This window comes from Podarcis liolepis (assembly GCF_965112155.1).
Source record: "Podarcis liolepis genome assembly, chromosome: 7".
In the NCBI taxonomy this organism is placed as follows: Eukaryota; Metazoa; Chordata; class Lepidosauria; order Squamata; family Lacertidae; genus Podarcis; species Podarcis liolepis.
Window position 1 is genome coordinate 37357774 of NC_139561.1, and position 72089 is coordinate 37429862.

General features: G+C 42.9%; 1 long non-coding RNA gene across 2 annotated transcripts; it reads left to right on the forward strand.

Annotated features, from left to right (window-relative positions):
* Nucleotides 1-37896: 37896 nt before the first annotated feature.
* On the forward strand, nt 37897-54711 carry LOC310711691. Of its 2 annotated transcripts, XR_014528591.1 has the most exons (4): nt 37897-38186; nt 45251-45352; nt 46442-46538; nt 54496-54711. It is a non-coding gene; the product is annotated as an uncharacterized lncRNA (long non-coding RNA). The 2 variants fall into 2 exon arrangements; XR_014528592.1 differs by lacking the exon at nt 54496-54711 and having other exon boundaries at nt 46442-46959.
* Nucleotides 54712-72089: the final 17378 nt, after the last annotated feature.

A 72089-nucleotide genomic window follows, 5' to 3' on the forward strand; every position in this document is an offset into this window, starting at 1 on the left:
AACAGCTAAGAAGGGATGGTAATTAGCCAAGGAAAACTAGGCAAGAGTATTTAATTTCCCCCAAAATAATATTTTTCCACTGCCTTCTAACATTTTGCATATATCAGCTTCAAAGATCTCCCCCTCTCTTTTCTCCATTTCTGTTCCATAATACAGTGCTAGAAGCCAGCCAGAAGGGGATAACCTATCAGGGTTGAAACATGATACGTTGGGATTCCATTTCAAGGTAGCCACAAGGGGCAGTGGTTACCAATTATTCGTAGTGACCTTTGGAAGACTTGTGCCATGTTTTCATGTGGTTTAGTTGGGTGGAAGAATAGTTGAAGGACTCTACAGAAAAGTGATGGAAACATCCTATATTGGTGGGGGATAAATGAAAATATTCACATTGGACAGACACTTATTAACACTCCACTCTCCATGTTGCTCTTTAGACATCTTGGTTTGGCTAGGTTTCAAAGCAATCACATAGTATCGAATCTCTTGCTTTTATGATGTCATTCTCCACCTGCACTGCACTAATGGTAGGAATTTAGGCAACATGGTGAGGGAACGAAGTCTGCATTTGCATGTTCATAAGTATGCACAGAGACATCTCTGCATTCCAACTCCCCCCCCCCCGCAAAGTTTTAGCTCTTGAATCTATTTGTCCCTTCAATCATTAGTGGATCTTCACGCTTGTTATATCTCAGCCAGCCTGGCCCTAACATTGTCTTTACTATATATCTGGATGAAAATCCTACCTTGGAGATGAAATAGTCACCCCATATTCTGCTCTGCAGTTTTGCTTTTCTTCGAAACCTGTTTGGTCCCTTTTCAAGAAGTAAAAATACCTCTTGTTTGGTTTTAATCTATGAACCAGGGCAGGCTGCAGTTTCTGACTCAGGAATTGGGCTCAGAAACAACAATGCAGAGAAAGCCCTTTATGCTTCTCTTTTAGCTTGTTCCTTTATAGTGCTGTGTTTGGAGGTGGCCTTTCTGCTTTCCTCCAGAGTTATTTCCCAACCATCTCCCTTCACTTTATATTTTCCCTGGGACCTCTTGAAGAGACTTCAAACTGGGCTAGGAAGAGGGTCTCATTTCTATTAAAAAAGACTATTTTGGTTCTGACCAAGCTGTATGATGGAAAATTTCTGGCTTAATGTGCCCCACTTGCCTCTAACATTATGATCTAAACATATCTGTGATGTATTTTATTACCTTTACCAAGGATAGTTCTCTGTTTCAAGGCATCTTCTACTTTTGAAGGGCTATCTGATCCAAATCTGGATAAAAGATAAAGAACCTGAAGAAGGGACATCTGTGAGGGCCTTGAAGTTGGCCATCCATAGTTAGAATTAGGATAGCAGCCTGAGCAAGCAAACAGGACATCTGGAGCTCAGCTACATTAGTAAAGAAACAATGATTCGAATGTGCTATAAACATGCAACACCAGATGGTGCAAGAGAGCAGAAAAAATTTATATGCGATTTTCCATAGGGTTTCCCCCCCTTTAGTTATAAAGACATAATTTATGACTTATTTATAGTGTTCTTCCCCCCTGTGTGTAGATCCACCCCTGGTTACAGTCTTCCCCACTAAGATAAGATGTATTGCATTTCTGTTTAACTATATCCTAGCTTTACATTCATGCAGATAAATGAGCATATGCAAATCTGTGCTCCTTTTTTTGGCAACTTATTCATCAATAGCAGCTCCCTGGGAAGAAGAACTGATTGTTAAACCACTCCAGAATGGTAGCTCAAAGGGGAATAGGGGCCCTCAACAACTCTCAGCTCCCAGAATCCTTTGCAGGACACCAGGGCTGTTTAAACTGGCATTCTGTTGCTTCAAATGTATGGTGTGAGTGTGTGGCACAGCAGGTGCATCACTATTGGGGGAGGGGTGTCCAGTGACCAAATTCTGCTCTCTCCTCATGCACTCACTGACACCACAGGAGGGATTGAGACAGTTCTATTCTGTTCCTTACGTCCCTGATACCAGGCCCTTGCTTTCCTGATCTCCACATCCACGAAAAGAATTATGGGCAAAAGCTGTGTAAACACTTTATCATTTATATATATAGATATCCTTCCAAATGCCGCGGATGAGGCAGAGATACCAGGGAGCTGTGAGGCATCATCACAAGAGTATGCAAACGCCTCCATCGTGACTAAAAATGTTGGATGTTGTAGGAGGTGTACAAATTTGCTTCTGACCTTTGATGAGAGATAGAAATGCTGACTCATTCCCTTCAGTGCCTCGGAGACACACATTCCTGCTGACTCATTTTTTTTGCTTGAAACCCTGTTCTTCTCTCATCTACTCACTAATGACATTCTCCTAGATTTGTGTCAACTTAAACTTTTCTTTCCTTTTCTTTAGAAGCTCGCCGTATGAGGAGAAAGTGGGTTACTTAAGGGACACGAATGGGATCAGCCTAGTGTTTGATAATTCAGTCAATAGGGGCATAAGAAGAGCCCTGATGGATCAGATCGCAGGCATATCTAGTCAAGCATGCTTCAGATGCCTATGGGAAGTCTAGAAGCAGGACACATACACCGCTGTCCTCTTCCACTGCTGTCCCCCAGTGACTGCTATTCAGAGGCTATGCTACTTCTGATCCTGGATGCAATTTGTAGCTTTTGCACTATTTCAGTTCAGTTTATTCAGATGTCTATCATCCAGTGCTAGCTTCCATGGATTTGTCTAATTCCCTTTTAAAACCAGCTAAGCTGGTACCCATCGACACACACTCTTCTAATCACCCTACGCTGGAGATGAGACAATAGGAATAATGTTGCAAATGCCTTAACTAGTTCATTTAGCTTTTCTCCGATAGGTCAATTGCTTTGGTTGTTAAATTTGCATACCCTGGTTCTTGGCAGTTTTTCAGCTTCTGAAAATGTTTAGAGCAAGCAATCCCCATATTCTCCCCCCCCCAAGAAACATTCCAGGCATACGCAATGGCAATGATACAGCCAAACATTAAGCAGGTTCACAGAATAGTTTAGAGGTGATTATATCAGCTAAGCAGATTATAGCTGTTTCTGTCCAGCCACAGTAGGGTTGGCCCATCCCATTTTGCCACCTGAGGCAAAACGGGAAGGTGCAGCCACTACCCCCTGCCCTGTAGCCTTGCTTATTGGGGTTGCTCGATGGAGGCAGCTTCCGGTGATATCTCATGAGACTTCCATGAGATCTTGCTGGAAGCAGTCGCTGCAGGCACACAACTCCACGGGATTCTGCCACCCAAGGTGGCTGCTTTACCCCAGCTCATGGGAAGGCTGGCACTGATCCATAGAAACAGCTTTTCCATTGATCTGCAGAGTCTTTTGACTCCTGACACTGTGTTCTGCAGCAGCCCATGTTACAGTCTCTCTTACATTAAGGAGAGCGTGTTATCCAGAGCATACTGCTGCATTGGCATAGATGGGACCACTGAAATGAATAGTACCCAAAGACTCCAGTGTATTGAGGCATAAATGGCCAACCAGTGGCCTGAAGCCACTTTATCTTGCTCCCAGAAGCCCCAGCAAACTCCAATAGAGATGTAAAAATGATGTCATTTGCAAGGCTAAGAAGCAACAAATGCTCTCTGTGTGTATTTCACTGTATATGATTACTGGATCGCTGTAAGTGTGTGTGTGTGTGTGTGTGTGTGTGTGTGTGTATGTGTGTGTTCATCCACAACCTCTTCATGTGTTGAAAGGTGTTGTCTATTCAGGAAATAATTTCTTCCATCTCCTTTCTTTGTCATATAAGCAAAAGGCAACAGGCTTTCTTCAGACTCAGGAGAATGTGTAGATTACTTGCCTGGCAGAGAGACAGAGTGCCACAGCAGGAGAGAAAAAGCCGCAGAATAAAGAAGGCTCCATCTCATTCCATTCTTTATCCAGCCCAGGTGTGGTTGTGTTAATGAAACTGGAGGGCTGTGATGGTGGTGGTTGGGGTAGTATAGTCAAAAATTATATCTGTGGTTTTTTTTTATACTGAAGAGTTTGGCAGTTCACAGGAAGCAGGAGAGATCTCATTTTGCAGGTGTTTAGAATAAAATATTCAAGGGGAGATGGGGGGAAATTAAGGCAATTGGCACACTCTGTTGATCATGAAAGTGGTGCATGCAGGCAGAAAGGGATGTTTGGATCAATGAGAGAACTGATCGTTGGATCAATATATCTTGCAATGTATTCCCAATATATCGGGCAAGGAATGACTATAAACTGTATCTCAGTGACTTGGTTGTTCCTCTGGCAAGACTGCAACTGAGATTTGGGAGTGGGGAGGGAGTACATGTGAACATATAGGGGTCCAGAGTGGCAGTCCTGCAACTGGGGACCATCGTCATCCATCTCCACGCACCTACAAACACAGAGGAAATCTAGATGCTAATAGCACACTGAACCCAAGAGATCCTGGCATCAGAGTCTTTACTTTTGGGACAGAAAAGAGGGGAGGATGCTAATAGATCTTTCAGTCCATTACAGAAATGGCATTGTGATGATCTAAAGCAGGAGTGGATAACTTCTTTTCCAGTTCAAGGGCCACATTTCTTCTAGGAGAACCTTCAAGGGAGTGGATAACAGTGGTGGGCATGCCCAAAGGCAAAGGGGGCAGAATGATGGACATGACCCTGACAATAGGCTCCAATCCAGCCCCACAGCCCACAAAACGTTCTTCACACACACCACATACATATTTGCCTTCTCTATCTAAGCACATGAGGGACATTATCACAGTTCAAGGACACCTTCCAGCAGCAGAAAGCACTCAAGGAGGGTGAAGAGCAGAGCCAGTAGCCTGAAGAGAAGGTATGGACAGGGAGAATCCTGAGAACAAGATAGAGAGGCCATTGGGGGCCACATTTGGCTCCTGGGCCTGATTTAAAGGTAACACAAGGTTTTGGGGTTGTTGAGCTGTGAGACAAAAAAGAGCTGAAAAGTGAAGAGCTTTAGCAAACAGTTGAGGCTCTGCTTCCACAGCAAATAGGAAATAATTCTATTATGGTGTTTTTATTGCCTCGTTACAATGGGGTAAACTTCAGTGCTGCCTTTTTATTGGTGCCATCTGCTTCCTTCCTGGCAACCATCAGCAATGGTTATCACCTGGTGCAATTAAAATAAAAGAGTTGCTTCTACGTTAGGTATACAGTATTCAAAACTTGGATTCTTGGAAGGAAAACTTTTCACTCTGAAGGTCACAGGTAGCCAAAGAAAGCAGTGCATTCAGGTCATTTGATTTTTCTGGTTTGGGTCCCTGGTAAACTGCTCCTCTGCAGTCATTCCTATGTGGAGGAAAATGGGAAATGCCTCTTGACAATTCTGCATGACAATTCTGCAACCTTTTCAGAGTTCTGCTCCACTACCATAGCCCATAGATGCAGCACTGAAGTTCACTGGTAGAACATACAAATTTCAGGCAGAAGGACCTGTGTTCCACCTCCAGTAGCAGGTGATGTTAAAGACCTGTGCCTGAGAGTTCTGGAAAACTGCTGTCCATCAGAGTAGATGACAGTGGATTTGATAGAAACTACCTTGTATAAGTATTTGATATCTTCCTTGTATAAGGCAACTACCAATGTTTCCATAGGCCTCAAAATGAACACATCTGCCCCTTGGGATCAAAAGGAGAGCCTCTGCTTTGGGTGATAGATGTTCTTGGAAGCATCATGGGAAGCTACCACATACCAGGTGAGACTACTGGTCCATGTAGCCTAGTTCTATCTGTAACAGGGGAGCCAATGTGGGGGTTATCCAAATGTGGTTAGACTTGCATTATACTTGGCCATTGGGGCTGGGGCTGATGGGAGTTGGAATCCAAGAACATCTAGAGGCCCATGGGTACCCTACTACTGCCTTACAGAAGGCAAGGCACCTACCCAGATATTTCCACTGATATATCCTACCCACTGAAGCTTTTCCTGAGGGTTAGGGGGCCATCTGGAGCAATATGTGATACAGTGCAGAAGGAAGACTAGAGAAATCTGTCTTACACTGAGTTGGGTGCTGGTCCATCAAACCCAGTTTTGTCTATGCTGACCTGCAGCTGCCCACCAGGATTTCAGAGAGGGGTCTCTCCCAGCCCTACCTGGAGATGCTGGGGACTGAAACATTGACCTTCAGCATGCAAAGCAGACACTCCATCCCTGAGCTACAACCCTCTCCCCCAGCTTAAAGGGAATCAGCAAAAACCAGGCTGAGTGGACTGCTCTTCCAACGGTGGAAACCAACCCATAATTTTATTTGTTTAATCCAAGAGGGATACTCACAAATGAGCTTCTCTGAATCAGAGATGGATTATTAGCATCTGCAACCATGTGCAAATATATATATATATTTTTAAAACACTAATCTTATTTTTGTGAAAGCTTTCAAAATCGTTTGTGTGTAAGAGTGAGAAGGCTTGCTTCTGTGTGTGTGTGTGTGTGTGTGTGAGAGAGAGAGAGAGAGAGAGAGAGAGAGAGAGAGCTTTGTTTTTTAATTTCACTAGCACTGCTGGAGCAATATAAATGGTTGGCTTTCTTTGTTGCACATTGACAAGGCTTTTTCCAGCTTTAAAAAATCTGACACAGTTCCAACTTCACCTCTCCTCTCCCTCCCCCTCCCTCTCTGCCAGGGCTTCATGTTACTTGAATGAGAAGGATATATGATGGCCGAGTGTTCTGTATTCAGCTGTTAATCTGACAGCTTTTTCTTCTGCCATGAGAAAAGCTTTCAGCAATTTGGATGTGGTGCTGCGCTTGCCCCCACCCCCCTTCCCTGTCACTGCCAAGAACAATGCTTCTGTTCAAAGGTATAGAATTGCTCTGTGTTTGACCTCTGCCTCTGCATAATGGATAGTGTGCATCGCAAACAGTCTATTTGGGTGCGTGCAGCTCAAGTCAAAGCAGTCGTGTAAATTACAAGAGTGTGCTAGTCAAGTGGGATGCAATTTGAGGCCAAGACGAGTCACGGCTGGGCCGGGCTGGATTGGTGGGTTCTTTGATTTTTTTTAACCTAATAATAGCTCTTCCTTGTGAAGGGAGAGCTCATGTAGTATGGGTGCTATATAGGAGCTAGTGTGGTGTAGTGGTTAGAGTGTCGGACTAGGGCCTGGAAGACCGGCGTTCGAATCTGCACTTGGCATTAAAGCTCACTGGGTGACCTCGGGCCAGTCACTGCCTCTCAGCCTAACCCACCTCACAGGGTTATTGTTTTTTGGGGGGGCGGAAACCATGGCTCCTTGAGCTCCTTGGAAGAAAAAGTGGAATTCAAATGCAATAAAATAAGTAAGTGTAAACTGGGAAGTCACTCGCTCCAATCTTACCTCTGACACAAGCCCACTTAGGAGACCTTAGTCAAGCCAACTTTCTTCTGGCATCTGTATTTCATATGGAAACAGCCCAGAAAATAGGCTGATAAGTGGAAGCTGGTCCATTAGGGCAAAAGGGAAAGTGCCCCACCAAACTCAGCCAGGCCCACCTTCTTACAACCAGTCCAGGGTCTGGTGCTGGCTGTCAACTTCCTCCTTGTTAATCTCAGTGTTGCCCTTGCAAAACTCAGCAGGACAATACTTGAATTCATTGGCTCAACCTTTCATTGACTTTAATACCACCTATTGTCCCTCTCTGCCTTCTGCCCTATCAGTCCCATTGTGCACCAGCCACCACTGAATGTATAGGTAACCAAAAGCATGGTTTTACCACATTTCCACTGTCAACTGAAGGATAATTTCCAACTGTCCCCATTTACTGCAGACAACACCTTTTTGCTTGTGCCAGTGCACAATAAAATAAAGACCGTGGTTGAGATTTCTGGCCAACTTCTGGGTAGGTTGCTGGTTGTTGAAATTATTTCTGAAGAATCCTAGGCTAGGTGGACCTCCATCTGATTCAGAAGGGCATTCCTTGTGCCCTAAAGTAGTCTTCCCCAACCTGGTGCATTTTATACATTTTGAATTGCAATTTCCATCATCCCTTAGCATTGGCCATGTTGGTATGATGGGAGTTGAGTCCCCAAACTTATGGAAGGTCTGGAGAACCTTTAGCCCTCCCAATGTTGCTGAACTAAAGCTCCCATCACCCAGGCCATTGGCCATGCTTATCCCCATGGTAGTGAATGTGAGACAGCTGTAAAGCAGGACAGGGAGGAACCTGTGGCCCTTCAGATGCTTTTTGGGATGTGAGGGCGATCTGGCTGCAACATCTGTCACCCCATTGATCACCAGGGTTGATTTGGCTGATCTGGCTGGCTAGGCGGGTGTCTCCTTCCTCCCTCACCGCTCCATGTGTGTCCCTCCTGAAGCTGCGTGCTCGGTGGAAGAGGACGATCATCCCAGATAGAAGGAGTGTACCATTCCTCGATCAAGGGTATACGATAGCTGCGCTCCCCTGCTAGAACCTCCAAACAAGTTCAAGGTCCAGATGCTTTTTGGACTCCATCTCCCATCAGCCCCAGCAATTGGGGCCCATGATCAGAGATGGTGGTAGTTGCAGTCCAGCAGCATCTGTAGGGCTTCCCCACTCCTCTTCTAGACCATCTTAATTGGATGTGGGTTGTTGGAAATGGAGAAGCAAAGGAATCACACTCCCTTTACATCCATGAAACTTACTGGATGAACCAGGTATTTGGTCAAGCTTAAGTGTGGTTTGCAAACACTATTCTGCAAATAAGGGAAAAGAATTTGTGCCTTGCAAAACAATCAGTGAAAAAGTATTTACGGCTGCTTGCTTCAAACAAATAAAGTAACAATAATAGCAGACTTTATGCTATCACCAGAGGCAAGGACGTTTTGTCCTCATGCTGGTAAATATCCATATCTGTTTTTGGTAGACTGTCTTAAATGCTTTGTTTATTTTCAGGCAACAGTCTTCCCCCGCACTCCTTCCGCCAATTGATGAACTTTGTTAGTGTGATAACAGTAAAATCAGAATGTTTCTCTCCCCCACCCTAATAAAGATACAATACCCCACAAAACCTCAGCCCTCAGCTTTAAATTTACTTCAAAAACAAAGCACTTTATAGTCTTTATCCATCTGATGATCTGCTGGGGTTTGTGTGGATGATGTGTGCTGACATCCCAGTAATCTGTAGGGTTGCTGATGGCTATTTCCAGAGGTTTGCGCCCTGCCTAGCTTATTTCCCTTCCCTGAAAAATAGAAAAGAAAACTTAAGCAGAATAGTAAAAGAAAACCTGTGGAATTAAATGTGCAAAATTGGAGCAGTGGCACAGAATGAATTCAGGTTGCAGACCTGGGTGTGGTGCCTTTATTTTTGTAGTGCACTGTATACACAACCTTGCCCATGTCTTTAAAATGTTCCTCAGTCTTTCTGGGTCAAATAAATGACATGTCTGCTTTTCCAGCACCCATTTGTCAGCTATAGGGCTGTTTTCTGGAGCTGGACAAACTCTACCCACCAGGACTGACCACTGGATCCTTCTGGACAGGAGAGAGTAAAAAAACCTTCCTGTTCCAGCTAGGTGGCTTCATTTGAGCAACAAGGCCTTTCTGAGCTATGGTGTCCCAAAATCTTTGGTTCTGACTTGTGGCTTATCATATGACTTCTGGTTCACCAATTGGGTATTTGACCTAGCTAATCTACATCTGCCTTCTTACTTACATCCAGCCCAGAGGGTGGCACTAGTCGGTGGTTTTCTTCTCCTTAATCTCTATGTTACTCTTGCATAACTCTGCAGGAAAAAGGATGGAGACAAAACTAGACTTGGCTCCACCTGCCATTGGCTCTGGCACCACCTACTGTTGGGCTCCCTGCCTTCTGCCCTACCAGTCTCACTGGGCACCAACCACCACTGGATTGAATATGGAACATTTTACATACAAATTTTGGGCTCTTACCATTCTGCTCGGCCACTGCTGAGGTCCGTCTTCTAAAAGGATGGGAGACTGCACAGAGTCCTCTATCTAATAATTTTTGAAGGCTGCAGTGCTTCGTTGCTTATACAACACAGGCCTTTTACAGAACTCAGCATGATGAGAGATGAGATGCAATATTTGATTCCTGAGTCTCTGGTGAAGGATGCGAAACCCCAGCAGCCTCTGAGACCAACTCAACCCCTCACTGCTTTCATCATAATCCTGGGGAAAAAAGAAATCAGGAATCCTGAGATAGGGATTTTTAGATTTAAAAGAAGCCCTGCCTAGATGCATCTACTTTCTCCCAAAGATATCTAATCCCTTACTGAGAAAGCAATAGACTTAGGAGCTTAAAGTCACGTACCTGAGGGCTGGCAGTTCCTTTCAATATCTTAGACTAAATGAAGTGTGCAATATTTGTTTTATTAGGGAGCAGAGGGGGGCTTTAGCTTACTTGAGGAGTTTTCTATATCAGAGCTGTGTAGGCTCGCTTTGTTCAGGGGGGAGTTTGCCAAAACAACATGGTGGTTGGAGGAAAACAAGCATCCCACTCTTTGTTCCCTTTATGCATCAGACTTGGGAGCAAGCAAATGGGTTCTCGAGGCTTCTCAGTCTGTCCCTTGGGACGCTTCCCAGACCACCTGCCTCAATGGCCCTTGCCTTACACCTTGAATGTTTCTGCCTGGTTCGAAAGTGCCCTTGAACTCTGATAATGCCACTTGCTTGCCTGGATGGAGGGCAGAGAGGGGCAGACAAGTGCATAGAAACTAGCCTCTTGTACAAAGGTAAAACATACACTTCTTGCTCCACCCAGTTTTGCCTCTGGTCCTGCTCACCATAGTCATGTGACCCTCAAAAGGTTGTCCAGAAGGGAATATGGCCATCATCTGAAAAGTGGCTCTCAGAGGGGTTTAGCAATTGAATTGTCTGCCTAGGGAACTATGAGAACGGTAAAAGTAAAGTAAAACATATATATCCCCTGAACAGTTAAGTCCAGTTGAATTTGACTATGGGGTCCCCTCATGGGAGGGGAATAGGGGTCTCCTGTTGTCAGCACCCTTAACAAACCACAGTTCCCAGGATTCTTTGGGATGAAGCCATGACTATTTAAAGAGGTATACAGTGGTACCTCAGGTTACATACATACGCTTCAGGTTACAGACTCCGCTAACCCAGAAATAGTACCTCGGGTTAAGAACTTTGCTTCAGGATGAGAACAGAAATCGTGCAGCGGCAGCAGGAGGCCCCATTAGCTAAAGTGGTGCTTCAGGTTAAGAACAGTTTCAGGTTAAGAACAGACCTCCAGAACGAATTAAATACTTAACCCAAGGTACCGCTGTAATACTGTTTTGAATATATAGTGCAGACGGGATCTTACAATTCACTCATGCTGATGCCACTGATCCAAACTTCAGGTTTCCCTTCCTCCAGTCTGAATATTCACTGATTCTATGAATACCAATTCGATGAAGTTGTGGTCCCTCCCCGCCTTCTCCTTGTTTAAAATCTCCCACAACAGCTGCAAAGGAAACTTCCTATTCATCTTTTAAAATTTATCTTGACCCTAGCTCCCCATATCAGCTAGTTTGTAGCTGCTTGTAGACTATTATCTCATGTGCTTTCCTGCACAAGATACTCAGGGAGTAATTAAAATAACATCACTTTCTACTTTTGATGCCTACCACCTGTACTCTTTTACTTCTGGGATTTCTCTCAGAGGAAGAAGAGAGAAAAAGATTCACCTTTTGTAAAATAAAAAATAAAAAAATGCACTGGAAAAGAAAATGTCTATAGTTTTGGACAGAATAAATATATCATTTCATTTCTTGACCATAGACCTCCCCACATCTAATATGCAAACACTCGTATTTAGGGGGATCTTTGCTGATACTTTGGCTGATGGGCATTGGAGTCCAACAACATCTGGGGGGGGGGCACAGGATCCTTCAGCGCTGGTCTAAAGCAGGGCTGGAGAATGTCCAGCAGACCTCCTTCCTGCAAGCAGAAATAAGAACATTTGGGAGGGGTTTCCTGGGTGTAGTTGCTTTAATTATTGTTGTTACTGTAGTTGGCAGGGTTGCTTTTGTTGTTTTGCTTTCTTGGGGGTGGGCATTTGAAAAACTCATACCTACCTGCGCTTTGCCACCATCATGCCTGCATCTTTTTACTCTTAAGAACAGAAGGATGTCTGGGTTGTTTCCCATTCTGGCATCCAAGGAAATGTGGACATGTTTAAGGGGGCGTGTTCAGTGTAAGAAAGACGGAGCCGATGTAAACAGGAACTGAGCAGGAACAGCAAACAATCCCTTGTGCAAAGCAGATGATGATGATGATGATTACATTTATATCCAGTGCTGGTACTCACCATGAAGTTATTACAGTAATTGCCACACCTTTAACCAGTGCTTTCCTTCTTGGGGGGGGGGGGGAGAAGGTGCTGGTACTGCATACCCTTGAGTGTCCTCAGTAAAATAGCACGGTTTATATGCTACCTTTCTTCCAAGGAACTTAAGGCGGTTGCACAATTCTCCTTCTCCTTGTTATATTTTCACAACAACCCCGTGAGGTAGGTTAATGTGAGAGGTAGTGACTGGTCTAAGATGAGCTTCATGCCAAGTGGGGATTTGAATCTGGTTCAGAGCTCTAACCATCTTTTTTTGAGGGGATGTTTCCTGCGGCCTTTTGTAGGCCCTCTTTTTTCCAATGGGCACAAAACATTCCAGGCTACATAGCGCACAGTTTTCACTGGGCTTTTTAAAAGCTTGCTTAAATTTCCAATTTTAATATTTTTGGGTTCCCCTGAGCACGCTGATCCTGTTTCTCAGTGGCCCAGTTTGGGCTACAATCCTGTCTGCACTCTGCACCTGGGATTGCTATTAAACGGAGTCATGATAGAAAAGGGGAAAATAAAAGGCCTTTTAAGCAAAATGTTTCCCATATATTTTCATGAAAATGCCAATACGGTTTTTAAAAAACACAACAAAGCAGAAGGTACATTTAGTTCTCTCAGTATTTATCCCCTTTCCTTTTTTGCGATATCTCAACTGTGCTTTTCTGCTTGTGTTGTTTACATAGCAGTTTCTTCTGAGAAATGTATAATTTAGATAATGACAAATACAGTCTTCTCTAGCCACAGGTCCTAGAAGAGAGAAAACATACATTTTAATGCATTCAGTGCTAGTGCATTATCTTTCGTAAATAAGGCCGTCTGCTTGCGGGAATTGTAATTATTTGCTCGTTCAGAATGTTGATATGGAAAATAATGTCTTTTACTCCTGGGTCATATGCCAAAAACTGTAATTCTCTCTCTCTCCCCCCCCTTTCCTGTTCTATTCATTTTTGGCTGGTGGGGGTGGCGGAAGGTATAAAAACCATTGAATCTTAAATAACAGCCTCTCTCATCTAATTGTGTTGGGAGAGTATCAAGAGCTGCCTGTATTTCTTTTGGCAGTTGCAAACTTGTAAACAAGGTGGACAGGTGCCTATTATCAAGAACAAGAAAGCACAAAGCAAACTTTATGAAACATTTAGTTGTGCAACAAAGTTGCGGTGCTCAGGGGTCTGACCTTGGTGCTTTAGAAAGGGGAATTGATTCACTGGAACAAGTACAAAGCTAGTTTTTGGTGCTAAATGTAAAATGTGTGTGTGTGTTTGTGTTTAAGGAGGAAAAGAAAGAAAGAAAGAAAGAAAGAAAGAAAGAAAGAAAGAAAGAAAGAAAGGGGAAAGAGAGAGAGAAGAAGCCAGCACTGAATAACATCTGCCTTGTAGTATGCCTTAATCAGCAAAGTGAAAAATGAAAGTTTAACGATCGACTACAGTGGCTTCTAAGTGAAGGATAAACAAAGGATGAAAGAATTTCCTTGCATGGTTTGTAACTGATGGCAGGAAAAATGTCAAGAACCATCTGCCTCAGACTTATCCAAACTGTCATCAAGTATTCTAATCCAGTCAAACAAGATACAACTAGGACGAACCTATGTAACTTGCTGAAGGCTTATCAAAAGAGTTGTAAATAAAGAAGGAAGAAGAGGGAGCAGGGAGGGAAAGACACACACACAGAGGCCCTATCAACTGAATAACCACAGATTGCCGCCAGATTGCCGACGGCTTTGAAATTTACTCCCATTTCTCAAGTCTGACAAACTGTACTAAATGGTAAAATGGATTTTTATTGCTTTTAGCCATTTTCATCCCAGCTGCTACCGGTGGGTGGGGACCCTTCCCCCCCACCTCGTCCAATGCGTGAGAAGATTCCTTGACTTGCCCCTTCTCCTCAACCCCCTCCGCCTATTTGTCAATTTCAATAACGCACAATCACAAATTATAGACACTGTAATGAGGCTTAAAAAGGGGATTTCCATCCTGATGGGGTGGAGAGAAGGAGGGAGCAATGGGGTTTCTCTCCTCCCTTTCCATCAGGTTCCCAAAACAGCTGCTAAATTTACCCATGACTAGATACAACTTTATAATGGGAATGGATTATAGCAAGATTTCAGATGCATCTCTCAAGGAAAAACAAATAGATATTCTCCATTTTGTTTTCTTGAATCTGTACAAAGTAATCATTGGTTACGTATTTGGCTGGATGTGGCCTTCTAAACATCTCTGCTTGGCCCCCAAGACACTTCTTTGATTGTGCTTTGCACTTTCCTTGAGTGTCGGTGCAACTGTTTGCATGCAAATAATCAACCAATGGTGTGTTCAGCTAAGAGGGTTGTGTCGAATAGGAAATAGAAGGACCTCTATCTGTAGCCTTGGAGAGCTGATTCAGATAAGCAATGAAAAAGGAATAATGCTAATATAGTTGAGTGTTGACGGCAAAGCTGCTACATGGGGCCAAGCTATTAAAGAAGCAATACCCTTAGGACTTAATTCTCAGAGTGACTTAGCAATTAATCCTTCCTCCCAGAGTACTCTGGGAATTGTAGCTCTGGGAGTGGAATAGATGTCTCCTAAGAACTCTCGGGACCCTCAGGGACCAGATAACACCGGTCCTAAAAGATCTACATTGGCTTCCAGTACATTTCCGAGCACAATTCAAAGTGTTGGTGCTGACCTTTAAAGCCATAAACAGCCTCGGTCCTGTTTACCTGAGGTAGTGTCTCCACCCCCATTGTCCAGCCTGGACACTGAGGTCCAGTGCCAAGGGCCTTCTGACGGTTCCCTTACTGTGAAAAATAAAGTTACAGGAAACAGGCAGAGGGCCTTAGTGGTGCCTGCCCTGTGGAATGTCCTCCCATCAGATGTCAAAGACATAAACAACTACCTGACTTTTAGAAGACATCTGAAGGGAAGTTTTTAATGTTTGATGTTTTATTGTGCTTTTAAATCTGTTGGGAGCTGCTGGCTGGGGATTATTATTATTATTACCAGACAAATCTTGAAAGAAATCCTGCCTTTAACCACTGTGAGAACAGGGTTAGATGGGCCATTGGCTGCATCCATCAGGTTCCTCTTATGTTCGAAACCCTAGTGCTTCATATCTGAAGCGTATGAATCTGGAACCTTCCAAAGCCCTGTATAAGGGAATTTTTAATGTTTGATGTTTCATTATGTTTTTTATATTCTGTTGGAAGCCACCCAGAATGACTGGGGCAGCCTGGGTGCAGGGTATTATTTATTTATTTATTTATTATTGCAAACTACAGTTCCCAGGATCCTTTGGGAGAAGCCGTGACAGTTTAAAGTGGTGTCATATCCCTTTAGATGTGTAGCACTGCTATGCAACAGGTCAAAAGCAGAACACCACACAGCAACATGGCTTCCCTGGCTTATCAACAGATAACTCACATTTCATTACTCTGGCAGAAGAAAGGGAAATAACAGGCTCTTAAACTGGCCAAAACCATCTCCCTCCCACGCAAAAATATTTCCAAGATTGATGGATAATAGAAAGCCAGACTTGCAGTACAGATCCCTCCACTGAGATATATGTGTATTTTAATAAAACACGACACACCAATTGAGATTTGCAAACACCCTGATAAAGTTATGCACAGAAGGTCAGGTGGAACTCAGATGGAACAATTGGTTATTTCTGCCCCACTTTGTGCTGCTTAGCAAAGTTTGGGGAAATGTGTAGATGTGCTGCTGACGGGCAAAAGAATCCTAACAACAGATTTCTGTTGGGATTTGTGTCCATACAGTCCTGCTTTGAACAACTATGGTTAAAAAGGCATAGGAATAAATCAAACTGGTGTGGTTTGTTCATTTGTTTTATTTATTTATTGCATTTATATCCCACCTTTCCCCTCCAAGAATTTCAAGCTGGTGTACACAGTTCTCCCCTTCCTTATTTAATCCCCACAACACCCCCGAAAGCTAGGTTTGGCTGGGAGGCAATGGCTGGCCCAAAGTCACTCAGTAAGCTTCATGGCTGAGTGGGGATTTGAACCCTGGTCTCCTAGGTCTGAATCCAGCACTCTAACCATTACACCACACTGGCTCTCTTGGGGGTTTAGTAGTTATAGGGTGGTTTGTATCTTCCTTTTATGCTTTACAGAGCTGATGTGCCTGTGTTTCGCAGAGTAGATTAACTATTGATCCCTCTTCCCAGGGAACTCTGGGAATGCAGTTCTGGGAGGGAACTGGGGGCCTCCTAGCAACTCTCAGGTTCCTTAACAAGCCAGAGCTCCCAGAATTCTTTGGGTGAAGCCATGGCTGTTCAAAATGGTGACACGATGCTTGAAATGTGTGGTGTTTATGTGGCTTTAGTTTGATACAACTCCTTACGAGGGAGAACTGATTTCTGCAGTGAGACAGACATTCCCAGGGTTTGCTGAGATCAAGTGCCACCGTTTCAGATTTGCTAATGAATTCCATTTCAGTGGTTCCTGCTCTTGGACTTCTTCCACCTTGCCACAAATTATATAAAGGAAGATGTCCTTTAAACAATTGAGGAAGAAATGAACATTATCAGTGTGGAGGTAGCTAATACCGTTTTATCATCCAGTTCAGCTTTGCTTTATATCCTTAAAATGTTCTTGGCGGTCATCTCATGAAAGAACTCAGAAAGCCGCTAAAATCCCTTTTCCTCGTTAATTTTAATTGGCTTGAAAAATAGTCATCTGAAGCCTGCCCCAAAGAAACGGGTGTGCCTGGTTATGCCAGTTCTAGATAAAATGTTAACTAATGTTTGCACAACATTAAAAACTGAATTGTGGAAACTGCCTTTTTGTTCTTCTGGCCTCTGGAATGCAGCAGATGTTGCTAGCCAATGAAATGGTAGATGGAGAAGGGCGAGTACAGTGGTACCTCGGGTTACAAACACCTCAGATTACAAACACTTCGGGTTAAAGACTCCGCTAACCCAGAAGTAGTACCTCGGGTTAAGAACTTTACCTCAGGATGAGAACAGAAATCGCATGTTAGTGGTGCAGCGGCAGCGCGAGGCTCCGTTAGCTAAAGTGGTACCTCAGGTTAAGAATGGTTTCAGGTTAAGAATGGACCTCCGGAACGAATTAAGTTCATAACCAGAGGTACCACTGTATATACATTATCAAGTGGTTAAACTTTTTCTGGCCTGGAACATTTATGGTTGCTGGTGGGGGTGGCACTTTAAAGATAGAGGATGCAACTAGGGCCCCTATATAATATGTACAACCAAACATAAGATCCACAAATGTTTGGATATACTTGCAATTAGGTCTGGGGGAGAAATTCAATTCAGTTCACATTTATAGGCAAACCTACCCAATCCCCATTTTCCAGCACAATGTGCAAAATGAAAAATGGCCATCCTTTGAAATCTGCACTTCTCTGAATTTTGCAATGCAGTTTTCCAGCCAAGCAAAATGACATGCAGAAATGCATTATATAAGGGGGAAATGCTTTGCAAAAAGTGTATATATCGGGCCAAAAAAATGTTTGCGTTAGGAGAAATTTTCACCAAAATAGTGATGAGTTTTCATATTTTTTTCTTTTTTCCCTTTTCTTTTTTAAAATTGCAATCATGTGGAGAATGGAATTTAAGAATGAGAATTTGAGAAGCTGAGAAAAATCAAAACTGACAGATTCACCCATTTATACTTATAATAAAAAATAAACACACACAAAAAATATTACATTTCTGGTAACATTTTAGTTCTTATTTCCGTTATCAACATTGAGCAATTTGCTATGAAAAGCCTATACAGTGGTACCTCGGGTTAAGTACTTAATTCGTTCTGGAGGTCCGTTCCTAACCTGAAACTGTTCTTAACCTGAAGCACCACTTTAGCTAATGGGGCCTCCTGCTGCTGCCATGCCGCATGAGCACAATTTCTGTTCTCATCTTGAAGCAAAGTTCTTAACCTGGGGTACTATTTCTGGGTTAGTGCAGTCTGTAACCTGAAGCGTATGTAGCCTGAAGCGTATGTAACCCGAGGTACCACTGTAATAAAAAAGAAACTGGACCAGCTAAAGAAGTTCTACAATTCTATGATTCTTTGATTTCCTGAAGAGAATGCATGACCTCAAAATGCAACCCACCCCTCCACAATGCACAGCAGGAATAGCCCTTGAATTTCCACGTGTACCAATATTCAGAACCATTTTGCATTTGTTACAAATAAAAAGCCTCCTGACATGTAAACATTAAGATTTTTAATAATTTTGGTTTTTCTTTAGCCTCCTATATCCAATATTTAGAGAAATAACAGTTAATATAAAATGCATAACTTAACAATTTTTTTATTGCTCCTTGTATATGACTATGCCTCATAAGTTCATAGTATGTGCATTAAAATGCATTAATGTGTATAACTTTTTTTTGGTCTAGTATTACCTTTATGAGGTGAAATAACTTATTTCATATGTACAGTTCAGGATGATAAAACAGTTTAGCTAACACTTAATTTGGAAATAAAGCAAGCTTTATTTAATATGTTTTTTATGTTCTGAAGATTCAGACGTTTGCAATATTCTGGATGGCAATCATGATAACATAGAGCTTAGTACAATTTGAAATACAAACAATGAAGTTTTGGAAAATTTAAGAGTTTCCACTGAACTTGGAAAAGATCCCCCCCCCCCTCATTCCAAAACTCTGGGGTATTTTTGCTTATTTTGTGCAGCCTCTGGAACATTCATCATTTTAGCTTATCAGTTAGTGTGTCTCCCCCCCCCCCCCCGCCCGCCTCTCTCTGCTGAAATGGAAAAGTCTGAATGATATGCCCTTGGCAGAGAACTATAAACTACCTTACAGAATATCTATTGGCAAAGGTGAGGTGTGTGCATTTGGGGTTTTTTTATGAAGTCGGTTTTTGACTCAGAGCTTCTGAAGTTCCTATCAACTGGAGAGCAACTCCTATCTTGAGATCTCACTATCCATTTAGATAAGTGTTATGTCAATCTTCCTAAGACTTCCTAAGACTTGTATTAACTACTCTGCATTACATATATATCTCCAAAATTCTCTCCTTACAACAAGGAAGGCAAAAGGAACGTTGGAGCGGGTGGTACCTTACTCGTTGCCAAGAGAGAGAGAGAGAGAGAGAGAGAGAGAGACGGAGGGAGAGAGGCAGTGTGTGTGTGTAAACACATTTTTTTAATAAAGAAATGTACAAAAGAAGGCGGTATTTGAATAGATATGATTATTTGTATGGATGCAGATGTAGAAATAACTACTACGATTTAAATAGAAATACAGAACAGCTTATCCTCCTGGGGAAGACTGTGAGCAGGTGAGCTGTGGGCCTGTTCAATTTGCTGCTCTGGTGCCAATTGCTGATGGACAACATCAGTGCCCCTGCAGGGCTCCTTTCATAGTGTTCTTTATTTTTAAACTGGTCTTAGTCTGGGCAGGCCTCACAATACTGGATGCCTTCAGAGAGAGAATGGTTCTCTGTAAAGTATGATACGTGGCAACGCTGATTTTTGCTGGATTGTCAAAACCCACTTTTTTAGGCTCATCATTGCTTAGGTCAATGAGCACATTCTGGTCGGTCTCATCTTGCCCATGATGTTTGGGACTCCCTATTGTGATTGCCCACATCAGTTTCCCAGAAGGTGAACAGGGTCTCGGGTCTCCTACCAATCCTGTTTCCTTGCCTTACACATCTGCTTCTTTCTGCTGCTTCTTTGTCCCCTCATTCCTTCCAGCTCTGGTAGGCCACAATCACACCATATATTTAGCATACCACATACTGCTTTAAACAGTCATGGCTTTCCCCAAAGTGCTGGCATAGTGTGACCGGGGCTGTGGGGGTGGCAGCCCCGGGTGCATGATTCTGAGGGTGCGAGAGGGCAGAACCAGACACCCTCATGACACACACCCTGCAGGGAGGCAAGCTGCACTGGGGCCAGGCCTTGGGGATTGGGACTGCACCTCGTTCTCCCAGAGAGAGAGGAGGGTGCGGCTCTGTATTAGGTGTCCGGGCTCCCTCCCATCAGAGCCTAGTGGTAGTGCATTGTGCTGCCTGCCCAACTGACACCCACATAGGGGGAACTTTGGGTAGAGGCCTGTTCATTTTGCAGATCCTAAATATCTTCGGGGGAAGCAACCCCTGTCAAAGTTCAATTCCAGCAATTCCAAAGGATACAGGCTGGACTCCTGCAGAAACGCCAAGCCCTATTTGTCTACTGGACCATGTTTGCCTCCTGAATAAGGAGGACACCTTGTAGGTTTAGCCTGATGAATTTTAACTTGCCCTGGGAGAAGAAAATGTACTCCTCTATGTCTTTGCTAGGAACTGCATTTTTCCTTCACAGATGATTGCCTATAATGCCGGGGAAAATAATCTATTTCAAACCAAGGAGTTAAGGAGCATTACTTCCCTTCCTCGTTCCCTCCTCCACCCACCATCTGCCACCTTTGTTATTGTTTTTCTGTTGTTGAAGATAAAGGTGACATGCAAATGGTTTGAAAGCACAATGGTAAAGCAGTGTTGACTTACTCTTGGATGCTCGAATGCACATTTACTGCCAGACCCAAGGATGAGAAATCACACCGGGCAGCTCTGATCTAATAAGCTTAGAAGCCTATGCTGGCATCACCACCGCCATCATTTATGAATGATGTATTTACTTATATGCCACTTAACTGTAAAAGTGGCTCACAAGTATGAAGCCAATTACAATGTATATAAATCCACAGAAATTAACATGCAAATAATAAAGCAATTCCATCAAAATACTAAAGAAAGATCCACAGTTACAGTAGGCAGCAGAACAAGCCTGTGAAAACAGTGGAGTGATTAAAACAGGCATCTCTTTGAGAGCCAGTGGAATGCTAATTGGGATCTCTTGGATTTCAGCAGGGAGAGGTACTGTATGTTAAGCAGCATATAAGTAAATACGTATCTAGCATAGGTTTGGAGACTATGTGGAGAAGCCCTCCTCAAAGTATTGCTCTCAGCAGCATTTTGAACTGAGCTCCTGATGATCTGACCATCTAAATCACAAGACAGATGTCTTGCCCTTCCTGTAGCCTGCAACCTGACTTTTTCTCTGAAGATGTCTTCAAGTGAGCCTGGGACCTTCTTTGTGCGGCAAACAAACTCCACCACTGAGCTATGGTGAGAACACCATAGGAACAACAAAGGAAGTTGCCTTTTACCTTGAGATCACGTAGCTCAGGAACGTATACACTGCTGGGCAGTGACTCCCCATGGTGTCCAACTGAAGTCTTTCCCCAGCCTGACCTGGAGATATCAGGGGGTTGAACCTGAGGTCTTCTACATGTAAAACATGTAGTTGCAGTTACAGTTCCATCTTTAATTCTGCAGATCAGTTCCCTGGAAGGGCTGCTATCCAGAAGATGCATCTAGCAGCCCTTCTAGGGAACTGATCTGCAGAATTAAAGATGGAACTGTAACTGCAGCTACATGTTTTGCATGTAGAAGACCTCAGAGGGCACAGAGGAAGATGGTTTGTGGAGAAAGGTTGGGATCAGCCCACCTGGCCTCTTCCTACAGCTCCAGGCAGTACTTCCTTCACTGTCAGCTACTAGCTGATTTGCTCGCTAATGGCACATGCACAGAGGTAACCCTCTGTGCCCTCTGCATGTGTGCAGGGTTGGATCGTGGCCATGAGGATTTTGCAAACACAATGACAATGAATGTGCATCCTTTAAGTTTAATTTCAAGATAAATTATTTTTCCTTCTGAAGCATCCCCATCTGGAGAAAGGCTGTGATCGAAAGCCTCCACATCAAAGCCTTTGGAAAGTATTTAAATCTGCAACATTTCAAGCGTTGAAAATAGCTGATGGTACGGAAACGGGAGCGTTAAGTGACGTTCCACTGTGTGCATGTGTTTAATCTGCGCCTCTCAATGAAGCTTTAGAGTTGGTTGACCTTCATTATTAATTCATTTGGTATATGTTTTAATTGAGATAAATGAGCAGGAGGGTCAGAGTAGTAGATATTTCCCTGCACCTCGCTTGGATCCTTCCTGGGTACGATGCTCTGTTGTTTGAGCAGTGCCCCAAAGACGGCGCTTTTATTTTTAAACAATTTCTATCCAACCTAAACCTCATCTATCTTGTGGTTTTGATTTGTTCCTGCATCTTTTCTCTGTAAATAGTTGAAGAGTAAGCACTTTTTTATTTTATTTTGGAGAGCTGTAGGGAGCGTAAGATGCCGGTTGCATTTTAACGATATGGTGTATTATCCTTCCCACTGTAGCCAATTCTCTTTTAAATCATGGCAGTTCTCTACTTTAGCCTCCAGCTATAGAATTCTTTTCAAGCCAAGAGAGAATCTGGCCTCTTGCCAGGCCTGTGCGGGCAGGGCAGGGCAGGGTGGAGGAAAAATAAAGGTGTTTTGGTCCACCAAAGCATTTGGAGTGGTTCTTAGTGATACAGTTTTAGTAAGGACATCTGCAAAACATTTTCCCCTCCCCTCTTCTCCTCCCCCCTCCCCTCCCCTGCCTTAGTGAATCTTCATGTGAAAAGCCGTCTTAATCATCGCCGGTATTGTTTGGATCAATGCAGTTATTTAACTGCACCCCTGGGCGCTTACAGAATCAACAAGAGAGTCTCCTATAGATGGTTTTTTCTTTTCTTTTTTCAAGTGGCAGGTGCTAAGTCTGTGTTCTATTCACTTCTTGGTTGGCAGTGACATTTTTTTTTACTCTGCTAATCTAGAGATAAACAAGAGACAGGTGATGCTCTGCTCCACAATGTGCTTTAGCATCGACATTTGATTTCCCTGAAAAGGGAGGAAAGAAAAAGGCATCAACTTTGTTTTCCTTTGGATGGTTGCAATGCTGTCGCAACATGGTTCTACACTGTTTACTTGGGGCTCGCATATGGCTTTGAGGAAGTCCTGGATAGGCTAGATGCAAACTTTTGTGCCATTTCACAAAAGGGGACCGGTGGGGGGGGTCATAGCTTGGTGAGGAAGCACATGCTTTGCATGCAGATGGTTCCAAGTTCGATCCCCGGCTTTTCCAGTAGCGAGATTGGGAGAAACCCCTGCTTGAGTCCTAGGAGAGCCTTTGCCTTTATTTTAGAAAAAGCTGGGCTAGGTGGAGCAATAGGCCACCAATGTAAGAGAGCTTAGATGTCTGTCCTGAACATGTCATTTTTGGCTTTGGAACATGACTGCCTTTTGATCTGATCAGCTCCCTACAACAGAACTGCCTGGGTCTAGTCACAAAAAAACACTATGTGGTGAAGGCATTCTCTATCTGAAGGACAGAGACCTGACGAGTCCAGTTCCAGTTTGAAGGTAAAGAACTATGGGCAAGCATGGGCTTTGAGGAGGCCACCAGTACTTAGTGCTTGGATAAGCCAACTGAGGAAGCAAACAGACTCAGACCTGGTTGTGGTCTGCCCTGCTATGGCGGGATGTACTCTGTTTCTATTGAAATCATTTCTAAACGTGTACCTAATACATATTAATTAGCCTGTGCAAATTGGTGTCCCCTTTCCAGGCATTGCACAAGTAGCCAGCCTGAGCAGAACACAGGCTCGGATGAGGCACCTCCAACTTTAAAAGGGTCTCAGGTAGTTGGGGTTTGAAAGATCTCTCTCTGAAGCCCTGGAGAGCATCTCCAGTCAGGGAAGGCTGGGACAGGAGGCATAATCTCAGGCCTGTATTCCTCTAGGCCAGGGTTTCCCAAACTTGGGTCCCCAACAGTTGTTGGACTACAACAACCATCATCCCTAGCTAGCAGGAACAGTGGTCAGGGGTGATGGGAATTGTAGTCCAACAGCAGCTGGAGACCCAACTTTGGGAAACTCTGCTCTAGACCATGTACCCTCACCAGCCAAGCTTTTGCTACCTTCTGGAGTGGTTTTGCCTATCTCAAATATGTCTTTGAACTGAGATCATGCCTCTTGGTTGTTTGAATGGACGGTGATGGAGAAGGGTGGTGTGTGTGTGTGTGTGTGTGTGTGTGTGTGTGTGTGTGTGTGTTGGCACCCCAAAGCAGCTTACAAATCAGCAATTGAAAACATTATAATACACAATTAAAAATCAGTCAAATTGCCATTTGATAGAAATGTTCTTGCTTCTATTGATGTCACCAAATGATCAAAATTACAAAGCAGAGGAGAGGAGCATCCAAACAGCAGAATGCAATCAAATGCCACTAAAATAATTTGAGCAAGCAAAATACTCTTCACTCAATGCCTGAATCAGCAACAACCCAGGCACCCACTGAACTACATTAGAACACAGGAACATAGGAAGTTTCAACAGACCAAGCCACACCTATCTAGCCCAGTATTGCCTACACTGACTGAGGACATCTCTGGCCCTACCTGGAGATGCCAGGGAACAATCCTGAGTCCTTTTCTAGGTAAAATATGTGCTATAATGCTGAGCCACACCTCACCCCCAAATGTGGGGAGGGAGTTCCACAGTTCACCATAGAAGGGTCCCTGACCTCACCTCCAAAGGTGGGAGCACCTGGAACATGGCCTCAGATGAAGATTTTAACCACTAAGCACCAGTTTTAGCACTGATGTATTCACTTGGTTGAGACTGGGAAATTCCAAGGCATATCCATATTACAAACTTATACCAGCTGAGAACTGGTGTTTATTGAGTGGGATAAGAATGTGCAGTTAGAACAGTGGGTGCTGGTCCATTAGGGTGAAAGCTGCCCTCAGCCAGCCTCCACTTACCTGCCTTCTTTCTTACAAACCATTCCAGAGGCACTGGCTGCCAGCTCCCTGCTCCTTAGTTTCTGCGTTGCCTTTGCAGAACTCTGCAAACTACAACTGAACTACACCTCCCAGTATCCATGACCTACTGCCCTTGCTAGTTGGGTCTGAAGGGCAGAGTCCAACAACACATGAAGGACCACAGTTTTCCCCTATAAAGGGATCATTCTCCCTTTTTCTCCAGGGGTGGATTTTGGGTTCTCAAATTTCGTCGGCGTCCTGTGTGACACAAAAATTCAGCGCCCCCTGCCTCTTGCACTCTGTTCTATAACATTGCTGTGGTGCCCCCTGCAGCGCTGCTCCCAGTGTGGCTGTATTGGTCGCACTAAAAACTACCTCTGCTCTCTCTCTGGAGAAATCTGCTCCACACATTTAATGCACGACTAAAGCTTTGCAGGAGTTTGCATTGATGACTTTTTGGGCCGCTACCAACTCTGTATTCCATGATTCTATAAGCACATGCCTTCCCCCAAAGAATCCTGGGAACTGTATGTCGTTTAAGGATGCTGGGAACAGTAGCTCTGTGAGGGGGGAACTACAGCTCCCAGGGTTCTTAGTGGGAAGCCATGACTGTTAGAGTGGTATAAATGTGCTTTAAATATATATTGTGGCTGTAACCTCTCTCTGTTTCTCATATTTATCTGTCTGTCTTTAAATTACACTTTTGCAATTGGATAGTCAACCTTTCATTCCCCCCTCTCTTTTTTAATGGTGTCTCACCATTACTGGGCTCCCCCGCCCCTTTTCGTCTTCTTCCACCAAAGTAATTAACATGATTTCTCTCTTTCCTTCTGGCCCCCCTGATCTGCTTTGTTCCATTTCCACCCCTCCCCTATCTATTTTGATGTCATCTGCAACCCTGTCCGTCCTGCTGAGCATCCCATAATGAAAGTAGTTTGTATAAATAATTAAAAGCTGGGGTTCACACTGCGATGTCTGCAACAATGGTCTTGTTTTCACCAACTTGATGGAAAAGATTTGATTTACATCTGCTCTGGGTATTTTATTCCCTATCTTATTACAGCTTACAACAGCACTGGTTGTGTGTGTGTGTGTTCATGTGTGTGTGTGTTTTCTTCTTTAAATGGGGGAACACTGCCAAACATATTTTTTCAGATGACGAGAAATTATCTCCAATTAAGAGATAGTATCAGTGGAATAGAACATTGTCACAGAGTAATGGTCTCCTGCTGTTTTCTTAAATACCAAGGTAAACCTGTGGCATTTATCAGAAATTAATGTCAAAGCAAAGTCGAAAGGTTTATCATGAAAGCTGGAGATGTTAAAACTGTGAAATGATGCTGCTACAAAGAAAGATCATCTTCCTTCTCTCTGCCCAGCTACACTTGGCACCAAGTTGAGCTTTCATGCAGATTACAGGGAACATCCACCTTGAAGAATCGGATGCCAGTTTCGGTCTCAGTTTAGCAAGGCTCATAAGCACAGAATGTGAAGCTCCTACTATTTAGAGGCCTTGTAATATTCCTAGAGGTGGCTTTAAACAAGTATTAGGCATGTTGATTGAGGGTTGTTCTATCCATAGGGGTGGGGGAGAAATTTGATCCAGTTCACATTTAAAGTCAAACCAACCGAATTCACACAAGCACCATAAACTGAAACACAGCCACATCCTTTGAAATTTGCATTTCTCCAATTTTTGCAAGGCAGTAGCATGCAACAAAGTGCATCTACTAGGGTAAAGTATGTATAGGAGAAGTTGCTTTGCAAAAAAATTGATTCAAAATTGCACACAAAACGAGTATATCAGGAGAAATTTGCATGAGAGTGCTGATGAATTTTCACTTTTTCGTCTAAAAATATTGCAAACTGATGTGGAAATGTAGAGAAAAATGACAAACTGGGAGAAACTGTAATTGACAGATTTGCCTATTTCTATCCATGGATATTGCTAGGAGCTCTGAATATGAAATGTGGTTATAAAGAATGCAAAAGGACAGCTTGTACCCAAATCAACCTGCCAACATGCTATGATAAACAATGGAGAACCTCATTTGCCCACAAGTGAAGTTGCAGGTAGGAGGGAGGCAGCTTTCTCTGAGTTGGCCACACAACTCTGAAATACATTGTCAGCTGACCTCTGAGAAGCTGCCAAACATCAAACCCCTAGAAAAGCTCTAAAGACCTATTTATTTTGGGTAGCTTATGCATGAGTGACATATTCTCAGTCATAGTAGGGATGGGTGAATCTGTTAATTCCTTTTACACTTATGTTTTGCAATGTCAAGATCCATTTCCCACATTTTTGAATTAGGTTAGAATTCTTTCCCAGACCTACCTGGAGATCCCAAGGATTGAACCTGGGACTTTCTGCATGCAAAGCATGTGCTCTACCAATGAGCCTAGGCTCTGACCTGTTATGTGGCTTTGCTGCTAGGGATGGCAAAATACCTTGAGCTTCTGGTGCTGGTGAAGCTGTGAACATAAGAACAGCCTGATAGAGCCTATCTTACCATTATCCTGTTGTCACAGTGGCCAACAAGATGCTTAGGAGAAGGATCTGAGTGCAACAGCTTTCTCCCCTTCAGTTCCCAGCCACCAATATTCAGAGGCATATTGCTTCTGACAGTGGAGATAGAAAATAACCACCATTGATTATTAGCTGTTGAGAGGTTCCTCCTCCATGAATTTACCTAATCCGCTTTCAAAGCCCTCCAAGTTGGTAATCGTCACTGCACCTCCATGATCACCCTGTAAAAGAGATTGCCAAAAGTCTCCGTTTAGGGCAAGCTTGTTTTTCTGCTAGACCCAACAGGAAAGTTCTGTTAGGAAACTTGGTTTCTTAAACACCTTTTCCTCTCGAATCTAGAAGCACTTCTCCCAAGTGTGACAAGGTGTCCTCTGCCTTTTAAGCCCCAAATTAAGTCTATAAAGAACCATAATAACTGCTTAGCCATGTGTCTAATTGCCGTAGAAACAGGCACACCGATTTAAAATTGCTCTCGTGTTGCCTTTTTCAATAATGTTGCAAATTGCATATATTACTTGTCTTGCCGCTTTCCTGGTGGGTAAAACTACCTCTGCTTAGCGAGCTGCTTTGATGGGAACTTGTTTACACGGCTTTAAAACCTCATCACTGATTTATAGTCTGGTTCAGGCACACATATTCATTACTTGATGGCTGAAATGACTGCATTTGAAAGGCAGCCTTCACAGGTGGGACCTGCGGTTCAGGGTGCCAGCCAGCCAGTGGTGCCCCTTTCCAGGAGGCTCCATTCCATTTTAGGATTTTCCATTCTGTCCACCCTCCACTCAGTTTCCCACCTCTTGCCCTACATTTAATTGTTAACTGAGTATGCCGAGTCTTTAATGAACTGTTTTGAATGCCCCCTGCAAATATTTTTGTATTTCTTCAAATCTTGGGGTTCCCTTGAAGCTGTTGTGTATGTGTGTATTTTGGCTTCAAGAATAATCAAAGGAACATTTAAACATTTCAGTGTAGTGTAGTGTAGTGTAGTGTAGTGTAGTGTAGTGTAGTGTAGTATATTAAAAGGTAAAGGTAAAGGTACCCCTGACCGATAGGTCCAGTTGCTGATGACTCTGGGGCTGCATGCTCATCTCACTCTATAGATCGTTTGTCCACAGATAGCTTCTGGGTCATGTGGCCAGCATGACTAAGCTGCTTCTGGCAAACCAGAGCAGCACATGGAAACACCATTTACCTTCCCGCTGGAGCGGTACCTATTTGTCTACTTGCACTTTGACGTGTTTTCAAACTGTTAGGTGGCCAGGAGCTGGGACCGAACAATGGGAGCTCACCCCATTGTGGGGATTCGGACCACTGACCTTCTGATTGCCAAGCCCTAGGCTCAGTGGTTTAGACCACAGTGCCACCCGCGTCCCTAGTATAGTATAGTATAGTATAGTATAGTATAGTATAGTATAGCATAGTAGTCTAAACAAAACAATTATTTATTTGCAGAATATGGATGGATATCTTTTCAAAATGAGAGCAAAAACACTGAGTGATACTGCAAACTCAGACCTCTCATCGAGTTTGTATACATACGTAAGGTATATTTATAATTTTATAATGTTTATAAGTATATGTTTTTCATTGTATGATTCTTTTAAATGCCACTTCGATATTCTCAAATATTAAGCAGTTATATGTGTTTTAAATCATCGCCATCACGCCACTCCTTGTTCATTCCTTTCTCCCTGATACAATTTTGCTATTGATCTCTTGTGTGTTTGCTTGCCTGGCCTACAATGGCTTGAGAGCCAGCCTTACAGCGATCTCAGAAGAAACACTAGAATCCTTCCAATCCATAATGATCGCCCATCAATTCCTGCATTATTTGCTCATGAAGCGCAGTTCTTCCAGCTTGTTTCCATCAGCAGAAGCTAGCAAGAGCATAATAGGATTTAATGTGTGCTCTTCATTGATGGCTACATGTAAGTGGAGGAAGGTAGTAAAAAAACGAGCTGTAAAATCATTTTACTGTTGAGCCTCCAATTATAAAGACATATCAGGCGCAAGAGAATTTCAGCCCATTTTGCACAACTGAATATCCCCACGGGAGATACGGCAGTCGGGCAGAAATAAGCAGCTGCTTGCACTAATTTTTAGAGGCTTCAATATTTCATGGCTGAGAACAGAGGATATCGGGAGCAGCAATAATAATGAGGTATTTGGGGCTAGATCATATTTGCTGACATTGAATGAATGAGCAGATGATGAAAAGTCACGTGTCTGAGGGCGGAAAACTTAAATTTATTTATTTACCCATTTATATTCTATTTGTAAAATATTTCAAAGGGGTCATGCCTGGATGGACAACCAGCTTCTGTAATTCAGTTCCAATTCAATTCAGGACCTGCTTCAGCAATCTGGATCTGACCCAATTTGATTTGGATCAATATGGACATGATATCACCTGATCCAGGTGTGGAGCCAAAAATCTGAATCTTGTGTTCTCACTCATGTGCGATGCAGAATCAAAACAGCAATAACTTCTTCATTTTTAATAAATACAGGTGCTTCACCTACTCCCACTCCCTGTAAGCAGCTGTGACCCACCTGCCAGGAAGCAAGTAGCAGCTCTGCTCCACCCAGCAAGTTGTTTTGTATTCTATTGTACAGTATTGTAGTTTCTCTATGCACAGAGGAACACGCATAGTCTTTGTTACACACTGCATAGACATTACATTGGCTGTCAGTTTGTTTCTTGGACTAATTCAAGGTGTTCACATTAGTGCTTAAATCCCTAAACTACTTAGGGTGTTGAGATTGGCTGAGGGGTCCCTTTTGGTATTTCCACCCCCCGCTCTGAAGTTCAGGGTGGTGTCAGCCTGGCAGAGGGAATTATCTGTGGTGCTTGCAAAACTGTGGAACTTCCTCCCCACATCTGGCACCTTCACTGTATAGCTTTCAATGAATGCTGAAGAGATGCCTCTTTACCCTGGTTTTTGACACTTGGGGTGTATAAATTTAGGACCCACCTTATTTTTGTGATTGTAAGCTATTTTAAACTGTTTTTAATATTGGGTTTTACTGTTGCAACCTGCCCTGGGACTTTTGGGTGAGCGGCAGGTAATAAATTTAATAATAATAATAATAATGATGATGATGATGATGATGATGATGTACTGCACCAGTGGTGTAGTGGATAGAGTGTTGGACTAGTAGCTAGTAGTAGCCTCCACTAAGTCATGAAACTCACTTAGGCTAGTCACTCTCTTTCTCAGCCTAGCCCACCTCACAGGATTGTTATTTTGAGCTGAAAAGGGGAGAGTGTAATGCTACCTTGAGCTCCTTGGAGGAAACGTTGAGATATAAATGTTGAAGAAGAAGAAGTATTCAGTGCAAATTCTGCTCAGAACAGACAAACCCTTTGAACCTATTAACTTAGGTTCATTGATATCAATGAGTCTACTCAGAGTAGGATTTTAGTTGGAGGAGAAAACTCATCATCATCCTCCCTCTTTGGGTCATGCAGTCCCACTGTCTGAAGGCTACATTAGATCTGCAGTAGAGTGGTACCTCTGGTTATGTACTTAATTCGTTCCGGAGGTCCGTTCTTAACCTGCTGCTGCTGCGCTGCCGGAGCACGATTTCTGTTCTCATCCTGAAGCAAAGTTCTTAACCTGAAGCACTATTTCTGGGTTAGCAGAGTCTGTAACCTGAAGCGTATGTAACCTGAGTTACCACTGGATATTATCGAATCCAAATATTGCAAAATTGCATTAAAAGCTGCTTGAACTCAGTAATGCTGTCACATGAAGAATTCTGCCATGAAGCAAAACTGTGAGAAAATTGTAGCAAGTCAGAATGCTCCCTGCATGGGAGGATGAACTATAGTATGTCAGACTGCTCCAAAATGCTGCCTGCCACAGCCTGAAGTCGTGCATTCCATGCTACCCCCTACTTCTCTCCCCATTTGCTGCATCTGTGGGCTCAGGTTACAGGCAGTGGTAGAAGGTTGCAAAGTGGAATGTGCCACTTCATGCCACAGTTGCAGGTTGCCTTTTTAATGCTCCCCACTGTTTTGCTTTTTAAAAAGACTACTTGTGAGTAAAACAGGTAGTGCCTCAGACCAAAAATCCTCGGTAGAAATGTTCTACTTGCAGGGAGGTCTTTATGGAGAGCTTTCAGAAATGGGACCCTCCCCTCTTGCAGTCTAAAGCAGTATAGTCCACCCTCAGGACTCTACCTCCTTGTCCCCCTCCTGTCTGTGTAGACAATGCATGAAATGTTCGACTGTGCTAGATTCCTTAATATTCTTTGTTGGTGGTTTTCAGTGTGTGTGTGTGGGGGGGAGGATACCTACATGCAACAAATATTGATATAACACTTAGTGACAATTTAGCTGATGAATATCCTTTCCTTCCACAAGGCTGCACAAAACACTGTGTTTTAATGAACACCAGCAACAAAGAACATGCCAGGTGTGTTACTGCAAACGACCTCCAGTGTGGTTTAATTAGGGGAAGTGTTGTGCAGCAACATCTTTGAGGGACCTTGTGTAAATAAGAGAGTGGGACATATCTTTCTTTTTTAAATTGATGCTCACCAGAAAAAGAAATCTTGATTTTATAACTGTGCTTTCACTAGTCACTGCAAGGAAGGTGGGGTGGGGTGGGGAAAACAGGGTCCTTTTAATTAAGAAGAAGAAGAAGAAGAAGAAGAAGAAGAAATGCTATTAATGTTATCTTGATTTTTTGCACTAATTGGTTGGATAACAGCATTTTACAGGGAAGAAATTACTGGCTAGGCACATGATCACCCTCCCCCCATTAACAGCAACTCCATGTTGCATATATACATGCTGCGTACAGAAATAATTTCTTTCGGAGGAATCTTAGACGCAAGAAACTAGCACGGAGCAAGCTGGTGTAAATTAAGCTGCCATAAAACACACCAGATCCTAACCCTGTTGAGGAGTGGAGCGACTGCTTGGCTGAGCTGGCCTACGCCCGACAAAGGGAAAACAAGCCTTTAAAATAGTGTGGTTCCTGCATTGCAGGGGGTTAGACTAGATGAGCTTTGGGGATCCCTCCCGATTCAAGAATTCTGTGATTCAATACACCACCCTTTTTGCCAGCTGGTAATCTGCTAGAGCCTAACCTCACTTATCTTGGCATATCTTGATGTAGGATGCCTCCCTTTCTGTGTATTAAATGAAAGACTAAAACAAGGTGAGTAAAAAGAAGAAGCTCTGTGTGCATTAGGGGTGGGCAAGAAATTTGGTTCATTTCAAATTTTAAGGTGCATCTACATAGCTCACACTTTTCGAAAGAACATGCAAACCAAAACACAGTTATCCTTCAAAACTCCCACTTTTCTCCACTTTTTGTGATGCTGTACCCTATTGTTTACAAACATGCATACCTGAGTGAAAAGCATGCATTAAAACACATGCATTTGTAAAAATAACATGTAAGATGCATCATATTAGGGGAAAGAGCCTGCATATTGGGCAAAATTGCATATATTAGGATAGATTTACACTAAAACACCCAGGCCTTTTCTGAATGCAGAGCCTTAGTGGAGGCTTGGGGTGTGTGTGTGTGTGTGTGTGTGTGTGTGTGTGTGTGTGTGGAGCTCAGAGCAGCCAAGGTGGGAAGGCAGAACCTGAGGCAGCAGAGGCTGAAAAGGAGGGTGCAATCTTTTCCCCAAGAATCAGGCGCTGCCTTCACATATGGGTGCAGACCCACCTATCCCCAAGGAGCATGTATTTGCAATCCCAGCATTCCTGCAAGGCAAGTAGGTCTTGCAATTGAGATGCAACACCTTGTCTTTAAAAGCTGGGCTGGCAGGGTGTGGAAACTTATAGGGGCATCTTTGTTGCTTACATTCAGTTCTGAATCATTTGCCCTGCTCTTGACTCCCGGAACAATGATTCCTGAGCCTTGTGTCTCCTGCTGTTATTTGTCTCAATAAAGATCTCTTCCTTTCCTGCAGGGGTATCAACTTGAATAAAATGGGGGGGGGGGAGGCAGGTAAGCCCTTTCTTGCATAAATCACAGGATGCAGTGCACATACCCTGTTTAAATAACAATGGCCATCAAATTTGGGGGCACTGGCTCACTCAAATATTTACTGGGGGGCAAAGTGACCTTGGCCTCTAGGAGTTGGCTCATATGCTTAGCTACAAGTAAAAGTCTACGTTGGCATGTTTGAAGAATCCATAAGTTTAGCGTCTCTCATCCTCTTCACAGTATGTTGGGTTTCTCCGCCCCATAACATCTTTACTTTGTCTCTGTCCTGTACTTTGGATTTGTGCTTCTTTGGACAAGCACTAAAATAAATACGAGAAACTATTTTCCACATTTAATTGAGTCTGTTTGCTAGGAACATTTTGTTTCTCCTCGAAAAAGCAGGCCATTACACAAATCGTAAAAAAGCTAGCTGCTCTGATGAGGTATTTATATGTCTTTTTTTAAACTTACAGAGAAAAAGATTAGGTGTGTACATACAGAGTCCCAAATGATCAACATGTAGTTGGGAACACCACTGCGTACATCAATTTACCCCCACATTTTGGCTGTCTTGAAAGTTCTTCTGAATCTGTGTTTATGTTCAGTGGTCGATTATTATTCTTTAAATGGTGCTTTCTGTTTTATTCATTTCTAAGCGTCTTTCGATTGTTTTCTTTAAGCAGTCATAAATAAACCTCACAAACAACAAGATGAAAAATCAATAACACAGAACAGTGTACCATTTTCAACAATTTCTGCTTTAACTATTTATTCTGAAAGGGGGGGGAAGGCTTCAAAAATAGCAGGAGAGTTCTCCACATTTCCACATCAGTCTGCATTTTTTTTAAGTTGCTGTGAAAATCCACCAGCATTTCAGTGTAAATCTCTCCTAATATCTATTTTTACAAAGCAATTTTGCCATATATGATGCAATTATGTATGCTATTTTAACTATATATGTGTTGCAACGCATTTGTGTGCAAATTAGGTCAACTCATTGCCACCAATTTTGCAGCAATGCTTGCCTTGTGATCATTTTTATCACAGAGCTGACCAGGTGTTGATTTTGTGATAGCCTGCTTTACTTGGAACTATTCAATCCTTGATTTATTTGACTAACCCTATCAAAACAAAGTCAACTTTTGCCATGACTGCTTGGTGCAGATCATTGCAAGGTAAACTATAAAATTCCTTTGCTTTTCACACATCATTTCAGCTGGAAGAAGACAGAGGGGAAAGGAAGAAAATTATACTCAACAGTAAAAGTGAGGGTAACAATGCTATTAAACTTGGATGTGGAACCTTGAAAGATGTTTTTCTACTGATACAATAGCATATATCTAAGTGCAACTTTCTTCATATCCAAGATATTGTAAATCATCTGTAATGTCTTTTAATTAAGATTGGAACACTTGCACTTATTGCTTTTTATTGCACTACATAAATTACATCCATTCTGCTTTTCATACGGTGGAAGAATGGTTTTTCTTTTCCACTCAGATATTCACCTCTGGAGAATAAGTAAAAAGCTGTTGAATCCCAAAAACATAGCGGGTTGCAATTCAGCAGCACAAGAAATCACAAACCTTCCCCGTTCCTTGCTATATCTGAATAATCATTCACAAATGTGTATCTGCTACTTGATGACTGCACCATCAAGTGGTGAAATATGTATGGTGATCTTTCCACCTCACATTTTAGGGCATGTGCAGACAACTCAGAACAAGGATAGCATCTGCTCACTGGGATTTGCATCAAAAGCATATTCAAGAAGATGCAGAAGAGCAAGAGAGGCTATTCTGTATTTTTCAAAAGGCCTGTGTGAGAACCAGAAATCTGCCAGGTACAAAGCCAGGTGACTGATCCATCAAGCCTCATATGCATTGTCTAATTGGACTTAGCAGTGTCTCTTGTGTGGAGCGGGACAGAGACCTTTCTCATTCCCTGCTGCATGAATCTTATAAACTGGAGGTGCCAAGGATTAAAGCTGGGACTTTCTGTGTACAAAGGATGTTCTTTACTATTGACATATGGTCAATAAGGTCCCAGGTTTAATCTTCCAAAGTAAAGTGGGATAAGACCTCTTCTTCTACCAGCTCAGGAGAAAGGAGGACCTTCCACTACCTGGTGTCCTCCATACATTTGGCCAGGTTGAGAAAGGCTTCTTTTCACCATGTCTTGAAATAAGAGAAGAGTTGAACAGATCTGCCTCATCCCTGACAGCTGATGCATTGCTATTCTCTCACTGTTTGCTAAATCGGGGTAAGAAGATATGAAGAGCCTGCTGGATCAGGCCAATGGCCCATCTAGTCCAGCATCCTTTTCTTACAGTGGTCAATCAGAAACTTGTGGGAAACCCACAAGCAGAACTCCAATTTCCATAGTGCCCCAGCATGCCCAATGTAAATTCACCCCAACCAGCTCATTGTAGGACATTAAAACAGAGGCTTGCAGGTGTTGATGCTTACCATGAGTCTTGGAAGGTGTCAGTGGTGTCAGGTGTCAGTGCTGGAGGACCATGCATGGAAGCTGCCCAAAGCTGGGCCTGTGCATGGTGGCAAGGAGACCTTCGCATCCCTTCTTCATGGTGTTGAGCTTGTGGATTGGGACTCAGCCAAGAGTATAAGGATGTAAGAAGGCAGCAATTTTTATTCCGACCTGTATTGATCACAATCAGCTCTGTTTCCATTCCGCTGCAATTTGATTTCCACCAAATAGCATGCTATTTATCTGTCTGCTATTTAACATGATTTAAATAATCATTTATAAAAGGTGTGTTTGATGAAATTAATGATGCAATTATTTCCACACCATTTGTGTCAATGCAAAGAAAATGGAGGGGAGAAGTCATCAATTGTGTGTTGTTTGTAGACTGAAAACAACAGCAACATCTGACATGAGACAAATAAATGAACACCAGCAATTTCCGTTTGTGTTTTCATCAGGATTCTCTGACATCCATACCCATGACACCAAGTACTATATTTTTATTTTACTTTTGCACCCTGCTATGTAAATCATCTGCTTACTTAGGCTTCTGCTGGCTCTCCCCATCCTCAACAGTGTTTGGCTTCTCCACTTAGTTCCCAAGAAGTCTTTTCCATAAAACTTATTTTGTGCTCGATGGAAATGCCGAATCCATTAAGGATGCCTCATTTACAGTTGGATGCATTACAGGAATATTTCTCTGGGGTTCTGAAGTTATCATGCTCAATAATTTGATAAGCATATGAAATTTAATAAAGTCTAATTAACTCGTGTAATATAAAATGTTCTGCAAGTCCTGTTTGTATATCTCACGCTGATAAACAGGAAATGTTGTGTCCTAATGCGTTGGCACTTAGCTGTGCGGCTGCTAAATGTTGCTTTTAATTAAACAATAAAGAATGTAACATCCTTTATTGTATTGTTATAAATTTTGATGAGGTGCAACAATTTGATTCCTTTAAAAATTAATTGCCTAGGAGTGTGTTTAAGTAATATTGATTATGTTTGGTGCCTCATGTTGATCAGTGATAGTTAACTTGGCGTTTAAAATATCTTTTTTCCATTATACATTTGTGATGCAAGAATAAAAGCAAAGTACAAAACAAATAGGCACTTGAATTCTAATAGCAATATGCAATAAATGTCAGGCGGCTGGAAATTATGGTCGCAATTTCATCGGAGTACACTTTGTTCCTCTATTATGCCTGCATGAATTTTGCTACTGGCAAAATCTATTACAGATAACAGTTAAGAACCTTTCTAATCTACACAGATAGGCACAAGGAAGGGTACAAAAAAATAAAGAGTGCCAGAAAACTAAATATTAGAAAATGTAATATTCTAGGGGGGAAACTGACACTCGTCAGAAATAATGTGACCACGTTGGCGACTGCAAATGATAATTTCTCTAAGATCATTGCAGAGTAGATGTTTTGGGGATGTTTGACCTTTCTGAAGGGCAAATGACTGATAAGGCGGTGTTTATCATTATATGAGTTTGTGTATTCTGTTGAGAGAGATATTTATCTCTCTGCAATGGCATGGTTATTTTCCTTGTTTAATGATTTCTACCTGAAATAGCAATTACAAAGTCAGATTGCTCAAGAGGAGCTGGTGTTTTTCCACTCCCAAATGCTTGGATCTGAATTCCAGGTTTTCCTGCTCCGGGGGCTCCTCTATTGAGCTTATGCAAAAGTTGGTTTGTACTGTACACTGCGAACCCCTTCTTTGTCACTTTTTAACTGAGATGTGGCCTATACATGCAGGCAAATGAAGTGTTGCATACCTAGAAGTGGGTAGAATGGAATGTACCAAGTGGCAGGCTGCAGTACTCCTCAACCATGTCCCAGGGGTTGTTGGATTAGAATGCCCATGTAGGCCACATTCACACCATCCATTTAAAGCACCATGATAGCACTTTAAACAGTCATGGCTTCCCCCAAAGAAATCTGGGAGTTGTAGTTTGTTATGGGTCCCGATAGTTGTTAGGAGACCATTTCCCCTCACAAAGCTACAGTTCCAGAGTTCCATGGGAGGAGGACTTGACCATTAAACCACTCTGGAAATTGTAGCTCTGGGAGGTAAATAGGGTTCGCCTAACAACTATCAGCATCATGAAGCTTCCAGAATTCTTTGAGGGAAGCTGTGGCTATTTAAAGTGATATTGTGATATTTTACTTTATATGAATGGTGTGAATGTAATCATAGTCCAAGAACATCTGGTGGACCCAGGATTTAAGAGCACTGGAATATTTTTCAGGGCAGGAATGTTGTTATCATCAGCTGGAGCACCAGTGTAACTGATAGACCCTCCTTCATCCATTGAACTCAGGTTAGTATATTTGAGTGTCAGGTATCACACTTAATCCTTATAATAGCTGTGTAAAATAGGCTAACTTTGGGCAGTGACTGGACCAAGGTTACCCAGGGAACTTCATGACTGATCAGAAATGTGGAGCCATATCTAACCAGCCCAAGCCCAACATACTACTATGCTACCCTTTGCCAGCTGGTTCTAATAGATGGGGTATTGTGCCATGTACTGTATGTACAGTATATTTGGGGTATGTCAACTAGGGCTGTGCATAAGCCCCCATATCTGCCCCATGGCTCTGATTAGTGCCCCACCCCCAAAATCAGGCCAATCCACTTTGGGTTGACCACTCACCCATGATCCATTCCTGTAAAAAAAAAAATTGTTTGGGGTGGGGTGCAGGGTGAAGGTTTTTTAAAGCCCTATTTTCAACATATGGTTGGGAGGGGGCATGGAAAAGAGGAGCCATTGTGTCTCTTTCTCCCCACTCCCAGCTGTGAGCAAGTGGGTTTGATTCTGAGGGGTGCTTGCTCCTTTGCAGGGAGCCACTTCCGAAAGAGCTGCAACCAGCACCATGCAGGATAGAATCCTTACCTCACAAAGCTGATAAATGGGAGGATTGAATTCTGCATGGTGCTGGTTGCTCCTCCTGAAGGGTGCCCTACAAAGGAGCCGTACTCCTCTGGATCAAACCCACCTGCTGCCAGTTAGGAGGGGGCTGCTGCTCCTTTGATAACTGTCTTCCTGCCCACTCCCCAGACTCTGTTTTTATTATGGAACAGCACTGGCTTCGCCTTTGAAGTCAAGAGTCCCCTTAAAGGTCACAGGATTTTAATTGCGGCCTTGCTGTAAATAGTGAAATTGTTGAAGGCAGCCTTTGTTTCTGAAGAGTGTCCTCTATACATGGAACACTCTTTTGAAACAAGACAGTCAAACATATCTGTTATTCATTCTTTGCACAAAAGGATTTTTTTCCTTCCCCCTCTTCTTCCCTATTTGCAAATGAAGGGGGGGTGGGGATGAAAAGAAATGTAAGAGTACAAAAAAGAAAAGAAAACGAAATTAGCAAGGGCACAGTATATTATGAAGTCGTTTAAAGACTTTTTAAGGAATATGGTGCTTTGTCCAAATCTGTGCTTTGCAGCACAGAGTGTCCAGAAGTACAAAAAGGACTTCTTTCCATGCCAGCACAAAGTGTTTGACATGTCTAATCTCATTTTATCCTTCCAATAACCCATTTACACTGAGCTCTGGTCTATACCTTCATCAGCATGGTGGTGGTGATAGAACGGACTGCATCAATTCAAACTCCAGTTGGGAGGTCATGTTTTTTCAAATGTGAAAAATCCCCTACAAGCAGACAACTAGCACAATGGTGCAAGGTCTTGACTAGAACCTCTTTCTGTGACGTCTTCCCCTCTCCCATGAAAGAAGGAAGGAGAACTTATGGCCATCTAGATAGTGTTGATCTTCATCACTGGTCTTCAATAGCTGGGTTGGGACCCACTAGTGGGGTGCAGCCTGATCCCTAATGGGAGCACTATCACCATGCAAATATATGGTAAAAGATTAAGAAATGGGTCTCCAAATGCATGTTTGAGTTAATAGTGGGGTCTGGGTCTGAAAAGGTTGAAGATAGCTGGTCTACACAACCTATTATCCCTGACCATTGGCTTTACTTACTGGATCTGATGGGAGCATACAAGTTTCCCAACTGTGTTTAAGAGGCACCTGCCCGGTTGCTGCTAAAACAGAAGTGGCATACAGTAGACACTTCATCTGAGTCAGTAAGGTAATAAATTTTGCTTTTCCTGCCTTTTAGGGCACAGAAGGCCATCCCGTTTTGAGTAGTGCCTTGGAATACGAGACTCTGTCAATTTCAGTTTCTCTTGGTTTCTCGTTTCTTCAGTCTTAAATTCAGTTTTCAACATTTCCACATCCGTTTGCAATAAAACTTGACAGTTTCAAGTGGAATGATATTGCAATCTGCACTAGGTGGGTCTTCCTTTGTGCTTGATCCAGAATCTGCAGTTGGTGCAGAATGCTGCACCATGATTGCTGTGTCAGCATATAACACCTGTGCTCAGAGATCTGTAATGGTTGCTGATTCACTACCTGGTCAGGTTCAAGGTGTGACTTGGGACCAGGTTACCTATCCCCTCACCCTGCATATTAACACTTGCCTGCTTCAATCTGCAGAACTGGCACTTTTACAGGTGCCACAAAATACCCGTTTTGCATTTATAAGATACTGATCTTTTAGTGTGTAGAACCCACACTTCGGAATTCCCAACCTATTGACACTTTTTGGCACCTATGAAAAAACTTATTCCTTGGACAAAACTTCCCAGATATGTAGAATGTTGGTGTGTGTTTAAATTTGCTTATCACTGGTTTTAAGTTTTTTGAATATTTTAAATAGTTGTTGTTAAGTGTTTGCACCAATAATGTGATAGTTTTATTCTTTTTGTGAACCATTTTGAGGGTTTTTTTAAAAACAACAACGAAGACAAATGCTGTATAATTTTTAATGAAATGAACAAATGTAAATGTCTATTACAGTTGGGGGCCTGATATGCTGACAAAATTCATGAGCAGGTTTATTTATTTTTTAACAACAGTTTACAGAAATGTGGCAGACACTGTCACTATCACCAGTGGGAGAGCATGGATGAACGAGCATGCGGTGACTGCATGAAGAAGGAATGGATGGGACCCCTGCCAGGAAATGGGCCTTTGTGGATGCCCAAACTTCTGGTGCTGGGCCTGGCTATTAGAAAGGGGATTTCCTGCTTGGCCATGGGAAAAGCAAAGGAGTAAATGGGGAAAAAATGAGCTATAATGGAATGGTGGGTGAACATACAGAACAATTTAAAAGCATGGAAATCCATAACAAAGCAATTCCTACTGTCAGCAGCTAGCAGATGAGGCTTAACTGTGTGCTGTGACATGAAGTAGTAAAAGGAACTGATCCCTCTGCAAAATTAAAATAGGGACCCTGTTTATCAACCCCCAAGGCATGTAGAAATAAGGTGTGTATATTTAATGCATGAAGTATATGCAATCAGTGCTGCGGGTGATGAATGGGGGGGGGGGATGGAGACTGAAAAAGCATTGTATGGTTTGGTTTGGTTTAATTTTCTTATCACTGGTGATTCCTAACTGTGGTAGCCAATCATGGTCTAGTGGTTGTTGTCTTTTTTCTTTCTTTTTCCAATTTCCTGTTGCAGGGTTGAACAGGAGTGGAGCATGTGCTTGGCATGCAGAAGGTCTCAGGTTCAATCCTCAACATCTTTGGTGGAATGGGGAAAGACTTCTGCCTGAAACCTTAGATGCTAGTCAGTGGACACAATATTGAGCTAGAGGGACCCATGGTCTGACTTGGTATAAGGCAGCTTCTTGATGTTCTGTGGGGCAGGGAAGAACCCCCAGATTCTTAAATTTAGTGTGATAATTTAGCTAATATTTGGAATAGTAAGAGGAGTTAAATACAGCAAAGGAAGCATTAAAATGCAGGCTATACCAGTTTTCCTGTTCAGCTGACAGAGGTGCCATTAAGAAACAAAGAGAAACAAAGAGAGCAAAGTGTTGCACCTGTATGAGCGATTGATAATGTAAATACTGTCCCTCCTCTGGCTCTGAGTGGTGGATGGAGACAGGAGAATTGGGAGGGGGAGGTTGCCAGGGTTATAGGGTGTCAGGCTTCGGGGACTCAGCTTCTTTCCCCCATTTGGCTGTAGACAAAGCAGGACAAAGCAAAAAGAGTCGCTTACCATTTAAAGAGTCTTTAATGACCACAGCAAAAGAACAAAGCAGCCATTCTTGGAATGAAGGTGTTCCCAATTAAGGTTTCCCCCTGCTTCCCCCATGTCACATCCACTCCTTGCAACCTGATCTTGTAACCACTGTGCTCTTTGTGTAGCCACCTTATCTGCTCTACATTGGACTGATAGGCTTTGCTGTTCAACCCCCAGTTTGTCCCAACTTTTGTCTTCAGAACTATGCCCCTCTGCAAACCACTGTTCCAAATCTATAGTGCTCCACTGCTCCTGGGCAGCTTCAGGATCCTGGTCAGGAGCAGGGGGAGGGGGAGGCTCCCACCATTCCTCATCAGAGCAGTACTTCTCAACCTGGTCTCTGACATAGGGGGTGTGATATCACCACATGAAAAAACATGTCCTTTTGCAGGAGGTTTTTTTGAAAAGGATGAGAAGGAAGTGGGGGCAGAACTCCAGGTGGGCTGGATGGGAGCATCTGTACCCAAAGACCAGGGAGCATGGCTGGCATCTGCTCTGGATCCAAGCTTCCTGAAGCTAAGTGAGAAGCAACAAGAAACACTCTTGGGGTGTAATGCTCTGCACTCCCTCCATCAAGGCTAAGGTGTATATATGTGTAAATAAAGCCATATATCTTAAGACTTAAAGACGCTGCAGTCTCTGCTGTGCCTTGATTTTCCAATGGAAAAACATCCCAGGGTAAGCTCCTGGAGCTCCCTGGGATCTTGCTACCACAGATATAGGGGGTGGCACATAACACTATGATCCTGCAGAGTTAGGCTACCATCGTGGCTGTACTGCTCATGAGAACCATCAGTATTTCTCAACCTTCCCCCCCCCCCTCAGTCATGAACCACAAGAGTAAGAAGCAGGTAAAGTCTGAGGAAGAATTGCTTCTGAAAACTAGTTGCTGTCAACCACACTTGGACTAGATGGGCCATTGGCCCAAACCAGCAGGTTCTTCTCATGTACCTCTCCAGATATTGCTGGACTCCAATGCCGTGTTGGTTGGTGTAATGGGTATGAGTTACTCGTGCGTAAACTGGTGCCTTTCTCGGCTAATTTGCCTTGTTAAACCTTTCTGACTGCACAGCCCTTTCTCATCGTGGCTGCCTCAGTCGCTGGCAGAATCCGTCAGTGGGCGTTTCTTGAACCTCTTCCAACATAAAAGTTGTTTGACACCCAGTCTCCTCCTCCTCTCACTGCGCGGGAGTCTTCTGCGCAGGGAAGGCATGGGTAGCGGAGGACCTGGGCTCTCCTCACTGATGTCCAGTGAAGAGTCCTGGAGCCCTCTCTCCGATTCCCCCATCTGCCCCCCTTTATCCCTGGTGTTGCGCTGATTAGCTTCCCCCTCTACTGAGCTGTTTCTCCCCCTGCTGCTGGGTCCTTCGCCAGCATCATCTGGGAGCCTCCCCTTCGCCTCTCGCTCCAATGTCAGTTCCCTGACAGTTGGGCATGATGGGAGTTGGATTCCAACAACATCTGGAAGTTTTCTTATCTGGGCACTGAAAAAAAAGCACAGGAAAAAGAAGCATACAGAGATGTTTTTAAATTATAGGGACATTGTGAATATCTGTGATTTTCATCTCCTGAAGTGAAAATCACATTTTTGCAGTTTTTGATAAGTGTTCTAAATAAAGCAATTGGTTTCAAACAGTTGTTGCAGGTCTTTGAAAACAGGAGCAACCGCATGGCAACCTGTTGCATGATAAAGTCAATTACATAGAATGGGGAAGGAAAACTTATCTGATGCACGGTACTTATTTACTGCATTTATATCTCACCTTTGTCTCCAGGGAGCTCAGGTTGGTGTACATGGTTTTCCTCCTGCTCATTTAATCCCCACAACAAATGGGTGAGGCTTTCTTCACTTTCCCTGGCTAGATGTCAGCCCATCCTAGGACAGGGAACAATAGGCCAAGGCAGTGGCGTAGCGTGGGTTGTCAGCAAGGCAAGTAATTTGCGCCCCCTAACCCGTGGATTTACACCCCTAACCCTAACCCCCAGATGTTGCGCCCGGTGCGGCCGGCCCCCCCTGCACCCCCCACGCTACGCCACTGGGCCAAGGGGAACTTTGTGTGACAGTTTTGACTTATGGTGAAAGCTAGAGACACAGAGGCAAGATCTGCTGGAGTGCTAATGCTGTGAGCTCCTCCATTCTAGTCTCAGGTTGTAAAGGTAAAGGTAAAGGGACCCCTGACCGTTAGGTCCAGTCGTGACCGACTCTGGGGTTGTGGTGCTCATCTCGCTTCATTGGCCAAGGGAGTCGGCGTACATCTTCCGGGTCATGTGGCCAGCATGACTAAGCCGCTTCTGGCAAACCAGAGCAGCGCACGGAAACGGCATTTACCTTCCCGCCGGAGCGGTACCTATTTATCTACTTGCACTTTGACGTGCTTTTGAACTGCTAGGTTGGCAGGAGCAGGGACCGAGCAACGGGAACTCAGCCCATCGCGGGGATTCGAACTGCTGACCTTCTGATCGGCAAGTCCTAGGCTCTGTGGTTTAACCCACAGCGCCACCTGCGTCTCAGGTTGTATATGCGTGTAAATAAAACCAGATATCCCAAAGATACCACAGAGTTTCCACTCACCTTCATTCCAAGGAAGCTGAACCCTAGATAATTGCAGGAACCCCTGGAGTTTCTTACCACTCAGAGATTGGGGTGTGTGCAACAATACTTTTATAAAATTATAAGTAAAACAAGGCAGCTTCCTGTGTTCCTGTACCACTTGCTTCTTTATACATCTGCCTGGAATTTGTGGTCATTGAGGGATACCAACCCTCTCTGAGATGACAATATGTGAAATAATTATGAGATCTAAGACCAACATACAAAATAAGGGTGACATCCAATTGCGGCCTTCTGCTTGAGGAATGAGGCTTATGTTTCCTCTCCCCTGCCTACACCTCCCCTGTACACCCTCCAAATATGCTTTGGGAGACCCTCTGGAGTAGATGGGGGCTATCCTATTGCATGAGCTGAAGTCCACTTGTGCCATATTCGATATCACTGTAAAACTTTGGATCACAAAACCCTTGCAATAATTCCATATCCACTTCATTGAGGAGACAAGCCAGAGAAAAAAATAGGGAAAGTTTTTTGCAATGCTATCGCATTTTCACCTGTGGAAATCAGCCTGCTTGAAAGGTTAATTGGATACACCACTCCTCTTTTTTTGTAGGATCAGAAACTCGCTCCCATTCAACATGGGCGAAATATGTTACACCCACCAAACTTTGTGTAAACTCACTCATTCTGGCAAGTGAAATCTGGCATCACTTCTTTTCTTTTCTTTTTATTAGAAAGGCACTGTGAGATGCTTCACAGTTCAAAGACTTCTGCTTTTCTGGCCAGACTATTCCAGTTCTGATGGCAAGCCTCCCAGACCAATTTGAAGATTGCAGGTGCACCAACTTTATTATCAACAGTTTCACTGTGTACTGACAACATTATACGGGGAGTATCTTGGAGTAAGCCCTTTTTAGAAAGACAGCCTTGCTGTCTAAAGCTGTGAAAAGAAGGTTAGGTCTCCCACAGTGGTTGGTCACAAATTTCAAATTGAACCTCATGTAGAAAGACACTGTATACCTCAGAATACCAAACATGGTGGAGGAACTCTAGTGAAATTCCCTAATCTTCTGGCCCTGCTGGTGGACCTCTAGAGGAGGAATGGCTGGGAAGATGCAGGAGTCAGCCTAGGAATTCTCCCATGAGAAATGGTGAGCCTGGATCTGATTCCTCCTGTAGGTGGTTACACAGAGGTGATCGTGAAACAGGATCCAGCAGGATCGAGCCCATCTGCTCTCTGCAGGGAAGCAGAAGGGGATGCAGCATCTCCTTCCCCCCACCCCCGTACAAGCAATATATTTTAATTAGGGCTTTAAAAATGCTAATTAAACATTACCCCCACCTAGCCTAAATTGATTTGGGGCCAAATTGCAAGTTGGGTCTTCCCTGGGTTGGACTGTTGGGGTGAGGTAACTCTTCCCACACAAAAGACGGTAAGGATGAAGGAGATGGTGAGCAGGTAATGGAAAGGTCATGACCTTCCGGCACAGGCAGAATCTTCCTGGAGCAGCACCAGAGGTTAATAAGACCTGAGATTATGGAGCGAGGTGAGTGTTTCACATAAGCAGATTTATGTAGGCATTATAGAAGGGGAAGTTTTGTTGACCATCTCTGGCACACAGTCATCTTTTCCTTTACCCTGAAGTCACTGTGAATACAATGAAACACTTTAATGAAAGCAGCAATAAAGCTGACAGTTTTATTCAGAAGAACATAATAAACCGTACAAAACATTTGAGCTGAAATGCAAGAGCACTCCCAGTACCCTGATAAATGTTTTCTTTACGAAACACAGCAAAATGGGTTTATTTTAAAAAGTCCCCCCCCAACAAACCCCAAAGTCTTCAAATGTGTTCATGTTAGTTAAGGTAATGCTGTCCTGCTGTGTTTGACTCCCTTAACTTCTTCATTTTAACTTGTTGCAGGTGAAACAGGTGCAAAAGAGAAAGTGGGATTCAAGCCCTTGATGGCATGCTCAGTGGGACATCTGAGGTGCGCACAGATGTGCAAGTGCGAGAGAAGGTCAGATCTGTCACTTTCAGTTTCATAGAATTGTAGAGTTTGGAGGGAACCACAAAGTCTAGTCCAACCCCCTGAAATGCAGGAACCACAGTTGAAGAATCCCTGACAGATGACCATCCAATCTCTGTTTAAAACCTCCAGTGAGAGGCACTCCACCACCTTCCGAGATAGTCCCTTCTACTGTCAAGCAGCTCTTAGCACCAGAAAGTTCTTCCTAATGTTGACTTGCAAACTGAATTGAATGGCTCAGGTCCTTCCTGAGCCATTTCTCCTGCAGCAGAAAACAAGCTTGCTCCATCTTCCAGGTGGCAATTCCAAGTTGGCAGTTCTCTCCTGTTTTGCCCCATCCCTATCCAAACACAGTGTATAAGGGACTAGCCTGATTCCTTTCCTTATGTAATGATTAGGTGGTGCCACATGAACAAACAGATCAATTTTGTCCTTTTATGCAATCCCAGTTGGTAACGCCTGTTCTATCACAGACAGACACCATTTAATACTGACTTGTAGCAAAAGATTAAAAATGAGAATAACAGGCGTGGAAGGATCAATCTTTCTCCCACAGTCATGTTTGGCTCCATTGCCACTTAACGAGCATTAAAGTAACTACATTATCATAGCTAACGATTCAGCGGTACCAATCATGGCGTTCCTGTAATGCCTTCAGCTGTTTCTTCAGAGCTACTAACGAAAGAGTGCTTTTGAGTTGACGACAATGTGATTGGTGAATGTCAGGCTGGGAGAATACTTGACAGCTCAGCCAAAACATCTGGGGATGAAATGCGTTTTGTCAATGAGCTAAACCCCTTGTGTTGAGAAAATGCGTTTTCTCTCTCTCCACACCCTCCCCCCTTGACTCTGATCCAGTCTATCAACAAAATGCTTTTCATCATAAACATCAAAGCCATTCCATCTGCAAATTTCTTCCTTCCTTCCTTTTTAAAAAGAATCCCTTAATCTATTCTGTTGACAAAAAAATTCTGTCAACTGCCTTAAACCATTGTATTAACAAATTTTGTTTTGTCAATCATGATTTATTCTTCTGGCAAAATGGCTGCTGTAATACCTTGGCCCATTCTGTGGAAAGAATGCACAATTCAAAGCCTTGGTTTAATGTATGGTGCTTCTTTTTAGAGGCAAGTGGGAAGGGAGAGTCAAAAGCGAGGGAGGGAGGAGAAAGTTGTGCCAGAGTTGCTAATGCAGTGCATGTAGCCCATGTATGTGTTTTTAAATAAATCAATTTTAATTCAATATTTCCCCCCACCCTGCTGAATAATGCAAGACTAGGTGAAGGAAGGAATTTGCATTGGTAATAAAGCTATATTTCTCTCTCTCCAGATACACACACACATGCACGCAGAGAGAGAGAGAGAGAGAGAGATCTATATATCTCTACAGCACCTTGTCTACTCATCATTGCTATTCAGCATCACAGCAGGCAGGAGCGGATCTCCAAAGGGCATCAATCTGACAGGCTCCTAGGTGTTGATATACTGATATTCCATGTAATTTCATTGCTCATAATGAATTCATATCTGAAAGCGAACTGGATGTCACATTGATGCTGATAACATTTGGTGTTCATTTAGTATTAACTAATATGCCACCGTTGCACAGACTTCGCAGCAAACCTGCTTCTCAAAGAACACCTTGTGAAAAACAAAGTATCGTTTAGGAATTAAAGCTGGCATGGGGTTTGGGGTTTGGGTAGAGAAGCGTGCTTGAGAAAACCAGGCTCCAGAGGGAGAAGCTGTTCACAAGGCAAAAAGTCCAGCCTGGTAAGGCTCTAAATGGGAGAGACATGATGAACTGGAGTAGCACTCGATTAGGGGCCAAGGTAGAAGCACTGCTTGATGTCTAGTTAGTTCTTCTGTATCTGATCTTTGTTTCACAAATATTTACTTTTTATTTACTTACCAATTCATTTGTTCAAATTCTATTCCCTCCTGCCCCCCACCCAGGGTGGTACTTTCTGCGAGGGAGTGGCGTATTTTTCTTGCATCCAACAACATCTGGAAAGCCAAAGGTTCCTCAGTCATCAGGGTGGGCAATGAAGGAGCCCCATGTTCATTGGCAGAATGGACCTATAGGTTCCTTTTTACAGGACTTATTTATTTATTGCATTTATCTCCTACCCCTTTCCTCCGAGGAGCTCAAGGCAGCATATGTGGTTATCTCCTTCCTCATTCAATCCACACAAAAACCCTCTGAGGTGGGTTAAGCTGAGAGGCAGTGACTGGCTCCAGGACACCAAGGGAACCCCGGTCTCTCAGGTCCCTGGTTGCTACACTAACCACTATACCATTTTGGCCTTCCGGTGGGTATAGAAGATGTATGAAAAATGTGTTCTGTGGTGCTGCAGTTTGCTCCTCCCTCGTTACATGTCACAGCCAGCTTGAATGCAGCTCCACATCAAAGTATCTGGTGTCGAATTGCTTCTGGGCAATCTCGTTCCATGCATGAATGTAGGGCCGGTGCAGCCGTTAAGCAGAATTACGCCATGGCCTCAGGTGCAAAAGTTGTGTAGCTTTTCCTAATTATAACGCTCACACTTCTGTGCCATTTTTAATGTTCCTTTCATGCTGTAGTATCTGTTGCATTGCGGAGTTGTGGCTTTCTGACCAAGAGACTGGCACATTGCACAAAATTTCATTCCCACCAGTGGGTGTGGTGTGGCACAACAAGGAATGTCATTGAACAATGTCACTACTCTCCTGCCCTTTCTGTACTTTCCTGCTTCTGTTTCCACATATTTCACATATGAAAATAGCAGGAGAGAACTGTGTGCTGCTGTGTTGTTGTTGTTGTTGTTGTTGTTGTTGTTGTTGTTGTTGTTTAGTCGTTTAGTCGTGTCCGACTCTTTGTGACCCCATGGACCAGAGCACACCAGGCACTTCTGTCCTCCACTGCCTCCCACAGTTTGATCAAACTCATGCTGGAAACTTCAAGAACACCATCCAACCATCTCATCCTCTGTCGTCCCCTTCTCCTTGTGCCCTCCATCTTTCCCAACATCAGGGTATTTTTCCAGGGAGTCTTCTCTTCTCATGAGGTGGCCAAAGTATTGGAGCCTCAGCTTCACGATCTGTCCTTCCAGTGAGCACTCAGGGCTGATTTCCTTCAGAATGGATACGTTTGATCTTCTTGCAGTCCATGGGACTCTCAAGAGTCTCCTCCAGCACCATAATTCAAAAGCATCAATTCTTCAGCGATCAGCCTTCTTTATGGTCCAGCTCTCACTTCCATACATCACTACTGGGAAAACCATAGCTTTTACTATACGGACCTTTGTTGGCAAGGTGATGTCTCTACTTTTTAAGATGCTGTCTAGGTTTGTCATTGCTTTTCTCCCAAGAAGCAGGCGGTAGTGTGCCGCTGTACCACCCCAAATTTTGTCACTGTGCCCCCTACGCTTTCCAGGAGGCTGAGAAAGGATTTTGTTTTCTGCAATCAAACAACACAGAAATGAACACCAGACATGCACTATATTCCATTAGTTTTCCAGAAATGGCTTTTGTGGCATGTGAAAGCTCAAATATAATGTGGAAATGAACAGTTTGGGAAACAACAGGGAAATGGAATAAACTGTCATGTGAATGCAGCCGCTATATAAATGTTAATTGGTAATAGCAATTACAGCACATAGCCAGGGAAGCAACATGTTGTTTGTCATCTCAGACAAATAACATGAGCCATTATTTCCATTAACTTATACAATGTGTCCACTCTATAATCTACTATCCCAACTTAGCACGGACCTATCTGGAAAGTGGGGTGGGTAGGAAATGGAGTCGAGCCCTTTTTTAAAAAACAAAACAAAACAAAACAAAACCCCTTTCATTTAGTTTATCTATCACAGCAAGTTTCTGCATTTTCATTGCTTTTGCTAGGTGAGATCCACCCCACCTTTTAAAGCAGTTGCTACGACGACATAATCAGTTTTGTGTACTGGAGCTGGTACAGGTTGCCTCAATTAGCCTTCAGAAACTCTCGCCAAAATAATCAATAGTGACTGTATTGAATATCTTGTAATTTTTTTAAAAAAATTACATCTACAGTGAAAAACCATTTTATTTTCAGGGTATGTGTTTGCAATCAGCATGGCTCAATATTGATTTTTATTTCAGCTATGCAGTTTTCTGATATCTACTCAAGCTTGGATATTAGCCTGGTATTCCTGCAGAAAACTAGGCAAGGCTGTCACAGAATCAATGCAAGCAACATCTTTTTCTTTTTAAGAGTGACTTCTCATTAAAAGAAAACCAAATGCTAATTTGGGGAGGCTCCAAAAACAGTGATGAGATGAGAAAAGCGATTTAGCTGTTATGTGAGGAGGGACTCACATGGCTGATTCCCATCAAACTGGAAGAGGTTGGGCAGGGCAGCCCCACTGGAGAAGGCATGGTGGGCAGCACATTTAGAGAAGGATTCTAAGTAGGGAGGTAGAATTACATCTCTGAATACTACTTGCTGGGAATTGTAGGTGGACAGAGTGCTCTTGCGCTCATGTCCTGCTTAGAGGTTTCCCCACAGGCCTCTGGTTGGTCACTGTGAGAACAGAATGCTGGCCTAGATGGGCCATTGGCCTGATCCAGCAAAAATTCACCTGCAAGAAAGTGTGCCTTAGGATATACTTGCACTAAAACGCTGGCAAATTCTCACGAGGATTTCAAAAATATATATTGCAAATGGCAGAAATGTGGAGAACTCAGTTGAGGATTGGAAAATGGAAATCAGAAGACAGATTTGTTTCTCTCTGCTTAGCTTCTGCCACTTCTTCACCACACTATTGAAATGCAAGAGAAGAGTCATCCACAAGCATTCCACAGACTGGTAGATGCTGCATGCAACCCTTGCCACCTACCAACTTGTTGATGGTCAACTTTTGAAGCAGAGGACTTTCAGGTGAATGAGAGTGGAATCCTCAGCATGTTTGGGGACCTTGCATTGTCCATTTCAGTTTTCACCAGTTTCTCCTTTTTCCATTCAGTGCCATTCTCCATGCTTCCACATCAGTTGGCAGTTTTGTTTTTAATCCTCATGAAAATTCAGCAGCAAAATTCTCTTAATATGGACATTTTTTGTATTTAATTTTTCCTGGCACACACAGTTTTGCAACACAGATTCCCCTAATATGATGTCTTTTAGCATGTTATTTTCACTACTATATACCTTCTATGCACACTTAATCATCATATTTTTGTACACATTGTATAGCTAGAAAATGGAACTGCAAGATTCTGAGAAGTGCAAATTTCAAAGGATGGATTTTTTTTTGCTTCACATATTGTTTTGGAAAATGCAAATGAGGCAGGTTAGCCAAGATCTAAAGTGTTGTATATGATTTTTCCATTCATGCACCACAGCTTTCCCATCTCCTTTGCACTGCAGTCCCTTGTTCCACTCCTAAGAGTCAGCAAAACTTCTAGAATGGCATGCAATGCAGTTTAGAAGTGGAGAATCAGTAATCCACCCATTCTTTCCACTTGCATGAAGGACTTTTTGGATCCTGCCCCTTGACCATTATGATCAAACATATGTAATCTGCATTGTGGGGCATCGGTATGTTTGCTACCAACTGCAACAGCAGTATTATACCTAAGCATTTTTAAAAGAAAACATTTTTGAGTTGGCGTTCCGTTGAGAGTGCCAAATCTGGCATGAAATTGAATCCAATTCAGGTTCATCATGAATTGCAAAGGAAGGTATACCCACTAAAGTCCTATCAATTTTGTTATGGACTTGCAGGGATGGCCATCTTGAAAGCCCAAAAGTAACAAATCGGTCTGTGACTGAGTGGTCATGTATGCCCCAGTGAGCAGACTTTAAAGAGAAGACCCAAAAGCCAGTGGCGATCAGATATACTTCATTAGAAAATCATTCAATTTCCCTTCATGGTCTGAAGATTTTGTATCTTAGGGGGCTTTGCTCCCCAGTCAATAGCTGTGTTCCTGATAAAGTAAGGGCCTTGGTTTCATAGCTGAAAGATTCTGCAAGTCATATCTTTAACTGCCAAATACTACTTGCTCATGAGGAATGCCTGATACCTCCAATGAGGGAACCAAAGAATGCATGGAAAGATTTATTTTCAAGAGTAATTTCTCAAATGCAAGGTCTGCTAGGAGCTGAGGGGTATACAAACATGCTACAAAGGCCAGAGAAAAGACATGCATTCATGCATTGCTCCTTAACATTCCAGTGAAATCTTTTATGCCCAAGAGTTTCATTTCCTTATGGGCATCCATTACTCCAGCCACTTGCCTCTGGCCCCACCACCACCGGCATGTTGGAGCCACTGAGGATTGGCTCCTAGAGTTACTAAGGAGAAGGCATACAGAAAGAACACTGAAGAGGAGTTGTTTTGTATGCTCCAAAGCTAGGCATTTAGGAATGCTGAAAACACAAGGCACTTCAGTTTCGGGACAATGGCATGCAAGTTCTGTTATGTACAGTGGAACTGCAAGGAAAAGACAAGTTAAGTCATTCCCAAATAATGTACCAGAGCACTCTAAAGCATTTGTCCATGTACGTGCACAGAAAATAGTAGGTTTCACTAAAGGAAACACATGGAGATCTGCACTGATTGTTGTAATACATTCCTAATTATTATTAAGGTAAATGGTAAAAGACTCCTGGATGGTTAAGTCTAGTCAAAGGCATCTATGGGGTTGTGGTGCTCATCTCGCTTTCAGGCCAAGGGAGTCGGTGTTTATCCACAGACAGTTTTCCGGGTCATAGGGCCAGCATGACTAAACCACTTCTGGCACACGGAGGACCGTGACGAGTGCCAGAGTGCATAGAAACACCGTTTACCTTCCCGCCACAGTGGTACCTATTTATCAACTTGCACTGGCATGCTTTTGAACTGCTAGGTTGGCAGAAGCTGGGACAGAGCAACTGATCAGCAAGCCCAAGATGCTCAGTGGTTTAGACCTTGATAAGGTTATTGTATATTCTCAGAAGGGGGCATGGCTGTGAGGGGGAGTGGCTGTGAGGAGGCAGGGCTGTGAGTATCTAAAATTTGCCAATACACGACTGCTCATTGGACACCTTCAAGAAGACACTGGATGCCCTAGTTTTGGATTTTCTGCTATGAAATGTCTCTGGCATAGAGGCAGCTTGTATTACAGAATCAGCCCTTGGAGTATTACACGAGCAGAGGAGTTGCTTTGCTTCCCCTTATGTTTGGCCATGCAGGGATACAACCATTCATTTCATATGTATTTGTGCCGGCCATTTTACTTACCTTCTCCCCTGCTTTATTATGTACCAAGGCTGACCCACCCACAAGGCAAGATAAGGCTACTACCTCAGATAGCAGGATCCACGGGGCAGCAGATCCTGATGTAGATCTTTATTCCTCCCTTGTACCAGATGTAGATCTTCACTCACCCCTGATCTTCCCTAGTGGGGATGCCATTTTGTGGTTCGCCTCAGGTACCAAAATTAGGGCTGCAATAAAATTAGGGCTTTCCTGGACGTTACTGGGATTTCAAAGGTGAAATTGACATCCGGGGGGGGGGGGGATTTCCGAAAAGCAGCACTTTGTCCTGGATCTTAGACAAGTCAATCGAAACGTTGCATTTGGGATTTGTCTAAAAAAAGCCGAACAACTTTAGTATAGCACCATATACTATGTTCAAACATACTATTACCATGCTGAGCCAGAGTGGTAATTTCTGAAAGGGTGGAAAGACATCCCTCATAAGATTTGTTCCTTACTTCTCCGATTGAAATAAGAGATGATAAATTGCCAGTTTCTTCTCTGAGCAAATGTCTCATTGGGTACAGCACATTTAGTCTTAATAAAGACAATGCTCAATTTCTTTAAGCTTCTCTGATAGAAATACTATGCTCCACTGCACACCCAGTCCTGATGGGCCGTTGGCATTAAGATACTCTCTGTACTGCAGCAGAGCTAGTGATACAATCTCAATTTCCCCTCTGCTTTTCCTAGGCCATGAATTACTTCACTTGATACTTCTCCTTTTGCCATGTGATTCTTTGCTCTGAAAGCAGCAGAAACGTTTGGTGAAAACCTCAGATACTGTTCTCTGGGTTTCGTCCTTAATACTCTGTATAATCACATTTTCATTGCTGTAAAGATGGTCCCTGCACTGTAATTCCAAACCTCAAGGCTACTACTTACAGTGATCCTCCTCAGTTAGTGAGAAAATACAGTGGTGCCTCGCAAGATGAAATTAATCCGTTCCGCGAGTCTCTTCGTCTTGCGGTTTTTTCGTCTTGCGAAGCACGGCTATTAGCGGCTTAGCGGTTATTAGCGGCTTAGCGGCTATTAACGGCTTAGCAGCTTAGCGGCTTTAAGAAAAAGGAAACAAACTCGCAAGAACTCGCAAGACGTTTCGTCTTGCAAAGCAAGCCCATAGGGAAATTCGTCTTGCGGAACGACTCAAAAAACGGAAAACTCTTTTGTCTTGCGCGTTTTTCGTCTTGCGAGGCATTCGTCTTGCGAGGTACCACTGTACAAACAATTGGGGATGGCAAGATGGATGTATCATTTGCTGTTGATTCTGAATCTTTTTTTTTTTTTAAAAAAAAAAAATCTTATCCTTTTTAGGGATAGTTGCTGGTGAGCTTCAGATACAGATTCCTCCACCCTGCCCTCTAAAGAATGCCTGCAAAACAAAGTCCCCAGGTGACCCTGCCTGGATCTTACCCAAATAAACTCTGTGACAAAGGTGTACTGATGCAAACTGCATTATAAACACTCCTTGATTCTGCTGATGGCAGTGGAACCACTCTGGGATAAACACTAGCATTAACTCCAAATGTCTCCAAAGAATTGTGAAAGTATTTCATCAAAAGATTTATCTCCGGGTTTCTAAGGCTGTGCAGTGACCCCTGGGTGGAAGGCCGGGTGTGATGGATAACCCTTCACCATATCTTTATCATTCCCATCTAACCATTTACAGACGGGGTGGGGTGGGGAGGAGAAATTAAAAGGTTGATACTTGTTAAAGGCTGGCACTTTTGTCATTTCAAGGTCCCTCAGCACTGATGGAGATGGCAAAATATAATACACTGGATATTATATGTGCATATATACTATATATACTGTGGCTGTGTGTGTGTATGTAATATCTATGCTCACCCACGCAATCTATCTAAAAATATGATGCTATTATATTATATATAAAAAATCACTTTCTACTTTTCTGTGGAAGAGTGGAATAAACATGAGAAAGAGAGAGAGAGGGAGGGAGGTAGAAGATTTGCAGGATTCAAAGTCAGGGGCCCTCAAACTGCCCTGCAGCCCACAGAACCTGCAGGCTGGCAGCAGATGTAGCCACAGTGCAGTTGCATCCATTTCAAGTCAATGGAGCAAACTGGAACTTTAGTGGGTGCATTCTGTGGTGGTCACAATATCAGTTTCTGCTAGCCATATGCAACCACCATAGCCCATTCAAGAACAAAATAAGAGCTTGCTGGATCAGGACAATAGCCTATCTAGTCCAATATCCTGTTCTCACTGTAGCTAAACAGATGCCTATGGGAAGCCTACAAGCAGAACTTGAGCACAACAACACTCTCCCCTCTTGTGATTCTCAGCAACTGGCATTCAAAGGCATACTGCCTCCAATATAGCCACTGTGGCTAGTAGTCATGGGTGTCAACTCCCTGGGGCCCAGGGTGCCCAGGAACCCACAAAATTCCCCATGAAGGGGCTAGGCACCTACAAATTTTGGTGCCAGGGCCATGCACGCTGCATGGCACCCACAGTCCCGGGCACCCTTGGTTGCGGGGTCAAGTTGGCACTCCTGCTAGTAGTCACTAACAGCTTTATCCTCCATAAATTTGTCTAATCCTCTTTTAGCGCCATCCCAATTGGTGGCCATCACTACCTCTTGTGGGAGCGAATTCCAGAGTTTAGCTAGGCACTGTGTGAAGGTGTACTTTCTTCCCCAGGTAGGGGAAGGCTGGAGTTCAGTGATTATATATCTATATATACCTCAGGAAGTTACCACTTGGTAACTGCTCATTCCGAATGTTTCTGAAACTTTAGGAGAGATGGGAAAAGGCTTCAGGGAAATATGGTCACAGTCTGTTCATCTTTATTGTTTCAACAGGCTTTATTTGCAGAACAAAAGCCTAACAACTGTTGTTCTTTGTAGATTTCTCACTGAAGGATTGGTCCATCAAAACAATCTTGTCATTTATAAGCTGTGGGATGGTCACAGACAACAAAATCCTGCCGTCTCTGCAGAATGATAATAACAAAGGCTACATCTGGCATAGTCTCACATTTATTCCAGAATTAACTATCCAAATTACTTCTAGGCAACTTATTGCAGACTGTAATTTATAGGTAAGCAAGAAGCATCAACATTTGTAATTGAGATGGTGCCTGTAATCCCAAATACATCACACTAGGTAATTGTCAGTTTTCTGTTGCTGAATTGATAGCATTATGTGGTGGCAAGTGGCTTACCCAGATAAAATGAAGAGATGCCTTTTATCATTTCTGGTTGTGGATATTTCTCCCACCCCCACACCCCATCTCACCATATGTTTCCAGTTTTATGAAGCTACATACATGGTTCTCCCCTTTTTGAATCTTAAGGGAGAGGTTTGCTTCTTGAGTGGTCAGCTACTGACCATGTCTCAACAGTATGAGGAACCACAGGAAGGTGCGGATTTAAACGTGTCTGTACGCAGTTTTGACAAATACACGCCTTTTGCAAGGAATTTTTCAGAATATAATGCATTTTTGTATGTTATTTCCACTAATATAACCTCCCACCCCAGTATATGCATTTTTGTAAACATTCTTTGGTTGGTGAACTGCACTGCAAAATTCAGATATGTGTGAATTTTGAAGGATGGCTGTTCTTCTGTTCTCACATTGTTTTAGAACTTGTGAATTTGAAAGATTGGGCTTTGAAAGCCGTCAGATTTGTCTCCTGTCCCTACTGCTACCTGACGCTTTTGTAACCGATAGACACCTGTATTGGACTACAGATCTACTGCATGTAAAATGCATGCTCTGCCACTCAGCTGAGACCTGGCCATGTTTCAAATATGTCCTCTTCCAAAGCTGACTCACACTTGTTTCTTCATCACTTATCAATGGGCCATCAAGAGGTGACTTGCATGTGTGAATGTTCCATCACAGATGACTTACCACAGAAAGAGAATAGGAACATAGGAAAAGCCTGCAGACAGAGGCGAAGCAACCTGTTCCGGTACCCGGAGCAGTGCGCATCCTGGGGGGTGCCGCCGATCAGGGGTCGGCATTTTGTCACCCTCCCTTTGGAATGGCACCCGGGGTGTGCCACCCCCCTGCCCCCACCTCGGAATGCCCCTGCCTGCAGACTCAGGCCAATGGCCTATCTAGTCCAGCATCCTGTTCTCACAATGGCTGACCAGATTCCTGTGGGAAATCTCAAGAAGGACCTGAGCATAAAAGCCCTCTCCCTTCCTGTGGTTTCCAGCAACTGGGATTCAGAAGCCTCTGTGGAGGCAGAGCATAAATTCATATTGCCTCATATCAGCTGAAATTTAATGTTTCAATGTCCCCCCACCCCACTGGAGCCCATAGATACATTCACTTTCAGTCATCTTGAAGGGTAGAGATATCAACACCAACTCAGTGAGCATAATGCGAAACCAACCCTCAGTGAGAATAATGCAGGAAGGAAGGATTCAGAATCCGAACTCTTTTTGTGAATGCTCCTTTAAGAGAAATATCACCCTTGTGTTCTCTCAGTCAGCAAGGCAGTCGGATTTGCTCATACTCTTCATGTGTTGAAGCAAGTTTTTGAACCACAATTACGCATTCACTGTCAAGCAGATCGCACTTCTTGCAGGCTTTTTTCTTTAACTTAGCAAAAGTATTTTTTTTAATATTCAAATATTGTGAAAGGAATGTGGCAGCAATCAAGGTGAAAAACCTCATACTCTGCTTTCATAAGTCACAGTGACACACATGCACTTTTTGCTATCCAGATAATGTTACTGTATCACTTCATTACCCAATGGCACATTGGTAATAGTAGTCTCGGGGTTTCCCTCCCCCCACTTTGCATGCTTATTATTTCTGCTTAACAAAGGGAAACTTTGCATTTCACGAAGTTTCCCCATAATGAGAGAGTCAACATAAAGGACACATTGTGTTTGGGCTCTGGTCTGCTTCACTTATCAAATTCTCTCTGTGTTCCAGATAATTTTAACAAATGCGCCAGTGTGTAACATGGAAAGAATTAAGCCTGCCTAATGCCTTTGACCCAGATATTGAGTTCCTATTGATAACAATGACAGTTCCATATGTGAAAGAAGCAAAAGAATATTAATAGATGGCAGCATTTGCCCTTCTTATTAGATGAGCCTGGGCTATGCTGGGTTTTGCAGCAGTGGATTCAAATCTAAGCTTAACGGAGCAATCCTATGCAAAAGAATCTGGTGTAAACAAGCCAGTGTGAGCTACATATGCTAGCATAGAGTTACACCAGACCCAAACCCTTTTCAGCAGTGGGCTGCTCCTCTAAAATAGTGTTTTATGATGGGCTGTGAGGGTATGAAACCAAGCAGAATGACCCTGGGATCCAACTACAGTGGTACCTCGGGTTAAGAACGTAATTCATTCTGGAGGTCCGTTCTTAACCTGAAACTGTTCTTAACCTGAGGTACCACTAATGGGGCCTCCTGCAGCCACCACGCCGCCACCACGCCACCACCGCCACACAATTTCGGTTCTCATCCTGAAGCAAAGTTCTTAACTGTTTCTGGGTTAGCGGAGTCTGTAACCTGAAGCCTCTGTAACCTGAAGCATCTGTAACCTGAGGTACCACTGTAAAGCTCTTTCTCTCTGGTCCTGGTCCTGCCACCCCCACCCCCCAGAAAAGCCCTTTCAGAGGTCTTGCACCAGCTTTGGCTCTGCCAGCCGGATGCTTTAGTTGAGATTCCTGCATTTCTGGGGGTTGGACTAGATGACCCTCAGGGTCCCTTCCAACTTTGCAATTCTGTGATTCTATTATTCTAAAGCTGACATATCTTTGGCTGAGCCAGGGTTGGGGACTGAATGCTGGCTGAGCCCAGCTGAGCTGGGAATCAGCCGCCTGAGCCAGAGAACCATTGCATCCTAAGCTGCTCATCCCAGCCCATCTTGCCATAGGATTGCTCCCCAAGTCTCTGTGATTGCTGTGGAGAAGTCTTGTTAGAGTGTCATTCCTCTGCCTCACTTGTTCATCTTTAAATAGGCACTGGAATTACTGGCAGCCTTGTTTGTCTATTGGGACAGCTTTGTGAATCAACGTCATAATTTGACTGCCAACAAAACGTTGACATTGTATTTGGGTAGGGGACATCAGCTTTTGTTTATAGGCAGAGAAATGTACTGCCACGGAGGCTTCTAGAATCAGCACACAAACACCTACAAAGTGTGTCTCCCACCAAATGCCTATGGCCCTTTACCCTACTGCACTTTGGCCTCTTTGAATTGCCACCATACTCCTAGTTCTACCAAGAGTTTTTCCATTTCAACAATCACAAACAGTTTTACCCTTATCCCTTAAGGCTGATTTATCCCAAAATGGATAATTCAGTTGCTGTCAGCTTTTCCCCAGCAATCAGTATCAACATCTTGGTTCAAGGGAAGCCTGTTGGGAGAGCTCTCCAGGCTATCTGCAGCCCCCGGATCTCCGAGCGTCCTCCGGTGAGCATGGCTCTGGAATGGGCACCCCCTTCTTCTCCAGGGTGCTCCAGAGACATAAACCAACTTGATTTATGGACACTAGCCTTCTCTCTTGACACAGCAAAAAGAAAGAGGCATCGTAGTTCTAAACTACTATTTATTTACAAAATATTTACAGACAACAGAACAAACAGGACAGCATAAAAATGAAAGTACAGTTTCACACACACCAGAAAAGAGATAAGTCAGTCTTCCTTTCTCAGGCTCCACTCAGACAGGTGTGTGAAATATACCAATCATAAAATCAGCATCAGAGAGCTTGAAATCCTAACATCCCCTTCTGTTCACACAATGCATGACCTCCAAGTGAGGCAAATGGGACACAACTGCTCCTTCTCATTCAGGCCCTGCCCTACACCATCCCACTGATGTGCCCTTATACACCACTACCCTGCTGCTTCAAGAGCCATGGCAACTTGGCTTTCCAGCTGACATACTTCCGGAAGCCGGAACCTCTTCTGAAAAGTGGAAGAGGACGGGGAGGCACACAGGCACAAGGTGAGATTGTCTCTTTTGGCCCCGGGCCACCTGACTCGTGCCAGAGCGTGGGACCAAAAAATGTGCATCTTTTGGTCACACTCTCTGGCATGACCAGAGCACGAGATGTCCCAAATTGGACATTTGGGAATGGAATCAGAAGCTGGGTGGCTTCTGTAATTCTGGGGTGTCCTGATTAAAATGGGGCAGTATGACAATGGCCAGATAGCTCTTCACACAAGCCTTTTCTGTGGTTGTGGATCATGGCCCTTCTTCTGCACCAACAGCTTCCCTTTTCCCTAATGGCTCCTCCCTATGCTAGACAGAATTCAACACAAAGTATAGCATGACTCAGACATCACAATTGCTCATAAAGGATGATAAGGCTGCCATGCGAAGTGAAAAGCCTGTATAAAATTATCTGTTGGAAATAATAATTCTGACACTGACATTTGCCCTTTAGATATATAGATATAAATAAAGGGTAAATTAATCACACTGGCTCAGTCAGTTTCGAGATTGCAGAGGCTTTAGTGGTACTGCTGCTGCTAGGAAAGTTTTGCTCCTAGGAGATGCTGGCGATAAGGGATTTAATTGGAAAAGTGTAATAAAGAATTAAATGTTCATGGATCCCTGCTCCCACCCCACCCCACCCCCTTTCTCTTTTTGGCAAAAATACAAATGGTATATGAGATTCTTTGTCGCAGGAAGCTGAGGTGAACAGCCTGTTATTATTCCTTTTGAATACCGTATCATCTCTCTCTCTCTCTTTCTATTTTTTGGGGGCTATTGTTAATAAAAATTATGCTTGGATTCCTGCCTGAGAAATAATTTTAAAATAAATAGCTTCTTTGCAGATATTACTGAGATTGTGGGTCCAACTTGCTTCTGTTTCACAGGAGGTAGATAATGGGAAGGAAGGCACACTTAAAGGTCATTTCTTATATGGTAGTTATATGTCTTACAATGCCTGAATGATGTTTGCTAAAAAAAAGAAAGAAAGAAAGAGAAAGAAAGAAAGAGTCGCTGAACACTTACAACTCCTGGGATTGATATTTAGATGCTGACAAAGATACACCTATCTAGATAATGCAGCTGATATTACACACACACACACACACACACACACCATAGAGTGCATTCAGCTGTGCCTCATGAATAACTGTGGAAGATTCATAAGGAACTGTACCTTTCAGAACTGACTTTCGCCTAAAATTACAAAAGAGAGGAAGAACTGAATAGCTTTAATCCATGGGTGGAGGAGGAAGGTAGGGTCTGTGTCTTTAACCCATTAACTGCTAAAAAAACCAGACATCCTAAAAAGCTGTGGGCAGAACATCTAACGGAGCAATCCTATGGAAGGCTCCTATGGAAGGATTAATCCATGGTAAAGATACCATCACTCCATCTGCCACACACATCCTGGCTCAGCCAGCTGAGTTGAGCCTGGTTGATCATAAACCAGCATAAGCTGTGAAAAAGGGGTGTTCTGGAGGCATGGAATGGGCAGGGCTGAGGCTGGAACCTAAGCCTGTTCAGCTCAGTCAGGTGACTTGGCAACCTGACGTAAATTAAGCCAGAGGAGTCACTCAAATGCACTTTGAAAGGCTTGTCTTCCATCATGCCAGATTTAGGCTTGATCAGCCAGCAGTAGTCTTGTTCCTGAACAGAGTTTGGATCTGATACATTTTATGCTGGCTTAATTTATGGCACCTTGCTTTAGGCCAGTTTCTCATGTAAAGGATTGCTCCCTCAGGCTCAGAAATTAATAGGAAGCCAGCACTGCTGAGCCAAACAGACCTTGCTCAATGCTATCAGGAGGTAAGGAGGGAGGGTAACTTGCCAAAATATTTCATCTTTTGCTACCATCTCATAAATTGATCAGCAAAACAGTTAGCATTGTGAATCACAGAAGATTAATTGTCAAAGAAGATTATTATCAGAGTTTTATTTTTTTAATCAAATAAAAACTTTGTTTTTAATCAAATAAAGTTTTTTTTTATGTATTCATTTCCCCTCTTGCTATCTTTCAGTTAGGAGCTAATGAGTCTAGCTGGGAAAGAAGGGGTCTCCAGTGACATACCTTAAGGCAAATCTTTCTAGCCGGGCACAGGACACACAGACATAGGCAGTGCATGCAGGAATCCTTTTCCAAGTGATTTCCCTCTACGGGTTGTTATTCATGTCTGGCCCTACCATTAGGGTGTGGTGGCAGCCTCAGGCGGCAGATTCTGAAGCCTTTGAAGTGTGGACGAACTAGTTCTCAAGTGCCATGGATGTTAGGCAGACCATACAGAGACAGACTGGTGTAAAACCCTTGTCCAAAAGTAATTGAATGCTAAGAAAAGCTTCATGAATCAAAGAAAATCAATTATCAATTAAGGAAGAATGAGCCTGGACTTTTTAAAAACAAAAATAAAGACTAGGTGTGCTTTTAAATTTTAAAGAATCTTCCTCTCTTTCTCTGTCATTTTTCAGTTCAGAAAGCAGGAGCAAACTGATTGAGCTGAGATAATGAAATTATCTCAACCAGCAGGCCTTAAAATATATGCTGTTTTGAAGAGCAAGGCCAAAATACCCGTCCCTTTCATATACCCAATCATACACTCTGTAGACCAATAAGGGTGGCCAGTTGATCATCAGGTTTCATAAAGCAGTATGCACAGGGGATCAGATGATCACCCTCCCATCAGATGTCAAAGAAATAAACAACTATCTGGTGTTTAGAAGACATCTGAAGGCAGCCCTGTTTAGGGAAGTTTTTAATGACTGATGTTTTAATGTATTTTTAATCTTTTGTTGGAAGCTGCCCAGAGTGGCTGGGGAAACCCAGACAGATGGGTGGAGTATAAATAATAAATTATTATTATTATTAGGAATTTTTTTGAAGAACTATCTATCCTGTTCTCACAGTGGCCAACCAGATGCCTGTGGGAAACTCACAAGTAAGATCAGCACCCTCCTTTCCTGTGGTATCCAGCAACTGGTATTCAGAAGTGTTACTGCCCCCAACTGTGAATGAATGAATGAGGCAGAGCATAGCCACCATGGCTAGTAGCCATCAATAGCTCTCTCCGGCATGAATTTGTCAATTTCAATTAAAGTCATCTACGTGTGTGGCCATCACTGCCTCCTAGTTCCATAATTTAACTATGCACTGGATGAAAGGGCTTCCTTTTATCTGTCCTGAATCTTCCATCAGGCTAAATGGAAGTGTGGAGCAGGCCCAGTGAGGATCATCACCTGGGGAGATGGGGCGTGGCCTGGGGAGAGTTCTGAGGGCCAGATAAAGAGGCCTGGAGGGCCACATCCAACCTTTGGTTCTCCACCATTGCCCTACACATACTCATTGAAAGCATGAAGCAGTTAAACAACTGCAAGGTGATGCTACCAAGATCCAGGAAGCTCTTTCCCATGCCACTTCCTGTTTCCCATTCTCACAGCCTACTCCCTCTCCCAGCAAGCAACGTTTCTTGTTGATTCTAAAAGCACTTCTGTATCTAACAGCACTGCAGGCGACTAGCTTAGAATACCGAACGCACAAAGCAGTGCGTAGCACAATCGGCGGAATCTGTCAATGTTAAACAAGCTGGCATTCCTGTCCTGCAAAGCCCTTCTGACTCAACGGTGCATATTTCAAGGCTGATTTCCATGTCAATTGCATTTTTTTGCTGCTATGTCCTTCTGGCAAAACAATACATTGAATCCATTCATTCATTTGCATCCTGTGAGTGCATTCCTTTTGTTGACGCCTTTCATCCGAGCTCTACCTTTCATCCCACCTCTTTCCCTTCAACACAGAAGCACTTGTTGCCGTCTTGTCTTCCTGTGATCTGTGGAACGTTTTAATATTCAGCAAACATACTTGCGGGGGCTTTGCTCCACTGATCACACTTTCACCTGAATGCAGCTAGCTTTAATATAAACATTTGTTTAATATTCTGTACATTTTTTGGAGTCTATTTTATCACATCAATGGGTTACTAGAAGTCATTTAATTTTAATAGGATCTGATTGGGCATAAAAGAAGCTACTTTTTCATTAAAATTTGCTTTAATATACATATATATTATAAAACTAATAAATGTGACTGATTTGAAAGAAAATTGTATGGACAAAAATCTACATCTGGGCATTTCATCAAGGTGGTTTTTTCATGAACCTTGGCTTTGGGTTTAAAATAAGAAAAAGATGAGGGTGCCGAAATGCCATCTGCACAAGCTGGATTATAGGCAACCTTTAAAAAGTGTTTAATTATCTGGCATTGTTGGGAATAAAAAAGGTCTATTTTTTATTAAAGCCATAAGGAAGCAAAATAGATACACAAGCATAGAAACAAGCCATTGAATAGCTGCTTAAGTAGAATAAACATAAAGGGGGTGAGGAGGAGAGAGAAAATATCTCCCAGCTGGAAGAGACAGCATAATATGATTTTACCCTGACTTTCATAAGAGTTTTAGCTTTCATCCCATCCTAGAAGTACTTGTTGCTGTCTCATCTTTCTTATGATCTGTGGAACATTTTATTCTCTGGCAATAAATTTGCTCTACTGGGAGAACGGGTGGAAAGGGCATGATTTTAATTGACAAAACTGCAGAGGAAGGGTTAAATTCCCCCTCCCCTAGAACTGGGAGTATGATCAAGTTCAGCCTTCCCCTAAGGTTGCTATATACATGCAAGTTCTGGTTTATGAACATGTCCGTTAGATGAGTATTCGCATAATGAGTCAATGATTTACTTTTACATAACGAGTTGAAGATTTACATTGATTGCTGTGGGGAAATTTCTAATGCACTCCTGACCTCGGAATCGGTGGGTCATATAGCAAGGTTTGGGCACCAATTCCTTGTATTCAAATAAGCGAAATTTCACATAGCAGGTGTTCATAAAGTGAGAGCTGTGTGCGTATTTGTAATCTTCTATATATGGAGGTCATACCATAGCTACATCTAGGAATATGAGGCATGATGGCATCTTGCAAGGCTGGGAAATCAAACTTTTCTAGCATCATATAATTATGGGAAATGACCCCAAGGATCATTTCGTCCAACCCCCCAGCAATGCAGGAATCTTAGCTAAAGAATCTGTGACAGATGGCCATTCAAACTCTGGTTAAAAACCTCCAATGAAGGAGAGTCCACCACTTTCTGAGATAGTTCATTCCATGGTCAAACAGCTCTTACCACCAGATAATTCTCCCTAATGTTAAGCTGGAATCTCTTTTCTTGTAATTTGAATCCCTTGGTTTCGGGTCCTACCCCCCAGAAATAGCAGAAAACAACCTTACTCCATCGTCCATGTGACAAACCTTTAGATAGTTGAAGATGGCTGACTAGATATTTTAAGTAGTAGATAGGTAGCCGTGTTGGTCTGCCATAGTCAAAATAAAAAAAGGAATTTTTTTATTTAGATATTTTAAAACTGTGCTGATTTTCTTCGAATTTGACCCAACAGTTCCTGAGATCAAGAACCATGTTTTCATTTGAATTTGGATACTGTTGCATGCCGTTTTGTACCAAGATGGCAAACTGTACTTTTCAAAATGTTTTGGTTTCTTAGAATTCCCAAGCAATTCTGAGCACGAGGCTGCTAGTAAATAATAAAACAGAGCAGTGCATTTTTTAATAATATTTATGTAACCTGCATAGGTTGATCAAAAGCAGAGTGCAGGTCAGCATATGCCAAACTAAAGTAGATTGGCAAGGATTTCTGACTCACAAATTCCTATCGATGGCAACAAGAACACGATTCCTGCCTTTATACTGTTGACATCAAGTAAAAGGGAGTAACCAAAGTGGATTTTGTGTGCAGCAGGACAGTGAGTTCAGGTACTCAAAACGAGCTTCTAAGTGTATTCTTCAATTTTATGTAGTAGTGGCTGGTCCCCATTGCAACTGGCTGGGAAGAAGGCATGGAGTCTGACAGTAGGTGGCAGCAGAGCCAATGACAGGCAAAGCCAAGGGATTCTACTTTTGTCCTCATTCTCCTTCCTGTTGAGTTCTACAAGGGCAACACAGAGACTAAGGATGAGACTGAGTGGATAGCTAGGGTTGCTACCTTCTGAACTGGATGCCCGTAAGGAGGTGGGTGTTGGCTGAGAGCCAACTGAGGTTGATGAGACAACAGTGTCCCATTTGCCCCAATGGACCAACCCCCACTGATTCTAAGCACATTCCGTTTGAACCTGTCTGCAGTTGGTGGATCTCAGATTCTTGTTATAAAAAAGAAAAGAAAAAGGAGATCTGCCCACACTCGAGCTAGAGTGATTCATCCCCCTCCCCCTTACCTTAGCTCAACAGGAACAAATGAGAAACTCATCAGATTCATAAAACAAACAAGAAAGAATGGATTTTCCATTCATTACTCATTAGTTTGAATTCCCATTTGTTTTCATAACTAAAACAAATGACATGAAAGGGGCTCATTAATTTTAAAAATGAATTCACACCCCTAGGAACCTGTCTTGTGGTACATTGCTTGAGCTCTGTTCCTTCTGGGTTTCAGCACAGCTGCACTGGCTTGACAGATTCCCACCTGTCTGCATCTCACACGCTTTCAGTTCACTTCAGTTTTTGGGAACCCCGAACAATCCATGTATTTCTTTTGATGATGGTGGTGGTGATGATGATTTCAGTTTATATATTGCCTATTGTCAAAAGATCCCAGGGCGATGTGCCACATTTAAAACACATTACAGAGCACCAATAATAAAAACAGAATAAAACAGAATAAAAAGCATAGTAACAGATAGCATAAAGATAAAGTGATCGTAATAACAACAGCCCCCCTCCCCAAGCATCAACAGACCATAGATTGTTTAATAGCTGACAGCCTGGGTAAAGAGGAATGCTTTTGCCTGGTGTCTAAAGACATATAATGGTGACACCAGGCAAGCCTCTCTGGGGAGAGCATTCCACAATTGGGGAGCCACCACAGAAAAGGCCCGTTCTCTTGTTTGCTACCCTCCAAAACTCTCTGGGAGAAGAGATACAGACAAGGGGCTCAGATGACAAGCACAGGGTCTGGGTCAGTTTGTGTAGGGAGATTGATGCTGATCCCTGAAAACCAAGCCTTGTGTTTTTTTGTTTTTTTTATTATTAATATTTTATTAAGTTTTATCAGTGAAAAAATTCAGAAAAAGTACAAAAACAGAGAAATACAAAGTCAAAATACAAAAATACAAACATTAAGCACAAAAAAGGACAAAAAGAGAAAAGAAAAACACACAAAGAAAAAACAAAACTCCCTCTTTTAAAATTTCTCATCTTTAGTTAACTTATTTTCCTGACTTCCTCACGCCTCCCTTTTTTGTATCCCTTTTTTAAAATTGGTTCAGCAAATTCATATCCAATTTAGTTTCTCTATTATCAATCCCATCTTACATTTTACCTTGTTGCTAGAACCCCTTCAATTCATTTCAACGTCATCAGCATTCAAAAATTTTACAGTGTTTCTGTAAATAAATTTTAAATTTCCTCCAATCTTCTTCCACCGACTCTTCTCCCTGGTCTCGGATTCTGCCAGTCATTTCCGCCATCTCCATATAGTCTATTAATTGCATTTGCCATTCTTCCAGAGTGGGTAGGTCTTGTGTCTTCCAATGCTTTGCGATAAGAATTCTTGCTGCTGCTGTAGCATACATAAAAAAAGTTCTATCCTTCCTTAACACCGATTGGCCAACTATGCCCAGGAGAAAGGCCTCTGGTTTCTTCAGAAAGGTATATTTAAATACCTTTTTCATTTCATTATAGATCATTTCCCAGAAAGCCTTAATCTTTGGGCACGTCCACCAAAGGTGAAAGAATGTACCTTCAATTTCTTTACATTTCCAACATTTATTATCGGGCAAGTGATAGATTTTTGCAAGCTTGACTGGAGTCATGTACCACCTATACATCATTTTCATAATATTCTCTCTTAAGGCATTACATGCCGTGAATTTAATCCCGGTGGTCCACAACTTCTCCCAGTCAGCAAACATAATGTTATATCCTATATCTTGTGCCCATTTTATCATTGCAGATTTTACCGTTTCTTCCTCGGTATTCCATTTCAACAGCAGATTGTACATTCTTGATAATATCTTAGCATTGGGTTCTAACAGTTCTGTTTCTAGCTTTGATTTTTCCACCTGGAAACCATTTTTTATCCAAATTATAAACCTCTCTTATTTGAAAATAATGTAGCCAGTCTCGCACCTTCTCTTTGAGCTTGTCATAACTCTGTAATTTCAATTTGTCACCTTCCTGTTCTAAAATTTCCCAGTATTTTGGCCATTTGGCCTCCATATTAAGTTTTTTCAGAGCTTTCGCTTCCATAGGTGATAGCCACCTTGGAGTTTTACTCTCCAGAAAGTCTTTATATCTTATCCAGATATTAAACAATGCTTTCCTGACAATATGGTTTTTAAATGCCTTATGTGCTTTTACCTTGCCATACCACAAATATGCATGCCACCCAAATATGTTGTCATACCCTTCAAGATCCAAAACATCTGTATTTTCAAGAAGCAGCCATTCCTTCAGCCAGCAAAAGGCCGCTGCCTCATAATAAAATTTCAAGTCTGGCAGGGCAAATCCCCCTCTGTCTTTAGCATCAGTAAGTATCTTAAATTTTATTCTGGGCTTTTTGCCCTGCCAGACAAATCTGGATATATTTCTTTGCCACTTCTTGAAACAATCCATCTTGTCAATGATTTGCAATGATTGAAATAAAAATAACATTCTCGGCAATACATTCATCTTGATAACGGCAATTCGACCCAGCAAAGAAAGCTTCAAATTCGACCAGATTTCTAAGTCTTTTTTTCACTTCTGCCCAACATTTCTCATAGTTATCTTTAAATAAATTCACATTCTTAGAAGTCATATTCACCCCCAGGTATTTTACCTTCTTTACTAATGTTAAGTCTGTCTCTTTCTGAAACCTCTCTCTCTCTATTGGCATCAAATTTTTCTCCAAAACCTTGGTTTTTAACTTATTCAGTTTAAAACCTGCCACCTGCCCAAAATCCTAGATTACTTCCAAAGCCCTCTTAGTACTAGATGTTGGCTCCTGTAATGTCAAAACCAAGTCATCTGCAAAAGCTTTAAGTTTGTATTGTTTAACTCTGACCTGGAAAATCAAGCCTTGTGGAATAGTGTGGACACCTTGCCCAAAAAAGAGAACTTCCATCATCCAAAATGGCAAACATTTACATACAGTGATGCATGCAAATCAATGCAAATTTAGAAATGATTGCTGTAATTTAAGTAGAAATGCAGTACATTTCACGGGCGTGGGGAAGATCCCAGGTGACTTGCTGATTCTGCTGCTGTTGATAGGTACCTTCAGCTCTCACTTTTAATGGTTCTTTAACCTTAAGCCAGACCAGGCAGCTTTCAGATAATTGACCGTTCTCTTGCAGCCCTTCAAGACAGAGCATTGGCCACTACTGAGTCGCAACCTGATCTAAGGTGGGTCACAAGAGGAGCACGACCACCCTAAACGGTGAAGAAATGAGTCCCATGTTTGGGTTAAAAAGAGAGCCCTCAGTCTGGAAAGGCTGAAGATACCTGAAATAGAGGACTGTCCTTGGTAAAGTAGAACACAAGGCCACCCTGTGGGGCTATCTGGGTGGCTTCATGAGATGCTTCGTTCACTCTGCAAACTTTTTGTGTAGCCAAATGTAAGCATGAATAGAATGACGTTCATTTCCTGGTTGGTAACACAGTCTCCAGCACAAACCAGCCAGGATCAGGCACATTGTCATTTTCCGATCAAAAAATAGCTGCCAAGGACTGCGCTGCAAGTTTTCTGCATGAATCCAGACACTCCTGATTGCAGACTCAGCCCCAGATATGGATTATTTCCATTGAAAGCTTTCTTTAATCAGAAATATGCTACATTCATCTTCTGTTATCAAAGTCAAATGAAATAGCCTATGTCATTTAACTATGGCAACCTGGATCCATTTTTTTGCGCTATCGTAGAATCATAGAATTGTAGAGTTGAAAGGGACCCGGAGGTCCAACTCCCTGCCATGAAGGAACCTCAGCTAGATGATACATGACAGACTCTGCTTTAAAAGCTCCAAGAAAGTAGAGTCCACCACCTCTCGTGGGACCTTTTTTGTTTGTGGACTTGTTTGCAAAGCTTGCCAGCAGACATACATTGAACCGGGCACATTTCCTTTGCAGTTTATATTGAGTGTTATTTATGAAAGACAGTGTGGTGCAGTGGTTGGCGTGTCAAACTAGGATGTGGGAGACCAAGGTTAAAAATCCCCACTCAGCCCTGAAGCTCACTGGGTGATCTTGGGCCAGCCACTCACTCTCAGCCTAACCAGTGTCACAGGGTTGCTGGAAGAATAAAATGGGGAGGAGAACGATGTATGCTGCCTCAAGCTGTTTGGAGAAAAGGTGGGATATAAAAAAGTGAAGTAGAATAAATAAATAAATAAATAAATAAATAAATAAATAAATAAATAAATAAAATTTACATCATGTCTTATATTATTTTTGTATTAAGTATTCTGTATTGTATACATTTATATGTATATGGCAATTAAATATTTATATTAGAATTAAATATAGTTCCACCATCCCTCAGACCATGTGGGGGGCCGGACTATATTTTTTTGGGGTGAAATGAATGAATTCCTATGCCCCACAAATAACCCGGAGATGCATTTTAAATAAAAGCACACATTCTACTCATGTAAAAACACCAGGCAGGCCCCACAAATAACCCAGAGATGCATTTTAAATAAAAGGACACATTCTACTCATGTGAAAACACGTTGATTCCCGGACTGTCCACAGGCCGGATTGAGAAGGTAGTTGAGCCGTATCCAGCCCCCGGGCCTTAGGTCGCCTACCCCTGGTCTACTCCATCCATTTCCCTCCCTCCCACCCCCCCTTCCATGTGGCTTCATGTGCTGGCAACCCACACTACACCACTGGTCACAGCAATGATAAAACAGTTTTTTTAAAAAAAAAATCTTAAATCAGGTTGAACACATTCTAAAAAATTTATGAGTACCTAATCCATCTCTAAAGCAGGGATGGCTGATAACTCTGTTGGAGGCAGTGATGCTTCTGAATATCACTTGCTGGAAAATGCAGGTGGAGAGACTGCTTGGGGGGCTTCCCATAGGCATCTGGTTGGCCACTTTAAGAACAGGCTGGTGGACTAAATGGATATCTGACTTGATCCATCAGGCTCTTATGGTCCACGGTCGACACCTGGTTGGAAACCCCCCATGCTAAAGTAGCTGTTTCAAACAGGCAAATCTCCATCCATATGTGGCACGTCCCAAATCCACTCTGAGTAGAGGAGGGCCCTTTTAATACATATCCTTTAGAAGCTTACTTTCCTAATTA